The sequence below is a fragment of the Lipophrys pholis genome, assembly GCF_963383615.2.
Source record: "Lipophrys pholis genome assembly, chromosome: 9".
NCBI lineage: Eukaryota > Metazoa > Chordata > Actinopteri > Blenniiformes > Blenniidae > Lipophrys > Lipophrys pholis.
This window is the reverse complement of record NC_137639.1, coordinates 3147606-3214555: the sequence shown is the minus strand read 5'-3', so window position 1 is coordinate 3214555 and position 66950 is coordinate 3147606. Positions and strand designations below refer to the sequence as shown.

The 66950-nt window shown below is 43.8% G+C and overlaps 1 protein-coding gene across 2 annotated transcripts; it reads left to right on the top strand.

Moving 5' to 3' along the window:
* Positions 1–7381: 7381 nt before the first annotated feature.
* On the top strand, positions 7382–61856 carry hace1 (HECT domain and ankyrin repeat containing E3 ubiquitin protein ligase 1). Of its 2 annotated transcripts, XM_080471507.1 has the most exons (25): positions 7382–7664; positions 8333–8387; positions 9803–9892; positions 10987–11091; positions 12713–12788; positions 13983–14114; positions 15091–15173; positions 18337–18433; positions 18516–18617; positions 18738–18844; positions 24892–25042; positions 29628–29738; positions 33510–33814; positions 38356–38424; positions 38560–38647; positions 40997–41108; positions 42889–42986; positions 43206–43293; positions 43417–43566; positions 44504–44700; positions 49014–49145; positions 51267–51365; positions 51864–51934; positions 57159–57272; positions 60220–61856. In XM_080471507.1, the coding sequence occupies exons 1-25, from the start codon at positions 7577–7579 to the stop codon at positions 60320–60322; spliced, it is 2823 nt and encodes a 940-aa protein (XP_080327633.1). In that variant the 5' UTR covers positions 7382–7576; the 3' UTR covers positions 60323–61856. The 2 variants fall into 2 exon arrangements, with proteins under 2 accessions (XP_080327633.1, XP_080327634.1); XM_080471508.1 differs by lacking the exon at positions 29628–29738.
* Positions 61857–66950: the final 5094 nt, after the last annotated feature.

The following is a 66950-nucleotide window of genomic DNA, read 5'->3' as shown; positions in this document are numbered from 1 at the left end:
ACCTCTCTTTAGGAGATTAGACGAGACATAATCGTTATTTGTTTATTTGAACCAGGAACTAAGTTATCGATAAACAGAAAATAAATAGCCGTTATCCAGAATGGCAAATATATAGTTCAGTACAACCTCTGAGGAGCGGAACCGGTAAGAGCTGACACCCTGTACTGGGTGGACACGTCACTGTGCACGGACACATATTTAACTGTTAACACACCTTAATGACAACTTTAATGACAACCTGCCTGAAGCGGACAGCAGACAGGTTTTCCTGGAAAAAATTCAAGCTGAGCGACTCTGAAACGGCCAAAACACTTGTGCTGGACTGGATTATTGGAATATTCAGACATCGTGGTGTCAGGAGATCAGTTTTATAATCTGAATATTCGCTGCTTCCCCACAGCGCGCTGCTGCGCTGCTGCGCTGCTGCGCTGCTGCGCTGCTGCGCTGCTTTCCACATCGCGTGTCCGCAGACTGTGTGCGGCCTGTGGGTGATACATGATTGCATCCATACTACACTCTGGGCTCACTTCCATGTGCGTTCTATAACGTAACGTAATGATCCCGAAAATACCTCCACTTCTGCTGCCCGGGGTTCTCCACCTTTCCTTAAGTAGTTTATGTTTCACTTCAGGAGTTCTGAGCCTCTGGATCTTTATTTACTTTTAAATTGTGATTATTCAAACGGGGAGATGGAGGATCTCCTCACACAAGCGCCCAGGAGCTCTGGCAGATGCGCAGTCGGCCCCGCACAGGTTGCGCAGTCACAAACTTTGGCTGCGCAGTCGACCGCAGATGGTCGGCGTGTACCCCAGCACACAGGCGCTAAAAAACCCCACTATTAAAACAAACTCACCAACGAAAAGAAAAATTTATACATAAAAGATGAAAAAATTATTATTTAAAGATGCTTCGGAACTTATTGAAGCAAACTCTCTGCTGTGTTCTGTGGTGTTCTGTGTTTATGTGTGTGTGCATCGAGCTGAACTCGGCTACTCAGCAGTTTGATCAGACAGGAGGAAGGAACTCTGTTTCTCACGTATGTTGATCTTTTCGATGGAGTGGTTTTATGTGTGTTTAAATGTTTGTGTCCAATGTAATAATTTTATGTTAGTATGAAAAACAGGAAGATTAAAATGGTCCACTTGTTCCACTACAGAGATACATGAGAATGTGTTTGGGTTTGAACTCCTGCTGGTTCAGTTGGTAGAATGAGAAGTTTTGTGCTTAAGTTTTTCTAGCAAGTTGTGTGAATGTAACAAAGGTTCGTTTAATAATTATATGTTAGAGCGAACAGTGTTTTATTGCTTCATGCTTGCCTGTTTTGTAATGTCAGCTGCGTGTCTGAACGTATAAAGATGTGTGTGCCGGTGTCCGAGGTTGAATGAGAGTGAGTGAGAGAGAGAGAAGAGAGAAAGAAAAGAGACGGAGTTTTTGTTGATATCGGCGGCGGCTGCTGAGATGGCGAGGAGTATATGACGGGGCCATTCAGAAGGGAGAGTGAGAGCTCAGGAGGAAGCAATAGAGGGTCGTCCAGAGGGGTGGAGTTAGAGGACCTGGTGGAAGAAGAGGAGTCTCCAGGGGGAGGCCTCCAGTTCTGCCCTTCCAGTCAGTGTTGCACAGAAGTCACAGAGAGAAAAAAGTGATTATATATATATGATGTTTTAGTGACGATGAAACAATAACAGCAACCAAAGATAACTACACAGAGTTACGGTTAAACCTAATGTTAAACTTCCAGTAATCAGGCCATATAATCTTTCAAAAAGAGCCGTTGATGGAGTAGGAGGAGTCATTTCATCCTTTAATGATCAGGGTATGTTAATTTTAGCTCCTGTATTACAACGATTCTGCCGATCCCAAAACCAGGCAGACCAAATAAGTGGATCAAGATCTGCAAGCGATTTAAAACATTGTTGTGCCAAAGACACTGATTGTTCCAGACACCAACACTATTCTGGCTTCATTGCCTTCAAATAGCACGAGCTCCACAGTCATGGACTAGTGCTCAGCGTTATTTTCTGATCCTTTGCACCCAGATCGTCACTTTCTGTTTGGGTTCACTTACAAGGTGGTACAAGCAGTGTACATGGACTGGGCTGGTCCAGGTCTTCGTGGAGAGTCCAGGGGTGGATGCAGCAACGTGACCTCGAAGACCTGCACCTCCCGGGAGGAAGCACACTCATTCAGTACACCGATGATCTTCTCATCGCCTCACCAACACCTGAGGACTGAGGAACTGATTCCATTTCAAAACTGTCTCAGTGTGCTCATAGAGTATCGTTGGCCAAGCTTCAGTTTTGTTTGCCTAAAGTAATGTGGGACATTTGTTAAGGGATGGACAATGACTCCTGTCTCCCGAGAGAGTGAAGCTGCTCACCAATATGTCACCACCAGCAACAAGAAGGACATGTTATCGTTCCCTGGGATGGCAAACGACTGTCGCCACTGGATTATTGAGTATGCGGTGATGGATTCTGTGTTGGGCGCTGCTGCTCTTCAAGCTGCTCTGAGAGGTGGAGTGGACTGCAGAGATGCAAAATGCTTTTCAGAGACTCAAACAAACCTTGATTTCAGCTCCAGCGCTTGGCTTGCCGGAGTTTCATCAGCCGTTCCATCTTCATGTGCATGAAAAGGAGGGTGTCACTTCAGGGACACTGGTGCAGAAACATGGAGAGCGTTGCCGTCCTGTGGCGTATTACTCCTCCTGTCTGTCCCCAATAGTCCTTGTCAGGCCTGGCTGTTTGACATCGGTGGACACTGTTGCCACTATGATCGATAAATGGTCACGTGTCACATGTAGTCTCTCACTTATTGAATACTTCTGCTACTCAGATACTCAATTTCTTTCCGCACTCCCTATGAATCCTGAAAAGAAAAGGAAAGAAACTCTTTTTTTGTGTGTTTTTTTTAATGATTTTGTAGAAATATGAAACCACGCTGATGACTGAGAAAGGTCAGTGTTGCTACATAAAGGAGTGTGCACATGAACCCAGGGCTGGCTTGTGGCTTCACCCTGGTGGTTGTCTGCTTATTTTGCAGATTGACAGTTCATGTTCTGTCCTCCATGTGTGGCTCATGGGCCGACACATGGAGGACAAGGAGGGACGAATGGGATCATTTTCCAATGAGATAATTTGTGGTCAATACTAAATATTATTCGATGATTTTGTATATTTATTGGCAAATTGGCAGTTTGTTTATTGTTTGTTTGTTGTTTGTGTGTGTGTTTGTTTTATTGTTTGCTTATGTAGAACCAACTTTATAGATGTTATAAGAAACCATCTCAGCATCTGTATTGGAGTAACCCAGCAGGCCTGATCACCCTGTTGGTCATCACAATCCTGATTGTCTGAACTATTTTGTGGCGAGAAGCCCAAAGAAGGAAATTATCCAATTCCCAGACAAACAACTAACATTTGAAAGGAAGGTTGGAGTCCTTGTGGACGTGACGGGACACCTGTGTGAGTTCATAGCTTTCAAAGTGAACCATGTGGCTATTTTAAGAAATGGTAAATCAAGAAAGTACAGACGACTTTACAAAGAAATGTTGACTATTTGACTATTTGACTACATATGTGTTAAAACTAACTGGAATTTTGAGAGAGTTTCATTTACAGGTGTCCAGGAGACGGTCGAAGCCTGGAGATGAACCAATTCATTCATTTGATGTGGATGACTATGTATTAATCAGGTCTCTGAGTCTTTGTTTCTCAGAAAGGTCCATGTCAGGTGCTGGTCGTGATGAGAACAGTCTTGCAGGTGGAAGGGAGAGCAGAATGGGTCCACACGACACGGTGCCGTCCTTTGCCACAGGCTGGTTCGGACGAACCCGGCCTAGGGACGGACGAGAAGGACGCAAAGGATACAAGCGAGTAGTGGGATGGGTGTCCATCATCCTACTACTGGGGTTCGGGACCACGGATGTCCAAGGAGATACAACTCTCTATGGGGAGGGAGGAGAGGGTGGAGACGGAGATCCAGGCGGGTCGGCAGATCTGTCCATCGACATGGATGAATATCCAAGACAAATGAACTCTGATAATGGAGCGGCGAGGACTCAGGTGCTCAGCAGCAGTCCATATGAGGATCAACGTTTCATCCGAGCACGGATGAAGATGAGGAGATGCTGTAACTCGCCGGAGTCACCACCCAACGTAGTAGACAAGGATGAGAAGAAGCAGAAATACATACACACGTCATTAACATTTCCAGAGTTTACGTCATCGCTGCTCCGAGACGCATTCAGTCACCACATGAGACCAAGAACTCTTTGCACACACAAACATCTCCACTGATAAAAACATGAGCGACCCAGGAGCCACCGGAGGATGAAGCACAGGAACGGAGACGCTGCCACTATGGTTACTTTCCCTTGTGCTATCCTGAACATTTTATTTAGACAAGCTTTTATTTTGATCTAATTTCATATTGGTTTTGATCAATAGCGGTAATTGGTTTAAATCATTTTAGAAGAACGATTGGCACAGAGATAATCAATTAATCAATATTATTATTAAAGAGTTAAAAGTTTTGTTTCCTTGATTATTGAAATGATGATTTAGCTTGCTTAATGGGGGTCTGCCTTGAATGACGGGCCCGACCATTGTTTTACACCAACATACTACATGCATGAGAGCAGATCAGCCAGGCATCAGGACACAGCGTCCTTGGTGGGAGAGGAGGTAAACAGAAAACATCTGCCAGCAGGATTTAACAAGACACTTCTGTTACGGGTCACACACATCCAGAGGTAAGTGCGAGGAGAGTTTGCATGCAGAGTTCAGTTAACGTCAGCAGTGCAGGGAGGGACAGGTGTGTTTACCTCAGCAGCAGATGTCCAGATTGTTGGCAGATGGCCTCGTGAAATCACGTGCAGAGATCAAGTCAGTGTTTTCAGTTAAGGTAACATTAAGCATTGTGTCTCACCGGTGTTCCAAAGATCCTCTCCATTAAGAGACTGTTCAAAACATCGTCCCCCGATTACTGTTCACACAATGACTAATGATTCTCGTTGTTTTCAGGTGCAAGGAGAGGTTCTCCGGAGAGCATTTAGGAGTGAGCTCTTGTCGGGTGGTGGTTGAATTACAGTTGACGTGAATGGAGTTGCTGGAGGAAGTGTTCACGATCTGTGTGTTAGTGGAGTGTGTTATCTGGCTAATCTGATCCCGATGATCAGAAAAGTAGACCCAGCGGAGGTCTCAGAGTTGTATCATCCTTTACATCGACACGCGAGGAGTTTGTCTCGGGTTCAGCAGGTGTTTGGCGTCATGCTTCCATATTATGGTGTTTACGCTAACCAACAGGAGATCAAGCCTCTTAGCTGCGTGCTGGAGAATCACATCAATGTGTCCACCAGAGCGACTGCTGCAGAGAACAGAGAGTTGCAGGAGGTAAAATCAGCGGCTCTGGAGAATCTAATGGCAGCTCAGGGAGGTGTGTGTATGGTGATTGGTACAGAGTGCTGTGCATACATTCCTGATGCGACAAGGGACGTGATAGATCTGGCTCGCTGGATAACTGAACTTCATGATTCACATGGTTTTGATTTTGGATGCTTTGGAGGTGTGTTTGGATCCTGGGGGACCGGACCGATCGGGTTTCTGGTGACTGTAATAGTGGGGATCATTGTGTTGTCATTGGAGGGTTTCTGTTTGACGACAATGATCCTGCATGTGCAGGAAAGTGACTAGAACTACAGGACAGGCTGCTCAGGTGGATAGGGTGCCCACAGGGGGAGATGAGTACACATTGAGGTGGATCATGAATGATGTGGAGGGAGGAGGTTTTTGTTTTCAAATCAGTAAGGGGAGTTAATTTTCATTCATTCGTAATTTGGAGAAATTAGTGTAGAAATGGTTGATTGACTTTGGAATTAATCCTAATCAGTATGCTACACTGCTTATACAACTGAGCACTAGGGTTTCAGATAAACAATGTCACTGTATTCTCTGTTGTTTATTACATCTTACAACACAGACGGCCCTCATAGAGGAAGACAGGAGTGACTCCAACATCGACTGTTTTCTTTTAATGCTTGTGATTTTCAATAAAGATTCAGTTCATTTCTTTTTCACAGAAAGAACAAAACTAAATACATTTGAAAACAACCTAGGCTGTTTCAGCTAAGGATAAAAAAAAAAAAAAAAAAAAAAGAGTTTTATTACATTCTACATGTTTTCAAGATAATCAAAATTCTCATTCAGGTTCCAGTTTGACTTGTTTCAATGAATTTCATTGTTGTGTAAGTGTTGTGTTGTCATATTTGATGATTTCAATGGAATCATGCGCTGCATTGTATTTCACTGTAACATTGTCCTCTGTTTTTCTGTGTCACACTTCAGGTACAGAGAGTGAGTTCTTTTACTCCTTCCCTGGATTGGCTGGAGGGGGAGGGGAGGTTTGGGCTGGGCTCTCGGCTCAAAGTCTCTAGGGTATTTTTTATTTTAGTCTATTTTATTTTCCTGGTGATTGCTACTGATTTATTTTTCATTTATTAAAAAAATTTTCTCTATTCATATATGCTCCGAATACATTCATAAATACATGTTTTGTCTATTGCAAATATTGTTATGTTTATACATGTATGTACGTATATAGTTTTTGCTTTCATAATCTCCCTAGTGTTTTTTTCTTCTTTTCTTTGTACATTGTATACTGTAAACCTTATTGTACGTGAATAACTATTTTCGCTCAGCAAAAAAAAGAAGAAGAAAGGATTGCAGTGTATAAACATCAATGCAATTTTCAACAAATAGAATTGAGAAATACAAATGATCACAAAATGTCCAGGAAGAGAAAAATGTATGTAGATAGAAAAACTGTTTCATGAATGATGGGAAAGCAAATACATGTTTGTGCTTCAAGGAGAAAAAATGGTATTTCTTTTGTGTTATGGGGTGTGTCAGTTGTCAAAGAGAACAATATACGTCGGCATTTTGACACCAAGCCCGGACCTTAGTCTTTACCTTAATGTAAAATCAGATGTTCATAAGCAGCAAGCAACTTTTTATAGTCAGACTTAAGCGATTTAATGTGATTTCACATCCACGGGCAAATGATGAGATATGGACAGACGTCTCCTCTTTGTATTAAAAAAACAAACCAAAAATCCCACTTTTTTTTTCTATGTGGAAAAAAAATCTCGACTTTTTCTGAAGTGCAAGAGGCTTTTGTTTTTATTAGCCTCCAATTTGTTTTTCTTCAGTGGCCCTAATATTCTTCCGTAATTTTACATTATATTTGGTTACATTGAGTTCCATTTTATACTGTCTCAAAGGTGGCCCTTTGAGGGCAACCATTACGTTGATGTGGCAGTGACGTTTGAAACCCCTGATCTTTTGTAAACTACATCATCCACAATGCACTGCGTCATGACGTCATCACAACAGGAAGTGTGGGCGCAGGGCGGTAACGGTGTTTTACAAGCAAAGGGAAACACCGAGTACAACACAAACGCTCCACACCCGTTAAGGAGAATATTCTACCGTTTCCAGTCCTGCCAGCGCCAATGGACGGCACCCGGGACCCACTGAAGCCCACGAGGAACGACTGAACAGGCTCCGGACCCTCGCATATAATGGAACGAGCGATGGAGCAGCTCAACGTACAGCTCAGCCGGCTGACCCGCTCCCTCCGCCGGGCCAGGACCGTGGAACTCCCCGAAGGTAACACCGCAGGGTGGGACAGGCTGGAGCCCCGCCAGCGGGGGCCGGTAGAGGCGCGGCGGCATCCGTCGCTGCCCCCGTGAGGCCGGGCTGAGACGTGACTGCCTGGTCACAGAGCTGCGGGTCGCTGGTTTGACTGCCGGCGTGGACATGTGATGTCTGGCCACTTCTCCTATCCGCTCTTTGCTGTTTTTATTATCACATTTATGTCTGCCAAGGCAGATTGTGGGGTTATGTACAAAGGTTGTTGTTTGTAAAAGTTCCGGTACAAGTAATAAACTACCTTTTCGTCACTGAGTATCTTGTCCAGCTTTGTAAGGCTACAACTTAGTGAACTTCTCTATTTACTTGAAGTTATGTGTAACTACAACACAAGTGCATCCCTGATTACATAGCTTCTGGACTTCCCTATAGAGAAATCACATCTCCACAATCACATTCAAATCAATTTCTGCACAAAGGATATTACAAAGAGACAACCACAGAACTGTAGGACCATAAAAGTACTGAATTCAAAGATCCATATAAACAAATACTAACCCAGATGTTATTTATGACTGCTGTGATACTACAAACCTCATACAGCTGAGATTGGGTGAATGAATAGAAAAACTGTGAATGTCTGGTTGTTGGAAGGCTTCACTCGTCTTCTGTTTCTCTGTCCACAGACAATGAGACTGCAGTATACACACTCATGCCAATGGTGATGGCTGACCAGCACAGGTAATCCCTCCACCATCCATCCATCCATCCATCCATCTTCTCCCTCTTATCCATTTCCGGGTCGTGGGGGTGTCGGTCTGAGCACCGTCACCCAGATCACATTGCACCGATTAAGACCCTTCCTGCAGGTGGAGAGCCCACGGGAAGGTGGCGCCCGGCGTGGGACAGGAACCCTCTACCCTGAGATTACAGGTCTCATGCTCTACCTACTGAGCTCGCCGGGGACTATCCTTCCACCGCCTGAGGTGTATTGTGGCTGCATGATTAGATCGACATGTGACAATGTCGTTCAGCATCATGATTCACATAGGCCTCGTGCTAAATAAACAAGAACATATGATGTTAATGTCCCTCAGTGTGGATATATGTTTGGGGCCAAGCACCAAGTGGCGTGAAAACCCTACTGGAACGTACAGAATTATTAGCTTGCCCAAGGAGGTTATAGAATCACCCGCGTTTATTTGTCTGTGTCTGCTAACAAGATATCTCAAAAGCTAATGAACGGAACTTCATGAAAATTGGTACGCAGGTGCAAGAATAAGGAAGAACTGATAACATTTTGGTGGTGATCCAGACCGAAAATAATTGTTCCGAATGTTCATTTCACTATATAGCGCTAGATGGTTAGCCTGTCACTTTAAATGACAAGTGCATTGTGGGAAATGGAGTCATAGCATATTTGGGAAGTATTATTGTCCTGCTGCGCTCCAGTGCTGGGCAGCAGACACGAGCCATTAGTTAGTGACACTCCGTGATGAGCCAGGCTTCTCAACTACGGTCCGGATGATAACCTCGAAGCAGGCAAGAATTTTTTTTTATCTTGTGTTCTTTGAAATGATAAAATATGTTGGTGAGATCACCAAACTCAAAAAATGAAGTAAGGCGAGAAATCTCTTATTGCTCTTCTTATGTCACCCAATCAGCTCAACTGTGTATAAAAACTTTCACACACGTCAGAGATGGTAAACAATCTTCTATTTCACTGGAATTATTCATGTGTGTGCCAAAGTGGCTGCTTATCGCCTCCTACAATTTTTACATGATTTTCTTTTTTTTTTTTCGTGTCCAGAAACAAGTTGTTGTGCAGAAGCTGTTCTTCTTACTCCTGCACTATTGCCACCAAGTATGAAATGTAGTTTAGTCTGTTGTCAACACAATCTGGTGCAGCTGGACTTAATCTGACGAGTCAGATACGTTGATATGCAGAGTGCATGGAAACATGGATTTTATAGCAGTACGGTCTGTATTTTGCAGTATCTGGTGATATGTCCATGTCTCATGCGACCCTGGTTGTTGATTCTTTTCTTGTTTTGGAATCATCATTCTGATTCGGGTTTCCCTTCTGCAACGCAGCCAGTTTGTGTTTTAACTTAACAGAGTGAAAGAAGCTCCACGTGTGCTCTTGTCTTTTATAGGTCAGTGTCAGAACTGCTGCTTAACTCCAAGTTTGATGTGAACTACGCCTTCGGGCGGGTGAAAAGAAGTCTGCTGCACATCGCTGCCAAGTAAGAGGCACCACTTCCACCTTCGCTCCGTTAGAGAAGAAAATAATTCCTTCAATAAATTCAGCCGAAGGTCGGCCTGTTTCTGACATACAAGCATTTCATATGTATACATCTTGTTGTTGAAGCCACCAGTTCTCAGAATAACATGTTTTTAACCCTGACATATGGTTAGGATCACTATTTTCACATTTTGACCTTTGACAGAACTAAAAAAAAAAACACAAAATGTAATTTCTTATATCTGAAATAAAAAAAAAAAATGTCTGAAGTGACCGAAAATACACAAACGTATTTGAACTTTTAGAGAATATTCATACCAGTGCCATGGAATTATTTAACACTGCGGTATTTCTGTTTCTCAACAACTTTTAGAATAACTTAAAAAAAATAAAAAAAAATAAAAAAACAGTGCTGGAAGTCCTCAGTCTGTAAGGGTTCATAATCAAGTCAATCAAGTTTGACAGACAAGAAGGTGCAACATCAATAAAACATTTAAAAACAATTAAAAATCAATCCTGTAACACACAAGAAGTGAATGCAGTGATGAACCTTCTTCTGGTCCTCGTCTGTCCACATGCAGCTGAATTCAGTCCAGGAATAAAGTGATTTTAGATCAGACACAATATCTTTTGAAGGACCAGACTGTCGGGCATTACAGTAATCAATACAACTGGAAATGAAAGCATGAGTCAGCATCTCTGTGTAAACCAGAGAGAGAAATGACATTACATTACTGTGTTTATTTGCTGCAAATGTTTTAAAGACCTTTTGTTAAGTAGAATAAAGCAAAGGTCTACCAGCAAAAATTAGGTTCTTGTTTTGTACCTTTTTCAGATGAAAACAGGTACAAACCGTGTGTCATTTAAAACAATGGTTCCTCTTTCTTTGAGAAACAATACCCGATAAACTCAAACACTAAAATTAAACAAGCTCAGACAATAACACAGACGTGTGTTGCGGAAAGACTTCTTGTAATCCTAGGATCACATGTTTTATCTTTAATAACACATTTTTAAAGAAGGAAATCACCATGTGTGTAGAGATGTGCTGTTGGTCAGCGTTGTGTGATAAGTGTGTTGTGTGTGTGTGTGCAGCTGTGGATCAGTGGAGTGCCTCATTCTGCTCCTGAAGAGAGGAGCCAACCCAAACTACCAGGACATCTCAGGCTGCACGCCTCTGCACCTCGCTGCCAGGAACGGGTACGAGCGTGACGAGTCTGGCCTTTAGTGCTGTCTGTGTGTTTCCAGTGGGAATGACCTCTGCAGTTACCCCTCGTTCAAATCCAGTAACTCTCAATCAGGTCTACACGACATAAACTATCACTGTGCACAGAACAATCCCACAGTGGCTGAGAAGCCTCCTTTTAATATATCAGGGTTCCCGCGGGGTCTTAAAAAGGCTTAAAAGTAATGAATTTCCAAATCTACATTTAATACCTTAAAAAAGTCTTAAAAATGTATAAAATTTGACATTGCAGGCTTAAAACTTTGTAGAGCTGCCACAGATAGAGCTGCACTGTGTGCTGCGATCGCTGCTGGTTAAACCTGCTCCTCTTCCTCCTCCTTCACTGTTCTGATATAAGAATTCCTCGGCAGGTGTGGCGTGTCCACTAGAGGGCGCGTGCCAGTGAGTGGGGTCTATATACAGACCAGCTCGCTGATAGCTCATAGCATGTAGGCCTGCTAGAGGGGGGGCGCCTGAAACTGTGAAGCATGTAAGCATGTAGAACAGCTCGGAGTGACGCGCTGCGCCTGGTTGGACAAATGCGTCTCGGGGACCCGCTCTACTCTGCCTCTGATTGGCTAGTGTTGGCTGCTTTCTCTAATCTGATTGGTTAATGTCTATGTTTACCTGTGGCATGAGGGATGACGAGCCAATCAGAGGCTGAGTAGGGGGGTCATTACAAGGTGTTGACAACTGCTACATTAAAACAAGATTATATGACAATGAGCAAATAAAATTGATTGATTTTCATTAAATAGAGTGGTCTTACATGCCACTGTTTCTAAATATCGTGATTTGGGGTTGATTTTAAAGAATCCAAAATTGAGCGTGTACACACTTCTATCAATACACCACTGAGCAGAAGTACTGGATATTATTATTGATAAAATGGTGAGATAGTCTGTATTTTTTATTAAGTCTTCAGAAGGACTGTCTTTGGATGTTCAGAGCTGACTGAAAGAAGAAATAAGAAATTACTGTTTAGCAGTAATGTTTTAAAAAAGAGAGCCTATTGTATTGATATATGTGGGGACGTCCCGATCACACTTTTTTGCTCCCGATACCCGATACCGATGTCGGAAGCTAAAAGCACTATTGGCAGAAGCTTTGTTTAGCTAGAAATTATTGTAAAACTCACTTATTGAATCAAAATTCTTCTCAGAATGACTGAAACATAAATACTCTCAGGCTCCAAAGTAACTTCTTTGTGTATTAAATTTCAGTTTACCTTAAAGCAGTATGAGAGGTTTGACCTGAATGTCACAAAACATTTACATTTCAATGTGAATTATAAAAACTTGATTCCACTTCAAAGTGATAAAACCTGTTTGACAAAAGTATTCTGAACATAGTACTCTCTAAAACTTATTCAGAATATCCCAGTCTCCCTTCAAACTAGAGGAACCTTCTGGGTTCTTGTTTCACCATATCACTCCCCTGTGGTACTTATCCTTTATTTTAAAATCCTTTATATTAGGCTTGTTTTTGTCTCGACTGAGAGTCAGTTACCTTTGGGATCTTCACGGTGAGTCACAACGAAACATAAGACTGTGCGATTACTGTGATCCTGAACCTTCTTCTCCACACTTCCCTCAGGCAGAAGAAGTGCATGGGCAAACTGTTGGAGTTTAATGCTGACGTCAATATCTGCAACAATGAGGGACTAACTGCTGTGAGTTTACATCAACCTTCATATTCTGACTGTATTAAGACAAACTCAGCTTGATTCTATTTGTGCTTAGTGAGAACTCAAACACTGAAATCCACGTGTGTCTACACGGTCACCTTTTTTATTACTCTGAATAGTTTCTGACCGAGAGATCAGATTTTGCCATTGATCAATCCCATAATGCTTCGTGACACGATCACATGATCCCACGTCCAGCTTTACCGAGAAGTATTGAAGATGATTTGTTTGCTGCTTGTGCTTCTTTAGAGAGAGAAACATAAAGAAACTTTCTCCTTCTTCAGAGTCTGATCAGGAAAAGAGCAGCGTCTCTTCTGAATCCTCCAGTCCAGCTTTGACAGACACATTGTCTCAGTCTCACGTAGTGACGTCCCTGTGGCGACATTACGTGATGACGTTACGTGGTGACATTACGTGGTGACATTACGTGGCGACATTACGTGGTGACGTTAAGTGGTGACATTACGTGGTGACGTTACGTGGTGACGTTACGTGGTGACGTTACGTGGTGACGTTACGTGGTGACGTTACGTGGTGACGTTACGTGGTGACGTTACGTGGTGACGTCCCTGTGGTGACGTTACGTGGTGACGTTACGTGGTGACATTACGTGGTGACGTCCCTGTGGTGACATTACGTGGTGACGTTACGTGGTGACGTCCCTGTGGTGACATTACGTGGTGACGTTACGTGGTGACGTTACGTGGTGACGTTACGTGGTGACGTTACGTGGTGACGTCCCTGTGGTGACGTCCCTGTGGTGATGTCCCTGTGGTGATGTCCCTGTGGTGATGTCCCTGTGGTGACGTTACGTGGTGACGTTACGTGGTGACATTACGTGGTGACGTCCCTGTGGTGACATTACGTGGTGCCGTTACGTGGTGACATTACGTGGTGACGTTACGTGGTGACGTTACGTGGTGACGTTACGTGGTGACATTACGTGGTGACATTACGTGGTGACGTTACGTGGTGACGTTACGTGGTGACATTACGTGGTGACGTCCCTGTGGTGACGTCCCGTGGTGACGTTACGTGGTGACGTTACGTGGTGACGTTACGTGGTGACGTTACGTGGTGACGTTACGTGGTGACGTTACGTGGTGACGTTACGTGGTGACGTTACGTGTCCCTGGAGGTAGTGTCACTGATGATAACGAGAGTCCATGTGTGCTGCAGATCCACTGGTTGGCGGTGAATGGACGAACCGAGCTGCTGCACGAGCTGGTGCAGCATGTGACCAATGTGGATGTGGAGGATGCCATGGGACAGACGGCGCTGCACGTCGCCTGTCAAAACGGACACAAAACGGTCAGTCCACACAAACAGCCACTCCCGTACAAACGGAACAGCAGTTTGAGCAGAGCTGCAATGTGAAAATGTAAAGAGCACACCTGGGTTCATTTCTCTGAAAACGCAAGCAGTTGGTGATCAATATTTGCCTGAAACATCTTCAAACTTTTTCCTTAGTTTTAGTGCAATAATACTAAGCCAAGCATGAAAAGTGACAGGAAATTGCTAACTCAGCAAACTGGCCATTTTCTGATGTAAATAAAGAAATGAGAGAAAATGTAATACACTAATGTTAGAATTGGGTCCAAAAACAATAATAATGCTTTAGTTTTATATTGCGCTTTTCTTGACACTCAAAGACACTTTAGATTGCGTTTTCCATTCAGTCTCTACTCAGTGGTGTTTAGCTCCATATGTAGCCACAGCTGCCCGGGGGCAGACTTACGGACGCGAGGCTGCCAATCTGCGCCATCGGCCCCTCCGACCACCACCAACCACTCACTCTCACACATAGAGCACAAAACTAGGGGCGTCTCACATTTATTCAGATTTGACCATTTGAAATCACGTCAGTATTTAATAATAACTTATCGCACTAGAGTTATGACTAAAAACAATCGGTCTTGTAGTAAATTTATCGTGCCCATTTACTGTGCGTTGATTGGTCCTCACCTTACATGATTCACATGTATCCTCCACAATGATGCTGCCAGCAGGTGGCTCAGAACCTGTAACTTACATTGATTTTGTTGGTCTTTATGAAACTTTAAAAAATTGGACTTCAGGCTGTGATTGTTCCTGGTGTTGGACTTTGGACATGCCTATAGAGAGACGCCAACATCTTGCACATCATATCGTAACAGCAGCACTCTGCAGGTTTGCATGTTAAACTGACATCATGCAGCTCGAGCCGTGACACCAGACTGATGCTGGCTGCTCTCTGCTGGGCTGAATATTCCTGAGTGTGTGATGTGACTGTGTGCTCTCTGCGCAGACGGTGTTGTGTCTTCTGGACAGCGGAGCCGACATCAACCGACCCAACATCTCTGGTGCCACGCCCCTTTACTTCGCCTGCAGGTGACCACAGTGACTTTAAAACACAACGTTTCACTTGAATGTTTTATGTCAAATCAACAGAAGCCTTTTGCTTCACGCGTGCTTCAGTTTTTAATGTTTTTCTCCCCAAAAACAAGTGTGCCAGATTTAACCCTGATCGTATGATCTGGACTATAAATAGAATTGGTTGTCGCCACCGTGACAGATTCCCTGCTATTATCCAGTTTCTCACATGATTGTCATACACTGGAAATGTTTTCTGTTGCTCTCCTTTTTTTAATTGAAATTCTTCTGTGGACATTTTTTCTTTTTGGGGACATTTCCTTTGCTCTGTCAGTCAAATCGAGCAGCGGGTGTCTGTGGGACGGTAGCAGCTTTCTGTCATCATACACATATCTTAGTTCCAGATAGTATGTACACCTATATTTTGATAAATACATGGTTTCCTTGTATAAATGGCATGAACAGACAAAAAAAAAAAGAAAAGTGACTTAGTCTAGAAAATACTGTCCTCTTCTTTCATTTGTAAAGATTTTGACAGTGTTAAAACGTGTGATGTGGATATATTTTTGAAATTCTTCTGCCAAAATGTTAAAACTCTTACATGTCATTTTTGTATTCTCCTCATTGCACTCCGCAACCTCTTGGCTCCTATTGAATCATGACTCACAATTTCTTTTCTTTTTTTCATAAATCACTCCCAACAACTTTAGACCATAACAAAACTACCAAATATAATCATCATAAAGATTTTAACACTTTAAATGCAAGTTTATACATTTGAAAGTTTGGCATGTTGTCTTCATGATAGAAAAATATTTTCCATAAATTAAATAGGAGGATGGCGCTTTGGTGGTGAAAAGGGTCTCTAAGATTTGCAAACATAGTGTCAGATTGTCAGACTTCCTTCTATCCTCTTTATGGCTTTCCGAGCAGGTTAAAATCCTGCATGTTTACATGGATTTAGTACGATTGTCTTAATTTATACTACAGCTTTGAATTCTTCCGTGTGTGTGTGTGTGTGTGTGTGTGTGTGTGTGTGTGTGTGTGTGTGTGTGTGTGTGTGTGTGTGTGTGTGTGTGTGTGTGTGTGTGTGTGTGTGTGTGTGTGTGTGTGTGTGTGTGTGTGTGTGTGTGTGTGTGTGTGTGTGTGTGTGTGTGTGTGTGTGTGTGTGTGTGTGTGTGTGTGTGAGTGAAGAAAAATAAGTTTTTGCCAAAGACAATGGAAGCAATGGCAGCATGAGTTTCAAATTGCCCAACAAACTGAACCCTTCAACTTAAAAAGAAAGAAAGAAAAAAGATAATAATAGTAAAATAAATCATTAGAAAGTAGAATCGGCACTCGGTAGAGCGCATACCTTTGCCAACGCCATATTTGTTTGCGGAACCGAGTTGGCATCGCTGGTATGATAGCGGTTAGCTCAAATCGATCCTGACTAGGTAGGTCAGGTTGCGACCTCACTGTGTGCAGGGAGTGTCTCCATGGCAACAGATGCTGAACTCCTTTGATCTCCTCAAAGAGGTGCCTCTCCCATCCGCTTTGTATGAGACAGTTTTTCTCAGTTTTTTGGGATTTATTCAGAAACGGTTAGCCGTTAATGTCCCAATGTTTTTATAATTTTAATATGCTGGAATATGTGAAAACACAAGTTAACAGAAGAGATACTGTAACTTGCTAAGACAAATGGGTCAAGGTTAGGTTTTTTAAGAAGAGGTTTAACAACAGCAACCTTAAAGTCTTGTCGTACAAAACCTGTTATTAGAGATACAGTATGTTGATCTGATCTAGTGTTGATGTACTAATCACTGGGAAAATATCTTTGATCAGTTTAGTGGGGATTGGATCGAGCAGGCAAGTTGTTGGTCTAGATCAGGGGTTCTTAATTCCGGGCCTCAAGGGCAGGTGTCCTGCATGTTTTAGATTTCTCCCAGTTGCAACACACCTGAATCCAATAAGGGGCTTGTTACTTGGCTTTTTTACAAGCTAGACGATGACATCATCATCAGATCAAGCTATGCTGAAGCTGGGAGAGCAAATACGCGCAGGACACCGGCCCTCGAGCCCCGGAATTAAACAAGTTACAAGTTAATCTAAAACCAATACCCCAACTATGAATGTTTTGCGGATGTTGTACAACGAACACAGTAAAGTTTTTGTGCAGCCTGTTGTCATTTTCCATTGGTTATTTATTCACCTGGCATTTTAAATGTGTTCTTTGTAGCCTGGTTGCCTCTTTTCCTTTGATTTTAATTCATACCTTGTGATATTTGAGATTATATCAGCGCAGGGGAAAGCTTTAAATTGTGCTTTTTGTGGTTCATTTTTGGAGTTTGGAGTTGTTTCACCACGGCTGAGGTTACTGACCTGCAGATTATTATTACGTCACCAAATGGAAGTGTGGTCGGATTGTCAAAACAACGTGATCGCCTTTCCCTGACTCCTTTAGGAAGTCTTCTAACACCTTTGGATGACATCAGAACTGCCTTAATCCTTCGTGGCATAGATTCAATAAGGTACTGGAAACATTCCTCAGAGAGTTTGGTCCATATTGACATGATAGAATCATGCAGTTGCTGCAGATTTGTCGGCTGCACATCCATGATGCAAATCTCCCGTTCCAGCACATCCCGAAGGTGCTCTATTGGATTGAGATCTGGTGACTTTGACCATTTGAGTCCAGTGAACTCATTGTCATGTTCAAGGAACCAGTCTGAGATGATTGGCGCTTTATGACATGGCGCGTAATCCTACTTGAAGTAGCCATCAGAAGATGAGTACACTGTGGTCATAAAGGGATGGACATGGTCAGCAACAATACTCAGGCAGGCTGTGGCATTGACACGATGCTCAATTGGTACTAAGGGGCCCAAAGTGTGCCAAGAAAGTATCCCCCACACCATGACACCACCACCACCAGCCTGAACCGTTGATACAAGGCAGGATGGATCCATGCTTTCATGTTGTTGACGCCAAATTCTGACCCGACCATCCGAATGTCGCAGCAGAAATCAATCAGACCAGGCAATGTTTTTTCAATCTTCTATTGTCCAATTTTGGTGAGCCTGTGCGAAATGTAGCCTCAGTTTCCTGTTCTTAGCTGACAGGAGTGGCACCCGGTGTGGTCTTCTGCTGCTGTAAAAGTATCTGGATCGGTTAGAATGAAAAGTTGTGTGTTCTTCTTTAGCCACGGCCAAAGAGACACAGCCCAGATCCTGCTGTCCCGGGGGGCCAAATACCTGGCAGACAAGAACGGGATAACTCCTCTGGATCTGTGTGTGCAGGTGAGGTCTTCACCACCAGCTGAGCAGCGCTTTCTCTGCGGTTGTTCTATACTTATTGTATTGTTTTGTTTTGTTTTGTCAGGGGGGATATGGTGAGACCTGTGAGATTCTCATCCAGCACCACAGCAGATTGTTTCAGACCCTCATCCAGATGACCCAGAACGAAGATATCAAGGAAAGCATGGTGAGTCCAGCTTACCTCCAGACACACTGAGACATGAAGTGGATACAGATCTGTGTGTGTGTGTGTGTGTGTGTGTGTGTGTGTGTGTGTGTGTGTGTCTGTCTGTCTGTCTGTCTGTAGCTCAGGCAGGTCCTGGAGCACGTCTCTCAGCAGAGTGACAATCATTACCAGAGGATACTGACCAGCCTGGCTGAAGTGGCCACCACCAATGGACACAAGCTCCTCAGGTACATCAGCACATCATCTATTGCACTTCTGTCTCTTTGATTTCATCAAACTATTAAATGTACACGTTCCCATCAGTTTATCTATCTTTCTCATTTGAAACCTGAGTAAAGGGAAATTTTGCATTTGTGATAACAAATCTCAAAAATTTCGATCAAATTGACTGAGCAGCTCTAATTGTTTTATTTTTATTTATTTATCTTTTACTTTTTCTTTTTGTTTACAAGTCAAACATCTTGTTCACAATTCACCACAGTATGGAGAGAAGTACAGCAGGTTACAGTGCAACTACAAATGTGAACTAAGGTTTTCATGCGGCAGGTGTGTTACATGAACAACAGCATATACTTTACAGCACATATAAGATAACCTTAATACAAAGAAAACAATAAGTAAGAAGGAAAGGAAGAGAAAGAAAAGACAAAAAAATTTAAATTTAACAATTTAAATAAAAATAGTAACTAAATAAATACAATTATTTAAAATGAAATGGGGGGGTGGGGGGGTATCTCCTCATTGAATGCACAGTTTCATCATTGGGTTCCATCTTTTATTAAGATATGTTTTTGGAGCCTCAGAGTAGGTTATCTGCTCCATTGTATAAATATCCTACGTTCTTTGGATCCACAGGTGATGGGGAGGTGGCTCCACCTTCATCCAGTGAATGGTTATACATTTTAGAGCTGCCGTCAGAGAGATTTGCCATACGTACTCTGCAGCCCTTCCCACTTTACCTGCTGGTATTAGTCCAAGTAAGATCACCTGTGGATCTTTGGGAACATCAATACAAAACACCTCTTTAAGGGCCTTAGATACCTCCTCCCAGAACTGTTCTCGTTTAGAGCATGACCAGAATATATGGGCATGGTTCCCTACAAAGTCTCCACAATTCCTCCAACACTTATTGGATCGTGTTTTAAACATCTTTGCAGTTATGTGTGGGGTTCGAAAATATCTTATTGCAACTTTCCATTTAAATTCTCTCCAAATATTAGCATTCATTACGCTATGGGCTGTAGAGCATATTTGTTCTAAATCTTCTTTACATATTTTCCTGTGCAATTCTGCTTCCCATTTTGCTTTAGTGTGTTCTGAATTGTTCTGGTTCATGGACAGGAGTCTCTGGTACAGGCATGAGATCACCCTTCCATTATTTTTACCCAGCTGCCAGACTAAGGACTCTGTACCTGTGGGACTAACCACTTTAGTCCAGTGCTTATGTTTTCAATAGATGGTGTCTTAATTGTAGGTATCTGAAAAGGTCTGTAGCTGGAAGGGAGAACTCATGTCACAGTTGTTCAAATGACTTGAGAGTGTTTGTTTCACATAGTTGATGCACTTCCTGAAGCCCAAGTGAGGACCATCTTTTAAAATCTGCGTCTACTTGGGCAGGTGGGAAATCCTTCAGAGAGCCAATGCTCATTACAGAGAAGAGGAGTTTAGGTAGATTAAAACTAGATTGCATTTCTTTCCAAATTTCCAAGGAGTGTCGTGTCCATACCCCCATTTGTAATGTCTTTAGGAGACACTCAAGGAAAAGGTAGTACAGGTAGCGATTGTTGGCATTGGGATTGTTCAATATTTATCCACCAGGTATCTACAGAATTTGTGATCCATACTGTTAATGGTTTCAGCTGTGCTGACCAGTAATACAGTTTCAAGTTTGGTAGGGCCAAGCCACCCTTCTTCTTGGGAAGTTGCAGGACTTTAAGTCTCATTCTCTGCCGTTTTCCCTGCCAAATTAATCTAGCGAACAACCTGTCTAATTTATCAAAGGTGGATTTGGGTACTTCCAATGGGAGCATTTGAAATAGGTACAAGAGTCTGGATAATACATTCAACCATATGCTCTCAATGCGCCCTATGTATGGATAGAGGTAGTGCAGCCCATCTATCCATATCATCACTAATTCTTTTGAGGATTTTCTCATAATTTATCTCATGTAGATGCGTCAACACGGGGGGAATGTCTATGCAAAAGTTCTTTATACCCCCTGAAGGCCATTTAAAACTACTGTCTGCCATGAATCCAGTTCCAATTCTATTGCCGATGCTCATTGCCTCAGTATTGTCTAAATTTACTATATAACAAAAATAGTACCCAAATTTAGCAATGATCTCCTTCAAATGTTGTATTGTCCCGGTAGGCTAGTAGAGGTATAATATAATATCATCGGTATATAATTATATTTTATGCTCTTCACCCTTTATGATCAGGCCTTTCAATTTTACATCCTCTCCAATGAGTTGAGCAAGTGGTTCTATGCATATTGCAAATAGTAACGGGGACAATGCACATCCCTGCCTGCATCCGCGCTGTAAGGTGAAGGCCTTTGATTTATGCCCATTTACTTTAACCGAGGCCTGTGGGTTTGAGTATAATGTTTGTATCCATTTTAAGAAATAAGGACCAACTTTGAACCTTTTGAATGTTTGAGTAAGAAATGGCCATGATACTCGGTCAAACACCTTATATGCGTTTAGTGATAGGATCATCCATCCATCCATCCGTTTTCTCCCGCTAATCCGTTTCCGGGTCGCGGGGATGACAGTCTGAGCACCGTCACCCAGATCACATTGCACTGATTAAGAACCTGGTGGTGAGCCCACGTGAAGGTGGCGCCCGGCGTGGGACATGAACCCACTACCTTGAGATTGCGAGTCTCATGCTCTCCCAACTGAGCTAGCCGGGGATTGTGATAGGATCATTGCTTCCAATTGGTGAATATTATCACCAGAGTACCTTCCATCAATAAAGCCAGTTAGATCCGGGTGTATAATATGACTGCTCATCTTGTTTAGCCGCCTTGCCAGGGTGGTTGTCAATATGCGTAAATCTCCATTCAGTAGTGATATGGGTCTATATGACTTACCTTCTGTAGGATCCTTGCCCTCTTTGTGAATTACTACTATTGTTGCATCATTGCAGCTTGGGGCCATGGTTCCATATTCTAATACATAATGGTAGGCCTTTAATGGTAGGAGGGAAAGAACATCTTTAAAAGTCTGGTAAAAGAGAGTTCTGGTCATGGCGATGGAGTGATCAGACTCACCAGAATTGCTTAAATACCGAGTTCTGTTACAACTTTGACTTTTTAAGCCACAAGAAGCTCCACCGCACCTCAACGAGCACCAGAATGAGTAAGTCTCACAGCAGTCGTAGTAAAAGTCCGCTTCAGGTCACGCAGCACTTTTGCCCTCATGAGAAGGACGCTAGCAAGAAGGCTACCACATGTGCTGCAGCGGCTGCAGCTAGCGCGGAGCCGTTAATACTGGATATGCTCGTCGGCGAGCTGGAGGAACTGCGCAAAGACATAACAAGTGAGCTCACCGCTTCCCTGAAACCCGCCCTGGCTCCAATCCAAGCCTCACTCCAAACGATTACCGAGACAGTAACTTCACACACGGTCACCATCTCCGCTATGGGGACGGCTCTCACGACTCACTCGGATGGAATCGCCACTATGGAGAAGGACGTGGCCGTGCTGAAATCGCAGCTGGAGACCGCCACGCAGGTCAACAAGAAACTTCTGCTGGTTGTGGAGGACCTGATCTCGCGCTCCAAAAGAAAGAACCTGCGTGTGATCGGTGTCCCAGAGGGAGCGGACGGGACCGACGCCCGGCTCTTCATGGCCACCATGTTTAAACAAGCGGCCGGGGAGGCTCTGCAGGACTTGGACCTGGAGCTGGAACGTGCACACCGCAGTCTAACCCCGAAGCCGCCCAAAGGATCCCGACCCTCTTCGTCCGTTTTCACAAGTACGTCCACAAGGAGTGGGTGTAGCAGTGGGCAAAAAAGAACCGAGAAGTCTCGTACCAGGGCCATACCATCAGAATTTTTAAAGGATTTCATCATCAAAAAAAAAAAAAAAATAAATAAAAATTTAAGGATTTCAGCCACACAGTTGCAAAGAAGCGCGCCAGATTCAACAAGTTGAAATCCCAGCTGTTTAACGATGGAATACGCTTCGGTGTGATTTATCCGGCCCGCCTGCGGATCACCATGGATGGACAGACGCGCATATTTGACTCTGCTGAAGAGGCAGAGCAGTTCTATGGGGACCGCAGCCGTAAGTGAACAATGCGGATTCAGGTTAAAGTCATCCACAGATCAGTGTGTGTGTGTGTGTTTTTCTGTTTTCTCTTTCTTAAATTTCGTTCTCTGCAATAACTGAATGGACATTATAGATAGTTCTGGTCGCTCTGCGGAGCATTTAATTGTTCTTTTTTTCCAAGGAGCATGGACGATTTTGTTTATTGGTGTGTAAGAACTGTTAACTATTTCAAGGGAGCAAACTATGCTGATGACCTTGTGCTCTACATATCAAATCCTACTGTTTCTATCAAAGAAATCATTAAAATTCTACAAACAAGTCCCAGGCCTAATGCTGCCATTTCGATAAGCCCACTCCAACTTTCGATATCTCGGCATCAATATCTCACAGGATCTCACCTCACTTTACAAAAATAATATTATGAAGATGGTCAAAGTGGTAGAATCAGACCTCCAATGTTGGAACGCTCTCCCCCTGTCCCTCTTGGGAAGAATCAACATAGTTTAAATGAATGTTGTTCCCAGAATTCTATTCTTTTTTCAATGTTTGCCAGTATTTCTGCCTAAATGATTTTTTTTAGATGTTGTTGTGTTAAGAAAAAGAAAACCGGGTTTGATGTACCGAGAAGAGAATGTATAAAATGCTGAAAACCAATAAAAAATATATGGGGAAAAAAAAAAGTCTTGTAAAATTCATTAACAAACCCGTCTGGGCCGGGACTTTTGTTACTCTTCAGTTTCGAGATTATTTCTCGAATCTCCGTTTCCCTTAGAGGTTCATCCAAATCTTTGATCATTGATTCTGACAATTCAGTAAATTTAATGTTTGCCAAATTGTGCATGATTTGTTCACTCTCAGAGCATGTGTCATAAAGGGACTTATAGAATTTGGTGACGGAATCTGTGATTTCACCAGGTTTTGAAATGAAAGTATTTTGCCCGTTAGATTAAAATTTTTGCACTATGGTTGATGACTGCTGTTTTCTCAGGTGGAATGCCAATAATCTACTCGCCCTGTTGTCATGTTCATAATATTTTTGTTTTGAGAATCTTAGGTTGCCCGCAATTTTGTCAGAGAACAGACTGTTAAGTTGTCGCCGTACTCTCATAAGCAGAGTTATTATATCATTGGAGGGATTTTTATTTATGTTTCTGTTCCAATTATTTTATTGTACCCTTGAGTTCCTTTTGTTTGGCTTCCCTGGTCTTCCTTCTGGCCCTTGAAAAAGCAATAATACGTCCCCTAAGGAAGGCCTTGGCACAGTCCCACAGAATAAGTGGCGATGTTTCTGGAGTAGAGTTCGTGTCCAAGTGAACCATAAATGCACAAAATATTTCATAATTTAAGAGGGAGGTATTTAATCTCCATTGCTTGGAAAGTGGTCTATGTCCAACATCCCCTGTCAACAGTAAGGGAGCATGATCCGAGAGTGTTATTGGGAGGATTTCATTATCGATGACGATTACCCTATGAGTCCCTCTTATTTGGACACTTATGCCTCCAAACGTCAGTGAGACATGATTCTGTCCCCTGTCCCTTTAGCATCTTACTCATTCTTGACAGTGCAGCCATCGACACAGGTTGACTGTCTAAAGTTTGTGACATAACAGAATTGAAATCTCCCCCAAGTATCAGAAGCAGCTCTAATTTTTAATGTAACATGCAGACGGTAAAGGTGCCAGAAGCTGCTGTGAAGGAAAATAACACATTTTTTTCAGTACCAGCAGATAATCTATGAATCTCTGATCAACATTAGAACATTAGTATGTGTTGAACCATATCAGCTGTATTTGCTAATGTACTAATGCTGACGGCTCTCCATCTAGACCAGTGTACTCTTTTGTGTCTGATCCATTGACATAATCAACTGAAGCACATTTATATCGTTATTGCTATACTTAACAAGACTCTCACCGGGTATCAAGCAGGTTTATTGTGTTTTGTGAATGCTGGCTGGGGCTGATGTGTGTTTGCCTTGTGTCTTGGCGCCTCAGCCTGTCCAGCAGCTACGAAGCACAGATGAAAAGTCTGCTGAGAATTGTGAGGATTTTCTGCCATGTGTTTCGCCTGGGCCCTTCATCTCCCAACAACGGCAATGACATGGGCTACAATGGCAACAAGACGTCTCGCAGCCAGGTCTTCAAGGTCAGTGCCAGGAGATGTTAACCTTCGAACTGATTCACAAAGCTCTTGCACTATCTTAATAGAGTGTGTTACATCAGTGGGTCCGTGAAACCCAAGGCATACAACACAGTCAAATCTGGGGGTTCTTGAGCTGTTCGCAGTGTGGAACTGCACTGCAGCCACAGTAACAGTAACACACCATCACACAAGTTATTCAAACCCTTTAAATATGCATCATATTTCAGAGGGTTAGAGTCACAGATAGCTAACCCTAACCCATCAAATCATATTTAAACCGAACAAAAATATAAACCAAACACTTTTGTTTTTGCTCCCATTTGTCATGAGCTGAACTCGGATGTAAAACATTTTCTATAAACACACAAGACCTATTTCTCTCAAATATTGTTTTACAAATCTGTCTAAATCTGTGTGAGTGAGCACTTCTCCTTTGGCGAGATAATCCATCCCACCTCACAGGTGTGGCATATCAATGCTGATTAGAGAGCATGAATATTGCACAGGTGTGTCTTAGGGTGGCCACAATGAAAGGCCACTCTGAAATGTGCAGTTCAAACAGCAAAATGCCACAGATGTCGCAAGTTTTGAAAGAGTGTGCAATTGGCATGCTGACTGCAGGAATGTCCACCAGAGCTGAATTGAATGTTCATTTCTCTACCATAAGCCATCTCCAAAGGTGTTTCAGAGAATTTGTCAGTACATCCAACCAGCCTCACAACCGCAGACCAGGTGTAACCACACCAGCCCAGGACCTCCACACCAGCCCAGGACCTCCACATCCAGCATGTTAACCTCCATGATGGTCTGAGACCAGCCACCCGAGAAGCTGCTGCAACAATCGCTTTGCATAACCAAAGAATTTCTGCACAAACTGTCAGAAACCGTCTCAGGGAAGCTCATCTGCAGCTCGTCGTCCTCATCGGGGTCTCCACCTGACTGCAGTATGTCGTCAAAACCGACTTGAGTGGACAAATGCTCACATTCTATGGCGCCTGGCACGTTGGAGAGGTGTTCTCTTCACGGATGAATCCCGGTTTTCACTGTTCAGGGCAGATGGCAGACAGCGTGTGTGGGTGAGCAGTTTGCTGATATCAACGTTGTGGATGGAGTGGCCCATGGTGGCGGTGGGGTTATGGTATGAGCAGGCATCTGTTATGCACAACGAACACAGGTGAATTTTATTGATTGCATTTTGAATGCACAGAGACACCATGACGAGATCCTGAGGTCCATTGTTGTGCCATTCATCCACGACCATCACCTCATGTTGCAGAATTATATTGCACGGCTCCAGGTTGCAAGGATCTCTACACAATTCCTGGACGCTGAAAATGTTTTCGGCGTCCAGGAATTGGTACTGGTATGTACCAGTTCTTGCATGGCCAGCATACTCACCGGACATGTCACCCATTGAGCGTGTTTGGAATGCTCTAGATCGGCATGTACGACAGCGTGTTCCACTTCCTGCCAATATCCAGCAACTTCGCACAGCCATTGAAGAGGAGTGGACCAACATTCCACAGGCCACAGTCAACAACATGATCAACTCTATGCGAAGGAGCTGTGTTTCACTGCGTAAGGCAATTGGTGGTCACACCAGATACTGACTGGTTTTTTGCACATTGCAGAGTGGCCTTTTATTGTGGCCACCCTAAGACACACCTGTGCAATATTCATGCTGTCTAATCAGCCTCTTGATATGTCACACCTGTGAGGTGGGATGGATTCTCTCGGCAAAGACGTGCTCACTAACACAGGTTTAGACAGATTTGTCAACAATATTTGAGAGAAATAGGTCTTTTGTGTTTATAGAAAATGTTTTACATCTTTTAGCGCATGAAGAATGGGAGTAAAAACAAAAGTGTTGCGTTTATATTTTTCTTCAGTATATGTTGTCGCTTTCACAAACATCTGAAATCCTTGTCAGAGCTTTTATATTGTGTGTTTAGTGTGAGAAGCGACATAGTTACTCTTAGCGTCATCACCCCACACCTAAAGGCTGTTTTATTCTTGACACGTCCGCGAGCTCCGCACGGCTCTGAGGCCGAATTCCGTAATTTCTGCCGCCACGCCCGTCCGTGCAGACCTGTTCACGCCTCTAACTTTTTTTGTCCACATGGACGGAGACATGCGGATAAAAAGGCATCACTGAAGATGAGGAGGACTGAAGACTTGGTTATAAAGACACCAAAACCATAAAGCTGCACATCCACACTGAAAACACAAGAGTTCATTCATAGATGCCGATTTGCTTCAGTATCAGACTTAAACAGGGCGGAAATTTTATTTGGAACAATAATCGCATGCCCCGGTCCGCTCTCCACTTGCAGGATCACCTGCTGTGTCGAAGAGAAGAAGTCGACTTCTTCTGCTCTAATTTAAAACTGCGGTGGAAGTGTATTTGCGATGCACTGCCCCCTGCAGTTTGGGAGCGGGAGCAGCGTGTAATGGCACACGCGTTCTCTCATGCTGATTCTGCACGTCACGCCCGTGCGTCAAGCATAAAACAGCCTTAAGTGTCAAACACATTTAATAATAATGGAGGCAGTCTATACATAAGTCATTTGAACAATGTAATCACAGTGTGTACTCCTTAGGTAATAGAAGAGGATACTGCGTTAACAGCGAGGATCTTATACACTAAAATGAGGCCTAAATTCTACTTTATAAACAATTTAAAAGAAAAATTAAAAAAGCAGGTTCTAATTCTGAAATGCACCGATGACAGTTCATGAAAGCTGAAGTTTAAGGCTTCTGCATGTTTGTTTAGACAACAACAGGTATGTTAGTAAGGTTTAGAATGCTTTAAATCGTGCAGTGTACAATGCATTACTAGTGTAGAACACAGGTCTGCAGCCTTTATGACTAAAAGAAACGATTGAACCACTTTCCACTAAATGAAACTTATCTGAAGCCACAAAACATGTTTCTCTTTTAACATAAAACTTTACGAAACTTTATAACAGCTCATAAAGTTGTTAATGTAGTTTTCTGTGTGTAAAAGAGCTGCAACAATTATACATAATAATAATAATATGTTTGATTTGCAATAAATACACGTTATTAGATGTTTCGAGGTTAGTTCTTCTAAGTAACAGTGCTCTTTCTCTTGCCACTAATTTAACATCAGCTGAGAGTGGGTGATTTCCCCCCCCCCATCACATGTACATCTTCTGTTTCCACCTGCAGTGTTTCAGAAAAGGAGAGGTTTGTTCACTTCATTTTTTTGGTCTTTTTTTTCTTGATTTGTGTTCATCTGACTTCCGTTCTGTGGCCATCCAGGTACGAAATAATATGGGCTGTCAATCCCTCTCAATCATTTAAATGGTTAATTGCTTAATCTTTTTAATCTAATGTGATTAATCTCAGTTTTACTGTTGTTAAAATCCTCTCATTTTGCTTTGCAGAGCATGGAAACATAATTAATCACATTTTATTCAGTCAGTCTTTTGTGATATTCCACATGTTGATATCACGAAAACAAACATTTTCAGTATATTGTGCAGCTCTATTTATCTTTACAAAAACTAGTTTATCTGTCATTTTTGAAATTCATAAACAATTTCGAACTGGAGAAATTTAAATGTTGAACAATATAACCTGTTTTGACCTTTTTTGTGATTTTTAGCAGTTTTACTTTTCTGTTACATCTGTTCAAGAGTTTCAACACGTCAAAGCTTCAGGTAAAGCAGCAGCTTATCAGTCAAAGTAAAGTAAAAATGTATCTTTGATTGAAACACGGAGAGTGTGCTGATCTCTTCTGGTTGTGTAAGCACCCCCTTCCATGTCATGTAGTCATTGTCGTCCAATGGTAGAGTTCTGGCCTGCCACGTGGGAGGCCAGGGTTCAATTCCTGGCCAATGCAATTGTTCTTTCAAGAAATCATGCAGACGTGTTTGGTTCATTATAGAGATGCTGTTTTGTTTATTATTTTTATTTTATTTTTGATCGCTATCAACCAGTCTGTGCTCAACCTTTTCAGTGGGTGCTTGAGCACCTGAACACCCACTGGATCGGTGGCGATGCAACATGCTATAGGTTTTTTATATGTAGCATAGATGTACAAATCAATATATGCAGTGTTATCTTAATTAATATGACAAAAGGGTTTTGTGGCTGCCAGTGTTTCTGGTTAGTGGGAAATGGATCCAAATGGCTCTTTGAGTGTTGAAGGTTGCTGACCCCTGGTGTGGGGGTAGGTGTAACTGTAGGAGCAAATGTGGGTGTAGGTCTTGCTAATAATAATAATAAAAATAATGATAATAATAATTAATAATAATGCATTTTTTTATAGGCAGCAAAGGTCACCTCACATAAGTTAGAAGCAGCATAAAAACCAATACAAAACATGGCAAGCTGTAGGTGCAGTTGCAGGTGTAGGTGTAGCTGTGATCTCTGATGTGATTTCCGTTGATTCCAGTCGGTTGAATTTGTCGATCTGTTGTGATCTGTGTAATGTGAAAAGACTGCTGGGCCCTCAAGTTCATTCTGCTGTTGATTCGAACTCTGACGCATGATTTCCTGCTCTTGAACGTCTTATATTTCTATAATTCCATGTGTGCCAACACATATCTACTGTATGTAGCTGTCCAATTCCAGCCCAAAATCTGAGGCCCGTGCAGACTGTCCACACTACAAGCCCCCCGACTCTGCATGCAACAGAACAGTAAACTGGATGCTGACTGGGACTGATGCTGTATGTATATTCCCCGTCCTTGGTCTTACTCTCTTTACACCCTATACACTCTTTCCTTTTTTTATTGCCTCTGTGCAACCAACCATTGAATGCTTAAAGTTTCCAGCTTTTCCCTCTTTCTGTCCCATATTAACATTACATTACACATGAATGGACTTATACTGACGTGTGATCTAATTCGTTTCGGATGGTCACAAACACTACATAATCTTAGAAACACTTTCAGGGAATTCAGTCACATCTTTTGTAAATTGTCAGGATACAATTACAACATTAGCATCAATCTTAATGAAATGATACAACAATAAGAATATACAGTACCAGAAAGCGTAGACCGAGAAACAATGCAACAATAAAGTAGCGTGTGATTACAGAGTCAAACTGAATTCAACAGGAAGATAAAACAACACAACACATACACGAATTGGCATTATTATTGAATGAGCCTTGTTTGTTCAGCGGACTGATCTAAACTAGTGCAGCCCTGATAGAAAAAGCTTGTTCCTCTTTACCTTCAGCTCTGGACTTTAGAACAACCAAAAAAAGAGCTGTTCTGAGAAACTCAGAGGTCAGCATATCTAACTAAACCTCAATGAGTTTCAGAATTGAGCAATGAAGTATTAGAATCAGTCCTTACAGCCACAGAGTCAGTGAGGAGAAGCTGAAACTGGTGTGTTGTGATGTTTTCTGTTAAAACCAGTAAGTTGAGCTGATTCTGTACTCAATGAAGGCAGGAGAGAGATTTTCTTTGTTTAGGTATTCCTGTCCTGTCAAAATGGAGTTACAATATTCCAGACTTGAGGAAATACATGTGTATTAGTTTTTCCAGGTTGGGGTGAGTGAGCATTTGACTTCACTAGGGCAGACAGAAAAGACTGTTATTAACAAGATGAATGACTCTGAAGGAACCTAACAGAAATATTTCAGACTTGGAGTTGTGGAGTTGGAAGAGGTTTGTTGCAATCCATCAGCTAATGTTTTCAGAGCTCCGCCTCCTGACCAATCAGATCTCTTGGAAAATGAACCGCCCATTCTTAAATGATGGTGATTGGTGCGCAGGTTTAACGCTGAGCTGCAGCAGAGAGGAGATGAGATCTTTTTGACATAATAAAAGAAATCCTGGTCTCTGTAGCTTTGAAGGATGTTCTTGTTCTTTACTTGTTCCAGGTCTGTTTATCTCCACGAGGGTTGATCTGAAATAATGAGGTTCATGATCACACCTGACAGAACTGCAGAAACATGAAGTTATGGAACGCAGAACTACTTGTGCCGTCGATGTGATGAATTAATATTCCAACAGGAAACACAAGAGAAACTCAGTCTCAAAACAACTGGATCATTCCTGACTTGTTAATGCTGACTTGGTATAATCTCACCAAGTCAGCATTAACAAGTCAGGAATGTTCTGGCTTTGGCTGCAGCAGCAGTTGCTTTAAACTGCTGGATGAGTTTTTAATCCTTCATATTCTCGGAGAATAACTGCTCCTTCAGTAATCTGTAAACTGTGTGTGATTGATCAGACGCTCTAAACTCCGCCCCGTTCATGTGAACACACACATGTAGGTCTGGGATGAACCAGTGAGTTGATAACCTGCTTTGTAGTAACGGTGATCAGGATCACGCACGTCTGGATAAGTCCACCCAGGAAACAGAGAGATCCTGGATATGTTGATCAGGGTTCGTAGTACAGGCCTCTGGTCTGATCTGAGTTTATCTGTGTTGACAGATTTTGGATTTATTTGGGATCTTTTGCTTTTTAGCCAGAAGTCAATTCCATTTTTGGTTTAGTTTGTTTGCCAGTTGCAGTGTTTGTATTGTGGGATCATCCATAGAAGATGGTTGGGGATTAGAACGGTCTTTGAGTAATTTCCTTCTCAGGTTCTCCATCTCACCTGAAACCACCTGACTCAAACATGCAGGTCCAAACAGCAGTGATGTTGATGAGCAATGGGAGTTTTTAGTTCGAATCATGTGGACCTCTTAATCCTTCCCGTCAGATTTCTTTCAGTCTGAAAGCTAACAGGATTAAGATTATTATTTAATCCTGTAGGTCAGAGATAATTCATTGGTCACCGTTACAGAAATGACATTACAAGACTTAATTTTAGTAGAAAAAGTACATCCTGAAAATCTTTACATTTAATACAACCTGAAAGGTAGATAAGGAATCTTTGTGTTTTGCATCATCCCAACATGGTCCTTCACAGGATTTATGCTTTGTTTATTGTTCATGGACTGCCTGTGGCTTTGGTGCTCATGCTATTTTGCTAGAATGTGTGCACTCTCACAGTTCTGGCTCCCCTGGTGGCCGTAAAGCTGGCCTACCCATACATTAAATTACATAAAAGATGCAGTAAATATTTCTTTATGTCAGTCAAAGCATAAACAAATATTGATAAAAAATGCCTGACATTGCAAAGTCAAAGGAGAAAACAACTAACAACTATTCATATTCTGTCCAATGAGGGTTTCACTGTTGTGGTGAGATCAGCAGACACAGATATTTTCACAATTCACCTGTGAAGTTGTTATCATTTGAAGGATTTCATTTTCAAATTTTACTTCGCCAGCCCAGGTGATATGAAATTTAGCTGTATGTGACTTCTTTGTAGTTTTCTGATGAGCTTTCCCTGTGATTTCTGGCTGTACTGAACTCTAAAAAGAACATCCCATTCATTTACACACATATCTCATATGTTGTCTATCAAACAAATGATCCAGACCTTTTAAAAGAACTCATTATTTAGGTCATTTAAAGTCCCGTTAACGTCTCACATTGACTGTCCATCACGTAACAAGTCTATTGGCTTGGTCTCAGCTTGTGGATTCTTTAAAAATGTCTTAACATTAGTCACTAAAAATACAAATGAATTTCAAGGCATGCTGCTGATCATGTCTCTGGAAATATGTCTTCAGGGGTCCCTTCTGTCTGTCTGCCTGATGCCCCTCCTGTCTCTTTGATGTCCCTCCTGTCTCTCTCTGATGCCCCCTCCTCTCTCTTTGACCCCCCCTCCTCTCCCTCTGATGCCCCCATCCTGTCTCTAATATCTCCCTCCTCTCTCTGATTCCCCCTCCTGTTTCACTGATGCCCCCATCCTGTCTCTAATATCTCCCTCCTCTCTCTGATTCCCCCTCCTGTTTCACTGATGCCCCCCTCCTGTCTCTCTGATGCCCCCCTCCTGTCTCTCTGATGCCCCCCTCCTATCTCCCTGATGCTCCTCCTCCTATCTCTGATGCCCCTCCTGTCACGCTCTAATGCCCCCCTCCTGTCTCTCTGATGCCCATCCTGTCTCTAAAATCTCCCTCCTCTCTCTGATTCCCTTCCTGTCTTTCTGCCCCCCTCCTGTCGCTCTGATTCCCCTCCTCTCTCTGTTAGGGCTTTTCCACCAAAAAGAACAAGGAGCTCGTTCCTGGCCTGTGCAAGAGCCCGTTCTTAATTGAGCACCGCCAAAGAACGATTGTTTTTCCGTTGTCAGTGGAGGAAAGTGAGAGCCGCTGCTCATTGCGTCACTCCAAAACTTGATACGTCACTGATTTCACCAATGTAGTGCTGACAGGGCACTTACAGGTACGAGGCCGGGTCTTTGGCGGTGGAAAGACAAAGAACTGGTGCTAAGTCTGGTCCCGGCTCCGAACTAGCACCTGGTTCTTTATTGTGGAAAAGCCCCCCCCCGATGCCCTCTTCCTCATTCTCTGATGCCCCTCTGTCTCTCTCTAATATACCCCTCCTCTCTCTTTGATGACCCCTCGCCTGTCCCTCTCTCTCTGCAGCCTCTGGAGCTGCTGTGGCATTCCCTGGACGAGTGGCTGGTCCTCATCTCCACAGAGCTGGACAGGACCAAGAAGAACCCGTCTTCTTCGTCCTCCAACAGCGAGATCGCTTCTCTGCTGCTGAAGCAGCGGGATGTGGAGCACTCTGGCACCGGACCCAAGCTGCCCTCCATGCTGGACCACCCCATGGGCATAGAGGTGGAGGTGTACCGCGACGGAGAGGACGTGATCTCCATGACAGCCAATCGTCTGAGCGCTGTGATCCAGGCCTTCTACATGTGCTGCTCCTGCCAGATGCCACAAGGGTTTGTCCTCAACCATTCTTATACTGTGTAACGTCATGTTTTTAACACAAACGGTGGCAAGTAAAACACTGGCGTGTTGCTGTGGTGACACAGTTAACGTCCTGTATCTGCTCTGCCAGAAAGAGTCCTTGGAGCAAGACAGTCCGTATACATTTCGACCATTCGATTTTCCTTTTGATCTCGGAAAGCTATCTGATTTTTGTTTTCTGATTTGATTTTGGTAGACAAAAAACGGGAGACGGCCCAGCTCCCATTTCTCATTTGGAAATTAAAAATTGCAAGACGGAAATCAGGTAGTTTCCTGCGTGTGCCATAAAGCGTTTGTAAAAGTTCACCATGCCCAGGAATTCCTGCAGAGACTTTATGGTTTTCGGGCGTGGAAAGACAGTGATCGCTTTCACCTTAGCTGGTAAGGGCACCACTCCCCGTGAGGATACATGGTGGCCCAGAAACTCCATTTCCGATAGTTCAAAACTGCACTTAGCTGGATTCACGATCAGTCCAGGCTCATTAAGTCTCTCAAAGAGCTGATGCAGGAGTAACAGGCGCTCCTCAGGTGAGGCGCTGGCCACCAAGATGTCATCCAGAACCAAAAGGGCAAACCCCTTAACACAGAGTCCATCAAGCGCTGGAACGTTTGTGCTGCACCTTTCAGACCAAATGGCATCCGCAGAAACTCAAAAAGTCCAAATGGCGTGATCACTGCAGTCTTGGCCACGTCCTCCGGATGGACCGGTACCTGGTGGTAGCCTCTCACCAAATCCACCCTGGAAAAAAATCACCATTCCTGCCAGGTGGGCTGAAAAGTCTTGGATGTGTGGAACAGGGTACAGATCATGTGCTGTGACATTATTGAGACGCCGGAATTCCCACACAAGGCCTCCAATGTCCATCGGATTTCAGGACCATATGCAAAGCTGAAGTCCACGGGCAGTCAGAGCGCTAGTGTTGTCACGATACCAACATTTTGGTATCGATACCGATACCACCATGTATTTTGATACTTTCGATACTTTTCCAAATAAAAAGAGAACACAGTTGTGACCTTGTAGATGGAGCAGCAGCCATTGTTTCCCTTCTGTCTCTCTCTCCCTCTCTCTCTCTCTTTTATTCCTCTCTTTCGCCAGACTCTTGATCTTTTCTCCTCCATTATTGATGCACTTGATTTCTTTTTACGGAGTTTCCACGGGTCGTTTGACTCAGTTACACATGCGCACTCTCACATGGACGCAAACGCCATGTCATTTACGCATGCGCATCCGGTATTCTTTTCAAAGTACAAGCTCGGTTGGGAGAAGATTGTTTTGAAAAGACGTTGTTTTGACTTTTATTGTGAAGTTGTGTCCACGAATGTTGTTGGTAAATAAGGTCGAGAATGAAGCGCTTATTCAGTTGCGGATCTCATGTCAGAGCGCAGAAGCGCGCGTACCCCGTCTCGGCTGTTTTTTCACACCTCTCGGAAACCGGAGTGCAAAAAAAAAAAAGAAAATAAAAGGAACCGGAGCGCTGTTTTCCTCACATTCGATTGTCCAAAACATCCCGTAACTCCCCACCCCCATACCCTCCCACCCCCCACGATCGCGTAAAGAGCTGTCAATATCTCACTGCACCCTCCTTCAACGATGGCTCTCCCACGTCTACAAAATCCTAAGTGAATGAAAGTCAGAAAGCGGAGCAGCCGGCTGACCCCTCCCCCACAGAGAGATTGACTACTCTCCTTGGTGAAAATTACAACACAGTGACGCTACGCGGCGACGTAAGAAAACCCCCCCAAAAAAGATACCGGTATCAGCAGGGCCCAGTATAGTATCGTTTTAAAGGTGTCAGAACCGCGATACCAATACCGGTAATACAGGTACCGGTATACTGAACAACCCTACAGAGCGCCGCACGATACCCAGTCTCTCCATAGTGGCAAACTCCTCCTTTGCAATTGCCAGCTTAGCTGCATCCAGTCGGCGAAGGGGCGCAAAAACCAGCGGCCCAGCCCTGGGGATATAATGTTCCTCTCCATGTCTGACGATGGAGGCCGAGAAGGTAGGGACTGTCAGTTCAGGAAACTAAGCCAGACGCCGCTGGTATACATCCCCCATAGCTAAGATATTGACACCCCCCCACGAGCCTGGTGCCAAAGGTGCGGATGGGAGTCCCGTTCGCGGCATCCAGAGGCGGCCCCTTTCCGCCGCTCGTTACGTCAGTGAAGGAGGTGATGATGCTCCGCTGCGCTCCGGTATCCACGAGGAAACGCCTCCCGGATACAGTGATTCAGCAGCTTCCTGGTGTTCCCGTCGCTCATACCTGCTATCGAGCGCCGGGTCTGCCGTTTCCATGCACAGAGAAGGAGCAGGGCGGCGTGCAGCGCTTGGCTCTGCTCCCAAAACGCCAGTGAAAAATACACAGCTGGCCGTCATTCTTGCGCCGATCCGTAACTGCCCCGATCGTAGCCTGCACTTCCTCCTCCGGCCAGTGTTCAGGCTGCACTTGCACGACAGCATGCAATCTGTACGGCTGTGACACCAGCAGGATCCTGTCTGCCTCCTCCGCCAACCCAACATAGTCCTTAGTCCGCATTAGCGGAGAGTTGGCCAGAGCCGTGCGCACCTGAGCAGGCAGTTGATGCAGGAACAGCTGGATGAACAGAAACACAGCATCACCGATCATCGCAGCGCCAACGTGTTCTCCATCAGCTCCGTGGGTTTACTGTCTCCCAAGCCGTTGAGAGACAGAAGGCGTTTCGCCCCTTGGACAGCTGGAACAGCCGGAGGAGTTGAGTTTTGCGCGTGGTGTATTTTCCATGCGCCGGCGGGTCCTGAAGCAGCCCCTGTACTCGGTAGGTAGTAGAAGAATCCAGCTCCGCGATGACATGGAAGTATTTCATGTTGTCTGCCATAACCCCTTGGAGATGGAACTGAGCCTTGATGTGTCGGAACCACAGCTCAGGATTGTGCTACCAAAACTCTTCAACGGACATGTTCAGATGTCAGGGTCACCAATGTGGAGGCAGAGAAGGATGAAACGGACGAAGGAGTTAAGTCGGCTTTTCGTTATTGCCTCCAGCAGCATAACAGTTCACCTGTCAAACATTTCTCTTGTGCGTCACTGCACTCCTCCACTGTCACCTCCTTAAACACATCCCCACATCAACACATCCCCACACGTCACCGACACACCCACTCCATTCTGTTTGCGAGAACCTCCCTCCAGGTGCACATCACAATATATACTGTATATATATATGGGAAATGTCTCTTACATATGATGAGAAATAGCTAATAATAACTTTAATATCTATATCTATATATCTATACAGCGTCTATCTGGGATGAAACCGATATAAACACAGCAGCAAGCACATTGTCTATGTCCATTAATACAGTATGATACAATTACTGGTGTGGGTCAATGTCGACACATTCATCTCTTAACACACCAAAAGTTACTGGAGCAAGTTTTCACAAGGCAAGAAATTACACTTGATAAACCAACACATGGAACAAGGATAGAAAGAGCAGCTTAAACTTTCATTGCTCCTTACATAACCGCAAAACTACTCCTACTCTCATTACTACTGATATAACTACTGCTTCTTATTAGTGCAGGCTGATCGTTTCTATATAGACATGAAGGCAAATCTTTACCTTATCAGAAGACAATCCTTGACTTTGTTGAGATACGAAAGACGCGTAAAAAGAAGCGATAAATGTTTGTTGAACTGCGTTGAGGAATAAACGTCCCACATTGCATTGTTTCCGGCAAATGACTTCCGCCTTGCGTCATTTCCAGCAAGTGGGTTCCGCTACCTCACTTCCTGCAAGTTCGATTCCACGCGTCTCTTCCGGCGCGTCACCTTCTGTGTGCGCAACTTTTTATTCTCTCTTTGTGGTCCGGTACCATATGTTCCAGGGACCGGTACTGATCTGCGGCCCAGTGCTTACAGACCGAATCATTTTCTCCGTGTATAAAAACCATCCTGATCCTGTGAATCCTTTTAAAAAAAATTGAATAAAAATTTTTTGGAAGCTTTTGTGTTCACCTCAAAGACGCCCATCCTGTCTGGATCTTGTCTTTAAATCCGCCTGTCGCCCAATTGGTGCCAGTTAACCTCATAAACTGTAAGATACAGCAACATGATATAATTTTTCATGGAATTACACAAGTAATCCACATGTAAACGTGTTTCCAGTACATGTCAGATGTCGAGGCACTGCTTTGTTTTTGTATGTTCGATTCCCTATCCTAACTTTAGCGGAGTTATGATTCTGCATGGGGCTTTGACCACTTATCCCTCATCTCCCTCTCGTTTGCAGCTACATTGATCCGTCTTTGTTTAAATCGTCCTCCCGGTCTGTGATTATGCGATAGCTGAAGACGTGTCTTAATGAAGAAGCAGTACAAACCTGTTCACGACTTGTCAGCTGAGATGAGCCATCAATGCTTCAGTTTGTATTTCTGCTGCTCTTTTCACCCTGTTTCCAGTCAGCTTTCAGGATACTTGATGTTTCCTCTCTTTTAATCCTCACTTCCTCTGATTTTGTCCACAGTATGACTTCTCCCAGATTCATTGAGTTTGTCTGCAAGCATGACGAGGTGCTCAAGTGTTTTGTAACCAGGTGAGTCAACGTGGCCCTCTGCCATACATCAGCCTCATGACACATTAGAGACTTAGTACCAATCGTGAAACTTATTCTCCTCTAATTTATGTCTGCTTTCTCGTTCTCTTTCCTGTCTCTTTGCCCACTCTCCAGGAATCCAAAGATCATCTTTCACCATTTCCACTTCCTGCTGGAGTGTCCAGAGCTCATGTCACGCTTCATGCACATCATTAAGGGCCAGGTAAGGCCATGATGGAGGCTTTCAGTCCATCTACATCTCAACTAATTGAATATTTTCATAATACATCTAAATTTACCTCATGGAGAAGCTGTATGATTATTGATGAATTACCTTGATTTATTAGACGTCATCAAAAAGCTTATCGGTGACCTTTGGCACAAAGTCACCTTCATACATATTAATACTGTATGTACAGCCCACTAGGGTCACTAAAGAACCTCACACACATATTTTGGGAAATCTGGAGAAAATGTAAAACAACCTTGGAAAAGCACAAATGTGTGCCAACTGCAAAACGGTTATATTTTTTCCTGTTTAAATCAATGCAAGATGGTTTGGTCTTTGTGAGCTACTGTGCTATACTGCTGGAAGTCTCCATCAGAAGATGGTAACCCTGTGGTCATGAAGGAAAGGATATCCTAAGGTAGACTGGAATTTCAACCTGCTCATTTGATACGTAGAAAAACAAATTCTCCTCCATACCGTCACACCAGCAGCAGCAGCAGCTGAACCACCGATACCAGGCAGGATGAATCCATGGTGTTTACACCAAATTCTGAATGAGGCAGCAGAATTGGAGACTCTGCAGACCTTCTCTCGTCCAGTTTTGGTAGTCCTCTGTGAACTGTAGCCTCAGTTTCCCATTCTTGGCTGACAGCAGGGACACACGGCGTGATCTTCATCAGCTTCAGCTCAAGTCCATGAGAGTTTGGGGATGAAAACAAACCAGTGAAAAAGAATCTTTACTTTATTGCTTAGGTTTCTCTTAATCACATCACCAGAACTACAGCTGCTGCTTGTCTTGGCCAGACTAATTCCTGGCTGATCTAAGACATCAAGGAATGGCTCTTTGATGATCTCGTGATCGGGGAAAACCTGGTCTCTTGTCCTCCTAAAAAAAGTTTCCTTTCTTACAAGCCAACATACTGAGAATTGCTCTGATCTCGCCATGGTGTGTCAGCCATAAATGTACGTTCATCAACCAAGGACCATTAAAACCATCATAAACCAGGCCTTAATTACCTGTTGATTAACGTCTGCTGAGTAGCTTCCCTCTCTGAAGTCCACCAAAGAAGAGCACATACTCATAGCAGAGAGTTTCTCTGTTTATCTAACTGCGTCCTCCACAATGAAGAGGTTTGTGTCAGAAATGTTAGCAGACGGATAACCAGCGATCATACCAACGTCAATTCCTTCCTCTTGGTCATTGTGAAGCAGAATTCACAGAGCCTTAGATTGTTCTCCCGCTAATGGAAAACGTGAGCTGAGTTTAGACCAGAGGTATCCAAACTAGAGCAGCTTGTGATCTGTGCTGAATAGATCCGCAGCAAATTCTAAAGTCTGGGCCTCATATGAAACTTTCTCTTGTCGAACAAAGATAAATAATCACAAATGTTGCTGCTGGTGACTGAAAAATGCAGAACAAAAGTAAAATTCACCTGCCCTTAGTATATTTTTTTTCTGTGGAAAAAATTGGGTTTTGCCTGTTGTGTGACTGGTACGTCTTACCATGATGGTGTTGACGATGATGGTGGTGGGGGGTGATGATGACGATGATGGTGGTACAGATACGATTGTAATCCTCCTAGTGAAGGCTACCATCTGCCTTCAAGTCAGATTTATACCAGTGCCAAAGGTGGAAGGATTCTTTCACATTCATGATTCCCCCCTACAGAGACAGCTGGAGGCTATGTAGCGCTCTTACTGTGCATGCGCATCTCCCCCCTCCCTTCATGTTGTAAATAGTTTCTTCTGCTCTTGCGCTTGTAAACAAACATGGCGGACCCATAGTGGTACGACTCGCGGCCCCTATTCTAGTTTTATCGTCCATATCAGTAGTTTAATAGTTGAGACTCACTCCTGATAGCATCCGATGTGTCCTCAGTCCATACGAATATCGGATTCTCTCGATTTTCTTGATGTTTATAACGTATTGTTCTCTGCACACACGTCTGTGTGGTTTCATTACAAAAACAAGCAACAGCGCCCTCTCGTGGCCCGGCAGACTAACTACATCGTTGTCCGTGTGTCCACTGCTGCAGTGTAAGCGCACTCCTTTTATTTAGTGGATTAGGTGTTGTCACGTGAAACGTTGTCGTATAAACGGGGCCTTAATTACAGACTTTCACCTGCTGAATTAACCTGCATCTCCTTCACTTCCCTGCCTCCACTCACAGAACAAAGGCAGATGTTATGCAAATAGAGCCAGGTTGTTCTCTGTTTCTGCGCCTTAAGCTGTGACTGAGATGAGCCACGGTGTGGAAGTTGAAAGCATAGTATTAATTAGTTTAGGGAAGTGCAGTACAGCGTGGGAAGAATTGTCCTGTTTTGTGTGCCTCAATCCCTCAGCCCTTCAAGGATCGCGCCGAGTGGTTCTACGAGCATCTGTTGGCCGGGCAGCCCGACTCTGACATGGTTCATCGTCCAGTCAACGAGAACGACATCCTGCTCATCCACAGAGGTGCGAACTCTCCCGACTGCTGCCGCCTCATATGTCAAGATCACACCTGCTCCTCTCACACTGCAGCTTAATGAGCTATTCCACTAACTCCACACATGTATTAAAACTGTCCTGCTCTGTATTCATGCCATGTTGGTCCGCAGCTCGTGTTACTTACCACATTTTACAGGCTATTACTTTTTACCAGGTGGCTGCTCATATGACTTACACTAAGAAGTGGCTTATAAACTTCTAAACAATTATTTTTCCCCTTCAACAATACTAATTGGTTTTGTATTATATATCGTTGGAAAGCCTGATAAGTCACTTTTACAACAAGGTATCACTTGTAAGGATTGTGCTTTCGTGGAATGAGCAAAAAGTCTAAACGTGTCCTGGTAATTTTTTCACTCTTCATTGTACACTGTCAGAGACCTCAGGAGTGTGTGGAAGATCTATACACAGCTTGGCACCTCTTCCTCATGCTGGTCACCTACCTAACCTGGTCACTCTGGCACATACAGCATTCCGAAGCTGATCCCACAAGTGTTCACATGTCACATGATCTGTGACCAATCTGCAGCGCTTTCTCCAAGCTGTCTCCATACTTTCATCCCGCCATCCAGCTTCCTCAGGCGGAACCATGATTCATCACTAAACATAACTTTGCCTCACATTCTGAGGTTCCTCTGTCGGTGTTGTTGACACCAGTGCAAATGGGCCTGACGGTGAAAGCCAGTCATTGCAGGCTTCCTGGCAGCCTTACAAGCATGGAGACTGGCCATGGACCTCACTGTCTGATCAGAGATCTGTCTGTGGTACCGGTGTGCAAATCTTGTTTGTAAATCACTGGAAGAAAGCCTACGGTTCCTCAGTGAACCAAGAGGGAGGAACCGGTCTTCTTGGGGTGTTGTCTTCCTGGGAACCGCCCACTTCTCAGTTTGTCTTTGACTTCACCCGTGTCAAGAAAATAGAAATAAAGTTTGGACATGGTACCAGGGCTGACACCAAATAATGCTGCCACTGCGTACCGGAGCAGTGGGTCAGGGTCTGTGGACCGGAGTCCACAGACCCTGAAGGAACAAACGTGGCTTGCTGATGCTTGGAATGCACACAAACTCAACAAGGTTGCATAACCCATGCACAGAAGTGCTGTCAATTAGGTCCTAATCAGGTGCCAGTCACACACCTTCCAGCACTTGAAGCCCAAAACATGACCAACAGAAAAATATTGCAGGGTATTTTAGCACTTTTTTTTGAGGCGCTACCCACGCATTTGTCAAGTTGCTCATTCTGCGAACGCACGATCATTGCAAGTTATACCGCCTTGTAAAGGTAACTAATCAGGCTCTCCAACGATATGTAATAATACACAAATTAGTATTATTAAAGGGGAGAAATAATTGCCTGAAATAATGTTTCCAAACTTTTTTTGAGGAGTGTATATCAAATATACAATACAGACCATCTATATGTCACTATATGACAACAGAAAGCTGCTTGTTACACCCCAGCTGAGGAGCTACTGGAGCTCCTTAAGTACCATTGTACTTTGTGGATTCAGTCAATCAGGTCGTCGGGACGACACAGCCCTATTTACATAGTTAATCGGCAGGGAGATGCACACGGGACACAGAAAACACACACGCAAATACGGCCGCAGGCATTACACTGCTACAGTACCACAGAAAAACGTCCATTACCTCCATCCTTATGTGTTTCTGAGAGTTTTATCAGCTGCAGTCCTCCTGTACTTCCCTCTTCTCTTCTTACTGATTGCAGCTCTTTGAATTTCTCACAGACTCGATATTCAGGAGCAGCTGTGAGATGGTTTCCAAGTCCTCCAACGAGAAGCTGAAACAGGGCATCGCAGTGCGTTTCCATGGTGAGGAGGGCATGGTGAGTGGAGACGAGCTGTCATCACACTTTCTGTGTGTGTGTGTGTGTGTGTGTGTGTGTGTGCGCGTGCGTGTGTGTGCGTGCGTCTGTCTGTCTGTCTGTCTGTCTGTCTGTCTGTCTGTCTGTCTGTCTGTCTGTCTGTCTGTCTGTCTGTCTGTCTGTCTGTCTGTCTGTCTGTCTGTCTGTCTGTGTTGCTGAGCTGCTGGTTGTGTGTTACAGGGTCAGGGTGTGGTTCGGGAGTGGTTTGACGTCCTGTCCAATGAGATCATCAACCCGGACTATGCACTGTTCACACAATCAGCTGATGGTACTGACCGTCAGAGTGAGCACAATAAGCATGACCTGCACAACCTCGTCACCTGTAGTGAGTGTGTGTGTGTGTGTGTGTGTGTGTGTGTGTGTGTGTGTGTGTGTGTGTGTGTGTGTCTAGGCACGACGTTCCAGCCAAACAGTAACTCCTCAGTGAATCCGGACCACCTGAACTACTTCCGGTTCGCGGGTCAGATTCTGGGCCTGGCTCTGTATCACCGGCAGCTGGTCAACATCTACTTCACCCGCTCCTTCTACAAACACATATTGGGTAAACAATCACACGGACACCTAAAAAAGGGGAGCCATTGAGTTAAGGGGCCTCAGACGGCCCACTTTAAAGACCCAAACACATTAAATCCTAACTTAATCTAGAAATGTGTCATTTTGAAAAAGCCTTAAATACCTTTTTGATTTAAATAAATAAATAAGAATTCCAATTTATTGCTGTTTTTATGAGAGATGCTGCTGTTATTGTGGTGAGAGACGTTTCCTCAGCTGATTCCACATGACTATTATTTGCAGACTTTATTAAAATGTAGTTTCTGTGTTGTAGCTGAGGTACCATTTACCCGTACAATCCAGGTTTTACATTTTAGGAGCAATCTGCCACGACTGGAAATCACTCGCAGGCCCAGAAATAGAACCGTATTGACCTCGACTCAAGCCCAGGTCTTCTATCCATGAAAAGTGATAATCACTGCACCGCAATGCCTTCAGAAAACTTCACTCCTCATTAAAGACTCCACGTTGAACCACATCACACAAGTGAAACGTGAACATGTTGATGCAGTTTTCAACAATGTGCATTAATTTTCTGCCATTCATTTCTTAATTTAAAAACTTCCATATCTCAGAAAGTAAAGAGAAACTAAGATTGGGAAAGTCTCACAAGTGGTCTGTGTGCAAACATCCTTTTTTAGGATATAGTGAAACTCCTCTGAAAACAACAGACATTGTTGTCTTCGCAGATCCACTCTTGTGTTTTCTCTTACACCGGAACAAATGCCCCTCTCAAAATAAGATAATTTAAGATGCATTGTCTTAAAACAAGTCCCTCTGTCTTGCTGAAATATTACTTGTTAGGTAAATTTATCTTAAATCAGGTGGGATGAGACATTTTGACTAACAACAAGACAAATACACTTGGTAAGATTTTGAGTTTTTGCCGCGTCGTGTTGAGTTAAATCACTTTTTCTGCTCTTCAGGGATTCCAGTGAACTACCAGGACGTGTCGTCCATCGATCCAGAGTACGCCAAGAACCTGCAGTGGATCCTGGACAACGACATCAGTGATCTGGGTCTGGAGCTCACCTTCTCTGTGGAGACCGACGTGTTCGGGGCCATGGAGGAAGTGCCTCTGAAACCTGGAGGGACCAGCATCCTGGTGACTCAGGACAACAAGGTCAGACCCCTGGCAGTGAAGAGGAACACTGCAGTACACATTTATCCACTCCGTCTAGCTGGTTATATCAGGTGTCACATCAAAATACACGAGCTCATATGTCCAGCAATACCAAGCACACGTACAGCACAACAACACCGTTTAACATCAGCGTGTCAAAGTTACTGTCAATTTATAGATAATTCATCAAATCTAAAAGGGACTGTAAGTAAACGTTTCCTCTCTTTTATGTTTTAGACTCATTTTAATACACCGTGTTTAGCTTCCATTAACTGCATCTTTAGAACTGCAGCAGGAATACATCGTCTCTTTTTGTTCTACTTCTTGTAGTTTTCAACTGAATATGACTCTTCGGTCTGAGTTTTTAAAAAAAATTGTTTTTAAGCACTTTCAACACTATGTTGATGAGGGCAGGTTCCTAATGAAGAGGTGAAAAACACCTCGAGTTAGTTTTGGTTTTCCAAGCAGGTAAAAGACTTCTGTCCGTCTGAAACCAAGTTAAAGGTTTTTTGTCGGAGCCTCAATACTTGTTTTGAGAGCATGAGCAGTTTGAGTCAGAGATTGAACATGTAGTCATATGAAGATGTGTCTGTTCAACCAGGAGATGGAGCATCAAGCTGGGGCTTTTTACTTCTATTTGGAAATCTATATTTGTGTTCGAGGTATTTTACATCAATTGTAGGCATGACATCATGGAGGAGAGTGACATGGGGGGAGTGACATCATGGAGGAGCATGACATCATAGGGGGAGTGACATCATGGGGGGGGGGGTGACATCATGGAGGAGAGTGACATCATGGGGGGAGTGACATCATGGGGGGGAGTGACATCATGGGGGGAGTGACATCATGGAGGAGCGTGACATCATGGAGGAGAGTAACATCATAGGGGGAGTGACATCATGGAGGAGAGTGACATCATGGGGGGGAGTGACATCATGGAAGAGAGTGACATCATGTAGGAGAGTACATCATGGGGGAGAGTGACATCATGGAGGAGCATGGCATCATGGAGGAGAGTGACATCATGGGGGGAGTGACATCATGGAGGAGCATGACATCATAGGGGGAGTGACATCATGGAGGAGAGTGACATCATGCAGGAGAGTGACATCATGGGGGGGCTTGACATCATGGGGGGAGTGACATCATGGAGGAGAGTGACATCATGGGGGGGCGTGACATGGAGGAGAGTGACATCATGGGGGGAGTGACATCATGGGGGGGAGTGACATCATGGGGGGAGTGACATCATGGAGGAGCATGACATCATGGAGGAGAGTGACATCATGGAGGAGCATGACATCATAGGGGGAGTGACATCATGGAGGAGAGTGACATCATGGGGGGAGTGACATCATGGAGGGGAGGGACATCATGGGGGAGCATGACATCATGGAGGACAGTGAAATGGGAGGAGTGACATCATGGAGGAGCATGACATCATAGGGGGAGTGACATCATGGAGGAGAGTGACATCATGGAGTGGAGTGACATCATGGGGGGGAGTGACATCATGGAGGAGCATGACATCATGGGGGGGAGTGACATCATGGGGGGAGTGACATCATGGAGGAGCGTGACATCATGGAGGAGAGTGACATCATAGGGGGAGTGACATCATGGAGGAGAGTGACATCATGGGGGGGAGTGACATCATGGAAGAGAGTGACATCATGTAGGAGAGTACATCATGGGGGAGAGTGACATCATGGAGGAGCATGACATCATGGAGGAGAGTGACATCATGGGGGGAGTGACATCATGGAGGAGCATGACATCATAGGGGGAGTGACATCATGGAGGAGAGTGACATCATGGAGGAGAGTGACATCATGGGGGGAGTGACATCATGGAGGAGAGTGACATCATGGAGGGGAGTGACATCATGGGGGGAGTGACATCATAGGGCGAGTGACATCATGGGGGGAGTGACATCACGGGGGGGCGTGACATCATGGGGGGAGTGACATCATGGGGGGGTGACATCATGAGGGGGAGTGACATCATGAGGGGGGAGTGACATCATGGAGGAGCATGACATCATAGGGGGAGTGACATCATGGAGGAGAGTGACATCATGGGGGAGTGACATCATGGGGGGGCGTGACATCATGGAGGAGATTGACATCATGGGTGGGAGTGACATGGAGAAGAGTGACATCATCGGGGGAGTGACATGGAGGAGAGTGACATCATGGAGGGGAGTGACATCATGGGGGGGAGAGACATCATGGGGGAGAGTGACATCATGGAGGGGAGTGACATCATGGAGGGGAGTGACATCATGGGGGAGCATGACATCATGGAGGACAGTGAAATGGGGGGAGTGACATCATGGAGGAGCATGACATCATAGGGGGAGTGACATCATGGAGGAGAGTGACATCATGGGGGAGTGACATCATGGAGGAGAGTGACATCATGGGGGGAGTGACATCATGGGTGGTAGTGACACGGAGGAGAGTGACATCATCGGGGGAGTGACATCATGGAGGAGAGTGACATCATGGAGGGGAGTGACATCATGGAGGAGAGTGACATCATGGGGGGAGTGACATCATGGAGGAGAGTGACATCATGGAAGGGAGTGACATCATGGAGGGGAGTGACATCATGGAGGAGCATGACATCATGGGGCAGCACCAGAGCTCACTTCCGGACCCCAAAACAGCCTCATGATTGTGACGCCACCGTGTGTCAGAGTGTCGGAGAGGAAGGAGACATTTAGTTGGAGACACAGCCGACCGATAAAGTTCAGTTTTATAGTTTATTAAATGTATAAATTAAATATTTGAACAGGGACGGTGAAAAGGCTCAGTGGACTTTGTGTTTTATCCTCAGTCACTCGAGAGGTGGAGGTGGAGGGTGGAGGAGGTCGTCTGCAGCCCCAGTTATGAGGCAAGCACATGACTGTACCACGAGAGGCTTTTATCAGGATTTACAGCCATAATGTAGACATTTACTAAACTGTATTACATATCACGTTTGTATGATGATAAAATAAGCAATATAAAATCTATAATTTCTTTATTCTACATGGAACCCTTTGGTAAATCATCTCAATTGCAGTTCGTTTTTTGCCTGAGACTTTCCCAGAGACTCACTTTAGTTGTACCGTGTACCTACAGTTTAGTATATTTGTACCTTAAAGCTGTAAATCCTAATAAAAGCAGCTGGAACAGAGGAGACGTCCCCATCGACAGCCAGTCAGTCTGCTCTCCCGTGGATAAGAATCTGTTTTTGCACACCGGCGCAGCCACACTGCAGCTTTACTCACGGCTGTCACTGCACTATTTATGTGTTCACTCTGAAATTAGACTGATTGTTACACACTTTGTCACAATTGATAATCAATCAGTTCTATCCACCGCTCTGGATCATTTGAAGATGGAAGTTTGACATATGAACATTGTGCTGCTGATTCAGCAGTAACGTTCCACTAAAGAAACATCTACACCACCGCAGCTCAGCTGTTTATGATTACGTGGATCTGTAAGTCTGATATTTAAAGATGTTTAACGTATAAGATAAATCTGGCTTCACCTCTCCACCTCGCCATCAGCGCTGCAGGTCCCCGTCTCCAAAATGTGCTGCACAAGGTTCAAAGTTTTAATAACCGGTACACATATTCTCCCGCAAAGTTTATTTTTTTAGATCACAAAGTTTGCGTGTGAAGTGGCGTACGCATCTTTCAGGACCTGTTTTGTGCTTCAGCAACCTTTACAGACGAGGCCCCTGGTCATTTGGTTTAGAGAATTGGCTTTTGTGTTTTAGCAATTGGGAAAAACTGTAACAGTCACACTGTAAATCTCACCCTGTTGTTTGAAAAAAGCCCAAGACCTCGGAATGTCCTGCAAGGACTTAAAGGCCCCTCCATACATTCTGCATTGTGTGTCCACAGACTGCTGGTGCACACACAATTGCATCCATACTACACTCTGGGTTCACTTCTGTGTGCATCCCATAACGTAATGTAACGATCCTGAAAGTATCTCCACTTCTTGCCGTGGCGGTGTCGATGAAAATTGTTCAGGTTGGCAGACGTAGGATCTCCTCCCACAGGCACTCAGGAGGTTCTGGAGCGCACAGTCCAACGCAGAGGGGTCGGAGCGGACTCCAGTGCCCAGGGCCAAGTTAAGATTAGAGATTAGATCAAACTTTCTTCGTGCCACAACGGGGAAATTCACTTTTTACAGCAGCAGAGAATTAAAAAGCAAAAAAAATACAATATTTATAAAACGTGAGAATTTTGTGGTTGTAGTTCTATTTGTGTAACACACCTGCATGTGTTTGTGTTTGTCATCGCTCAGGCGGAGTACGTCCAGCTGGTGACGGAGCTGAGGATGACTCGAGCCATCCAGCCTCAGATAAACGCCTTCCTGCAGGGCTTCCACACCTTCATCCCGCCCTCGCTCATACAACTCTTTGATGAATACGAGCTGGTCAGTCACAATACTTCTCCTCCTCTTTGTCATCGCCGTTGTCCTCTTCCTCCTTCTCCTCCTCTTCTTCCTTTTTCTCTTCATCCTCCTCCTCATACACCCCTGGTGAGTACTTCCTGTCAGCAGCGGCCATATCCAGGTTGCAGCTGTCATGCTGGTAACCATCATCATCATCATCATCATCATCACCACCATCACACAACTCCAACAACATCTTCACTCCTCTCAGCTCTTTGAAATTCTTCAGTCCGGATTCCGCTCACACCACAGCAGCGAAACTGCCTTCCTTAGGGTAATCAATGATCTCCTCTTTGCCACTGACACTGGTTCCATTTCCCTCCTCCTCCTCCTCCTCCTCCTCCTCCTCCTCCTCCTCCTCCTCCTCCTCCTTGACCTGTCCGCTGCGTTCGACACCACTGATCACACCATCCTCCTCCACCGTCACTTGGCATCTCCAACACAGCACTCTGGTTCACCTCCTACCTCCCCCACCGTCACCATTTTGTCTCCGTCAACAACTCCCTCCCCTCTGGTGGTCACCCTCCTCATTGACGGCCACAAAGTCACCCCCTCCCCCTCCGTCCACAACCTGGGCATCATAATGGACTCCTCCCTCTCATTTCAAACATCTTACATACTACAAAATACATATTACTTCTTTCACCTCTGGAATATCGCCCGCCTCCGTCCCCACCCTCTCCCAGACCACAGGTGAAAGGTGCCCGCCCCCTCACTGACACCCGGTCCAGAGAACACATCACCCCCATCCTCCAACAGCTCCACCCGCTCCCTGTGCAATATCACATCCAAAACAAGCTCCTCCTCCTCACCTAGAAGTCCCTCCATAACGTTGCCCCCTTCCACCTCACCGACTTCCCGCAACAACACCGTTCCACCCGCCATCTCCACTCTGCCGACACAAACCTCCTCCACCCACCTCCCGCACTAAGCACCAAACCTTGGGGGAGGTCTAGAGGTCTGGAGCCCTGGAGGCCAGGATCCTGTTGTTTTTGTAATGTTTCTTCTTATTCTCATTATTATTATATAACTTGCTCAAAAACTCACCAAATTTGGCACGCTCATAAAGACAGGCAAAAGAATTAAGGAAATGTAAAAATTAACCCCCAGAGTGCTAAATGTCTCTCTAGTGCCACCTAGAAAAATCAGAACGGCCAGTGGGAATGTCGTAGAGAGCCTAAACTCAATTGTTCGTCTCATCGAGACCTAAAAATCACGCGCCGGTACCCCAGACCTAAATTCAATTTTCAATTTTATTTGTAAAGCGCTAAATCACATCAACAGACATCTCAAAGCGCTCTTACAATGATAGAGAACAACAGAACCCAACTAAACTCTTCCAGAGCAGTAGATGTAACAAGCAACAGTGGAAACCAGGAAAAACTCCCTCGCAGGAAGAAAAGTTCAGAAAAACTCCCTCTTCAGGAAGAAAGCGTGGGGCGGACCCTAGACTCTGGAAGGGCGGCCATCCGCCTTGACCGGTTGGGGGGAGAAGTACATGGGATAGGACAGGGAGAGAGGGGAATCCCACAGGAAGTCGGAGGTTGCCTTTCAAAGTACGATTTTCACCCAAAAAAAGCCCTCAACCGCTAAAGGAGAATACATTTGACCCCCTAAACATGCACATGGCAACAAAATGTGTTCAACTGAGCTGATATTTGGGAGATGGGCTGAAGGGGGGGCTCGGGTTACGGATCAACAGCTAATTAGTCCTGATAAGCGAGTTAGCTTAGCAGATTAGCATGTAAGATAATACCAGATTCCAGGTCAGGGACACCTGGGGAGGAACATGTGTGATCTTCAGGTGCATCACATTAAAAGGGGCCAGAGGCCGGGATTGGGCCGACCCCGACATGCCAGGGGGCGAGGTCCCGACCAAACCTGCGTGCAGCTTTAATTATTATTAACTGTGTGTGTGTGTGTGTGTGTGTGTGTGTGTGTGTGTGTGTGTGTGTGTGTGTGTGTGTGTGTGTGTGTGTGTGTGTGTGTGTGTGTGTGTGTGTGTGTGTGTGTGTGTGTGTGTGTGTGTGTGTGTGTGTGTGTGTGTGTGTGTGTGTGTGTGTGTGTGTGTGTGTGTGTGTGTGTGTGTGTGTGTGTGTGTAGGAGCTTCTACTGTCAGGGATGCCAGAGATCGATGTTCAGGATTGGTGCAGGAACACGGAGTACACCAGTGGCTACGACCCTCAGGAGCTTGTCATCCAGGTGGGCTTTTATTCTGATTCACCGACGTCCATCTGGAGGAATTTTTCCTCATCATTTAGAAATGAGTAGGAGTGTTTAAAACAAAACAAAGTTATAGGGGCTCCAGTGTGTCATGAAGATGAATAGTGTATGTGTGTGACTGGCTCTGATAATCATGCAGCCAGTGTGAAAGCAGGTGAAACATCATGCTGACCTCTGCTGGTACAGCCACTTGTGCCCAACACGCCTGCCACTGTATCTGACATTCCAGTGGGTTCAAAAACTCACTTTAACAAGAAGAAACCTGCTGCAGAAGCAAAACTTAGGAGTGTAGAAGATCTGGAAACAGTGAAAAGATCCAGAAAGAGAAGCTATAAGATGATCAGTGTCGTTCAGGTGAAAGAGGAAAACATTATATTTGTTTACTGTTTACTGTGTGCTGTAAATTTAATGTGTGTGTGTGTGTGTGTGTGTGTGCGTGTGTGTGTGTGTGCGTGCGTGCGTGCGTGTGTGTGTCAGTGGTTCTGGGTGGTGGTGAAGAGCCTGACTCAGGAGGAGCGAGTCCTGCTGCTCCAGTTTGTCACTGGAAGGTGAGTCTGCAGGTTTCTGCTTCAGATCGTCTTCTCAACGTTTTCTTCTCCACTAAACTCTCTGCACTTCTACGATAGTAAAACCAGTGAATCCATATTAATGTGCTTTAAGGTGTCCTCCAATCTCAAGTTAAAACTGTCCTCCTCCTGTCACATTATTCTACATTCACTCGCTCAAGAGCTGAAAAACACAAAGAGGATGAAGTACCTGATGCTGCATGTTAGCAGGCTCCACACTGCTGAAAAGTGACCCGCCAAAATAAAGTTGAAATAGTTAATACATCTCAAGTTAAGGTAATCTCTCTCTCTCTCTCTCTCTCTCTCTCTCTCTCTCTCTCTCTCTCTCTCTCTCTCTCTCTCTCTCTCTCATTTATATATATATATATATATATATATATATATATATATATATATATATATATATATTATCTTATAGTTTAAAAGCTAAGACTTACCTACGTAAGATGAGGTATATGTGTTGTGTTTACAGCTTTTGTAATTGATGAATTGATCTATGATTCTTACATTTAGCACCGTTTGTCAGTGAAAATAATAAGGTTGTGAGAAACAGAGGTTTAGAACTTTTAGGAATTCCACTAAAATATGTTCAAAATCAAAGATATTTCCTACACTTTAAGGCATAAAATTGTATTATATAATCATATACATATTTGTGTCAAACTGACCAAACTCGCACCTTATTAGCTATAAAAGCCTCTCAATGGGCTCCAGACATTATTTAGTACTATTGAGTCTACATTTAAACGACAGTTTGTGGATGTTTAAACACATTTTCTCATCCTTTTCCTATACGTGCTTCTCTAAATAGGAAGAGAAGATGTTCTGTTAATGTAAAGGAGTCCAACCCTGAGATGTTTTTGTTATTATGATGAATAATACAAGAATAACATAATCTCAATAATTAGCACAATCTTTCTGATAACCAAAGATTGGTGTCAACCATCAACAGCCATTTCCATGTAGTGTGTAGGAGGTGATAGAAAACCACACAGCATCCAGCATTTACACCACACACACTCGTGTTGTTGATGCTAATGTGGATTCATAACTAGAATTAAGGGAATTTATTTTTTGGTATGTTTGAGTTGCACTGGTGGAAACTGATTTTTATCACGACCACTCAAACGTCTGGACACACTTTCTAATTCAATGTTTTTTCTTGACTATTTACATTGTAGATTTTCACTGAAGGCAGCAAAACTAAGAATGAACGCATGGAATTAAAAGTGTGAAACAACTCGAAACATGTTTTATGGATTAGATTCTTGAAAATAGCCACCCTTTACTTTGATTGTTGCTTTGTTCACTATTGGCACTCTCTCAATGAGCTTCATGAGGTTGCCCTCTGAAATGGTTTCCCAGCAGTCATGAAGGAGTTCCAGGGATGCTGAGCACTTGTTCGCCCTTTTGCCTTCACTCTGTGGCTCATCTAATCTGAAGCCCTCTGGATTGGGTTTAGGTCAGGTGACGAGGTCATCTGGCAGCTCTCTGTCTCTCTCCTTTTTGATCAAATGACCGTCACACAGCCTGGGGTGTGTTTGGAGTCATTGTCCTTGCTGGAACCCAGCCTGAGGCCTCACAATCTGCTGCTTCCTCACAATCCTTTTTTCCTAAACTTTAACCGAAGCTCAAATGTGTGTCTTTCTCCTGGAAATATGATCCTCCCTTCCAGTGATTACCTCTATTTTTCTCAAGGTGTGTCCAATTCTCTGCCAAGATCATCTTGGGAACCGTCCCACAATCGGATGACCCTGGGATCAGTTTCCAGGCCCCTAGTTGATCTTTAGGACAGAGCAAGGGAAACATTCTCCCTCCAGTTGGTATGAAAAACACCAAATCTGTCCCTGCTTACTGCCTACTAGTCCTTATTTTTATCCTTCCCTTTAAGGTTCCTTCCCTGACTCCCTTGGGTGCCAGACCCACTTTTTACCGTCCCTGACTGTTATTGTGTCCCTGACTGTGTCTCAGGCAGGAGTACGAGCAGAGTGTCTTAACATCCCTGTTCAACATTTTCCTTCTGGGTGAGGGACACATTTTTAAATCTCGTCTGATGCAAAACAAAATCAGACGTCCTTAATCGTTGTGCCTCATGAGGTCCAGCCAGAGAGATCATTTCTCCTCAGGGCCTCCCCCTAGTTAGACATGCCTGGTAGACCTCCAAAGGGAGGCGACCAGGAGGCGTCCTGATCAGATGCCTGAACCACCTTAACTCTGTGTGGAAGAGTCGTGGCTCAACTCTGGGTCCTTCCCAGGTGGCTGAGCTCCTCTCCTATAATTGGTTAATGACACATTTTAATGATTTTTTCATGGTGTATTTATTGATTTAAGTTTTACACATTTAGTCCTCCAGACAAACCAAAAGGTGGCTACTTTAGGAATCTTTAATATGAAATATGTTCTGAGTTACTTCACACTTTGTTGTTTAGTACATAATTCCATATGTGTTCATTTATGGTTTCGGTGCCTTCAGTGAGAATCTACAATGTAAGTAGTCATGGAAATAAAATAAAAAACATTGAATGAGAAGGTGTGTCCAAGCTTTTATCTAATAGTGTACTGGTAGTTTATTTAGTGTACAGCAATGGTAGAGCTGCAGGTCTTCTACTATCAGACAGTGGCTGCTGATGCTCTCACAGTAACTTCACACATCCTTGAAGGGTCTTAAAGCGCAAATTATCAAAACAACTGATAAATACTCAACCGAGTAATAGTACTAATGATACATCAAACTTATATAGCGCTTTTTTATACACTGAAAGATGCTTTACGGAGCAAAAACAGAAAATACAATAAGAGTTTAGGAAAAAGCAAGTTTGAATAGGAGTGTTTTCAGGAGTGTTTTAAAGTTCAGTAATGAGTCCGTGTTCCTGATGGATTGTGGGAGCGAGATTCAGAAGGTGGGGGCGGGGCGGGGGCGGGGGGGTTGTGTCAGTGAAGGCTCGGTCCCCCAAGGTTTGGTGCTTAGTGTGGGTGGTGGGTGGAGGAGGTTTGTGTCGGCAGAGCGGAGATGGCAGGTGGAACGGTGTTGTTGATTAGTGAGGTGGTGGTGGTGTGTGTGGGTGGGGGTGGGGGGGGGGGATGGAGGGACTTTTAGGTGAGGAGCTTGTTTTGGATGCGATATTGCACAGGGAGCCAGTGGAGCTGTTGGACCGGGTGTGAGTGAGGAGGTGGACAGCGGAGTTCTGGATATATTGTAGTTTTTGTAAATGAGTGGTCGGGTGGGGGGGTCCATAAAGAAGACCACTGCTATAGTCACGTCTGGATGAGTATTTCAGCTGTGGTCTGGGAGAGCGAGGGACGGAGGCGGGCGATATTCCAGAGGTGAAAGAAGGATGTTTTTGTAATATGGTTGATGTGTGTTTGAAATGAGAGGGAGGAGTCCACTCTGATGCTGAGGAGGCGTACGGAGGGGGGTGGGGGGACTTTGTGGCCGTCAATGAGGAGGGTGATGTTCTGAACAGACTTGTTGACAGAGACAGAATGGTGACGGTGGGGGAGGTAGGCGGTAGGAGGTGAACCAGAGTGCTGTGTTGGAGATGCCAAGTGAGTGGAGGAGTCGAACGCAGCGGACAGGTCAAGGAGGAGGAAGAGGAGGGAAATGGAACCAGTGTCAGTGGCAGGGAGGAGATTGTTGATTACCCTAAGCAGGGCAGTTTGGCTGCAGTGGTGTGAGCGGAATCCGGACTGAAAAGTTTCAAAGAGCTGAGAGGAGTGAAGATGTTGGAGTTGTGTGACGACCGAGTGTTCCAGGATCTTTGACAGTAGCAGAAGACTAAAGACGGTCTGAACTTGTCCAGGTTGTCAGGATTTAAGCCAGGTTTTTTCAGGAAGGGTGTGATGGTGGTGAGCTTGGGTGGAGAAGGGACAGTACCATTGGTGAGAGATGTGTTTATGATGCGGGGGATGAGGGGGAATACAGGTTTTGAGCAGGAGAGGTGGGATGGGGTCAAGATGGCAGCTGGAGAATGTCTTGGTAGAGAGTTTGCTGGTGTCAGACGGGGACAGACGGGACAAAGAGGGAAAGCTACAGGACTTGAGTGGAGGGAGTTCAGGATCTGAAGGTGAGGAAGTGGATGCAAGTGAATTATGTATAGTTTGGATTTTTGTGTGAAAGGATGACAGGAAGTTGTTGCATTTGTCTGTTGTGAATGTTGAAGTGATATTGTCCTTGGGTTTGGTCAGTTTAGCAAAAAGTAGAGAATAGAGAGCGGTGTGTTGAGGAGTTGGAGTGGATGATTTGAGAATAGAAATCGGAGCGGGCAGTATTGAGGGTGTGGTTGTACGTAGTGACAGATTGTTAGTAGGCTGGGGCATGGACAGTGAGACCGGTCTTTCTATGGAGTCGTTCAAGTTGTCTCCGTTGTTTTTGGAGATTGTGGAGTTCTGGAGTGTACCATGGGTCAGAGGTGGAGAAGGAGACTGTGGCTGTTCTGAGAGGGGCAGTCTGGTTGAGGCAGGAGGAGAGGGTGTGGTTGTAAAAGTTGACAAGATCAGAAGTGGTTGGATCTATGGGAAGTGGGAAGCAGGTGATGGCATTGGGTAAAGAGGAGGAGAGAGTTGGGAGAGAGTGATTTTAAGTTACGAAAGGTTATTGCACATGTGTATTTGGTGGTGGGAGTGGGGGTAATAGCATCGGGGTAATGGCTCGATGGCCAGAGATGGTGGGGTATGTTAATGACGAGTTATGGGTGGTGAGAGAGGGTGTGGAGCAGAGCAGGTCCAGGATGTCACCATGGTTGTGTGTGGGGGAAGTGACGTGCTCAGTGAGGTTAAGGCAGTTTAAAATGTCCAATAAGTCGGATGTTAATTTGGCAGTGGGTGTGGGGGGGGGGGGGGGGGTCAATGTGGATGTTGAAATCACCGAGAAGCAGAATGGTTGGGGAGGTGGAGGACAGTTGACTTAGAAAAGCAGATGGGGAAGTCTGACAGCCAGGTGTTCAGATGCCAGGGTATAGACAAGGCAGAGGGGAATGTTGCATCGATGGAGGACTGCGAAGCCTCCACCCGATTTATCCATGAATGAATATCCAGGTGGGGGGGGGTCTGATTTATCCGGGGGTTTGTGCCAGGTTTCAGTGAGACAGAGCAAATCCACTTTATTGTCCAAGATGACATCAGACAGTCATCCTGGACAGAGTCGGTCACGTCCATCTAGAACAAAGACTTAATATCTGTTAAATGAACTGGAGTTCCCTTCTTTCAGTTCCAGGGTCCCACATGGGGGCTTCGCATTCTTGATGGGGGGCAGTGGTCTCCAGAAGTTCACCATAGCTGCGGTGCCATACACCTCCAACCTGCTGCCTACCTCCAGCACCTGGTAACGTTCTCTGCTCTCCACCCTCTGTTCTCTGCTCTCCACCCTCTGTTTTCTGCCCTCCACCCTCTGTCTTCTTCCCTCCACCCTCTGTTCTCTGCCCTCCACCCTCTGTCTTCTTCCCTCCACCCTCTGTTCTCTGCCCTCCACCCTCTGTCTTCTTCCCTCCACCCTCTGTTCTCTGCCCTCCACCCTCTGTCTTCTTCCCTCCACCCTCTGTTCTCTGCCCTCCACCCTCTGTCTTCTTCCCTCCACCCTCTGTTCTCTGCCCTCCACCCTCTGTTCTCTGCCCTCCACCCTCTGTCTTCTGCCCTCCACCCTCTGTTTTCTTCCCTCCACCCTCTGTTTTCTTCCCTCCACCCTCTGTTCTCTGCCCTCCACCCTCTGTTCTCTGCCCTCCACCCTCTGTCTTCTGCCCTCCACCCTCTGTCTTCTGCCCTCCACCCTCTGTCTTCTTCCCTCCACCCTCTGTTCTCTGCCCTCCACCCTCTGTCTTCTTCCCTCCACCCTCTGTTCTCTGCCCTCCACCCTCTGTCTTCTTCCCTCCACCCTCTGTTCTCTGCCCACCTGTGGAGACTTTTAAAGACATCTATCAGATGATTCTGTTCAAAGTCTTATTGCTCACATTTATTATAAAGTATTAATACTTTTTGTAATCGCACGACAGCCATAGTAACTAGTAGTTGTGCACATGCTCAGTCGATGGACAATAAGAACAATGTCCTCTGTCGTGTCTCCTGGTCCATATCCTCCTGGGATTTGGTCGTTTTTGCTTCAGATCGTCTTCTCAACGTTTTCTTCTCCACTAAACTCTCTGCACTTCTACGATAGTAAAACCAGTGAATTAATGTGCTTTAAGGTGTCCTCCAATCTCAAGTTAAAACTGTCCTCCTCCTGTCACATTATTCTACATTCACTCGCTCAACAGCTGAAAAACACAAAGAGGATGAAGGACCTGATGCTGCATGTTAGCAGGCTCCACACTGCTGAAAAGTGACCCGCCAAAATAAAGTTGAAATAGTTAATACATCTCAAGTTGTGGAAAAAAAATGTATTATATATATATACCATATCAAATTGGTATCAGACGGTCACTCTGATAACAATCCAACTTGGTTTTCTATTCATGTGTGTGTGTGTGTGTGTGTGTGTGTGTGTGTGTGTGGGTGGGTGGGTGGGTGGGTGGGTGGGTGGGTGGGTGGGTGGGGGTGGGTGTGTGGGTGTGTGGGTGGGTGGGTGGGTTGGGTGCGTGGTTTCTTTTTTTTATTAAATGAATATCCAGAAATAACGTACAACTTCCGGAGATGCTTTTCATTCCACTTTTAGTCTAATTCCTCATGAAATTCTAGCAGGTACCCTGAAAAGACGCGTCCCTATCTGGGTATGATTCACTCACCCTTCCCGTCGTACCGACGCCCAACAAACACATTCATCTGCCTGTCAATATCCACACCAATGGCATCCTTCCCATCTTCCCTCAATCCTTCCTCCTAGATTGCAGATTATAGATTCTGCAAGCATATTAGTATTTTGTTGTACATAGACAAGCACTAAAAAAGTACATACAGTACAATAAAATAAGTTTGAAATGATAATATTTGAGGTGACGAGAGCTCAGCTATTGTCTGGATCACCAGGAACTTTTTTGCAACAAATCTGTTCATGATCATCTGCAATCTGGCCGTGAGTGGTTTTATTAGAAATACAAATAACAGCACCAACTAGTGGCCCGACATGCTAACTGCATCGTTTTCAGTGTTTCTGCCGTTTCCGGTCAGACATGCAGTGTTTTCAGAACTTTACCAGAAAAAGAGCTGCTTGGTCATCGTTCAAACAGTCGTGTCATTTCAGAAAAGATTTAGTGAATTATTAATAAGAAGTGATGAGCTGTCTGTCTTTATTAGAGTTTAGATTTGTTTTTCATTGTTTCTTTACTGAATTCCTGTAATGCCGCATTATGGAGTAATGGTGTGATATGTAATAAATGTTCAACTCATTATGTAATAATGCCACATTTTGTAATAATCTGCTGCATTGAACATATTTTCTAATACATTTTGCTGCTTTTTGTAATTTTACATATTACAGCAGTTAATACAAAATGTGGGTTTTACATTATTTATTTTTTTTAGTAAATGTAGTAATTTGGTGTATTATGTAATTAATATTCCCCTTTATCCATATACATAGTTCTATGTTTAATAATGAGAAAAAGATTTTAAAAAATTTATATTCAGCTGGACTAGATTATATATCACTCTTTGCTTTTGCTGCCAACATGGCGATGGTAGAATACAGGCTCTACATCAGGTAATAACCTTTGCAATATGTAACAAGTTATTACAAAATGTGGCAGATTATTACAAAATTAGGTGTTATGACAATGAGTTGAAAATGTATTACCTTATTACATTTTGCTCCATTGTTACTTAATGCAATGCTACAATTCCTTTTGTTTATGTTTGATAACAGTTTGTTCTTTAAATGAGCAGAATACTTTTATATTTGGTTGAATTTAGTTGTTTTAATTAAGTCAAACTATGTCCTAAATCCAGCTGTTTGTAAAGCTGCCTTCTATATATTACTATAAATACAGACTAACCTTTCAAAGTTGTAAAATTAAAGTTAGTTTTTTTTCCTGCGTTGGGATTTGAGATAAAAAGTATTATCTGTAGTGTCGTGTTAAAATAATATTGGATAGAAATCCTCAAACCAATTTCTTGCAGTGGATGTCAGGATGAGAGTTGGAATATTCTGGCTGAGCACTAGGGGGCAGTAGAGCTCTTTGGAAACAAACGTGGGGACCAGCGGGTCTGCATGAGCACGTCAGAGAGGGGGTACTGGTACAGAGGGGTTCTCTGTGTGTGTGTGTGTGTGAGTGAGATGTCATTTCCCTCCTTGTTGAGTTTTGCTCTCTTCTTCCTCTTCCTCTTCCTCTTCTTCTCCTCAGCATCAACATGCTGAAACTCCCTGAATACCCGAGTCAGGAGGTCCTGAAGGACCGGCTGCTGGTGGCTCTGCACTGCGGGAGCTACGGCTACACCATGGCCTGAGGTTCAGATCATCATGTGACCGTCGGGTCGTCATGTGACCGTCGGGTCGTCGTGTGGCCGTCGGGTCGTCGTGTGGCCGTCGGGTCGTCATGTGACCGTCTGTTCCTGCTGCTGGACTCTGTTCTTCACCTCCTTCTCTTCAGGTGCTTCTGGATGAAGAAGGGAAGCTGCAGAATCTCAGATCATCACCAGATTTTAGTTTTTTTTTAAGGAAGTTGGTCTCTGGTCATTTATGCAAAGACATCGTTATTATCTTTCAATCTATTTCTGTACATATTTATTAAGGAATCAAAAGCATTTATACCATAAATCTACATCTAAATCCAAGCTTGCTGTATGTCGCACGTATCCACACATGGCTGAATATTTAACTTGGAATCGATCTGCCGCTCTGCATCTTCAGGACGTCAGAGGACAGAGGTTCAGGTCCTGCCGGTCAGAGAGGAGTGAAACTCTTTCAAACTACACAGGAAACTTGTGTTGGAATCTGTTCTCAGTCATTTCTTCCAGAGTAGAACTCAGTGAGGATCGAGTTATAAGTCATCAGTTCTGAAAAGTATTTTATCTGTAAGCAAAGCTGAGACAGTATTGAGATTGTTATGTGTATTGATGATTCCACCTCCAGTCCGTCTGTCCACCGTCTCCTGGGACCCTGGGACTCTGGGACCCTGGTACCCTGGTACTCTGGTACCCTGGTACCCCGGTACCCTGGGACTCTGGGACTCTGGGACCCTGGTACCCTGGGACTCTGGGACCCTGGGACCATGGGACTCTGGTACCCTGGTACCCCGGTACCCTGGGACCATGGGACTCTGGTACCCTGGGACTCTGGTACCCTGGGACTCTGGGACTCTGGGACCCTGCGACTCTGGGACCCTGGGACTCTGGGACTCTGGGACCCTGCGACTCTGGGACCCTGCGACTCTGGGACCCTGGGACCCTGGGACTCTGGTACCCTGGGACTCTGGTACCCTGGTACCCTGGGACTCTGGGACCCTGGTACCCTGGGACTCTGGTACCCTGGGACCCTGGTACCCTGGTACCCTGGGACTCTGGGACCCTGCGACTCTGGGACCCTGCGACTATGGGACCCTGGGACTCTGGGACTCTGGGACTCTGGGACCCTGGTAGACTTTACTCCTCATTGTGCCACTCTGCAGGACCTTTACAGAGATTATGGGTTCCAGAGATTTATGTGTTTGCATGACAGATGTTTGATTTATTTTGCCAAAAAGATGAAGATGGAATCTTCTGTCACTCCTATTTTCAGAGTATTTGTCTGCAATCCTGCTAAGAGGGACATTCTATCCAGACCGTCTCTCTTCTTTGGCTGTTTCCAGGTGGAAAAGGGATTATCTGCTGGTTTTTCTATCATTTGTTAGTTTTGTGTGAAGCTTGTTGAGACACACGTATATTGTAAATCGACCTTTATACATCCGACTGTAAATGTCTCTCTGTGACAAATAATGTATTTTATCTTGGATTATATGTTGTGTTCAAAGATTTTCTTGAATAAATCTGGTTTTGCTACTGGAAGAGCCTTGAATCCCTTTTTCCTTCTTTTCATTTGAACAGTGGCCTTGCACTTTTATTTTCACCGTGTATCATTTAAATGTACCTATTTCCTTTCTTTTTAATCTATTTTTATCTCACACAAAGGACATATGAATATGCAATATGAATGTGTAATAATAATTAAAGGCGAGAGGGCAGTCCTCTGCATTTTAACGTTCCATCTGATGGGAAGTTTATTAAGTGAAACCTTCAGAGTTTTCTTTTCCTCCGAGCTTTTTAGATTTTTCAATTATAAGTCACAAAATTGGAAAATATAAATTCCATGATTTCCCTTTTATTTATTTAATCATATAAAAAATTGTAAACCTGAGGACTTAATTGTTGAAATGTAATAAATGTACAACTTTAGCTTTGGAGTGCAGAACCATTGACTTCTTGTTGATATTTAAATTTCCAGACACACTGTACATGTCTGTATTTGGCTTTACAAAAGATGAACGCTTGAAATAATAACTTTATTAATTAGAGAAACGTGAGTTGTTTACAAACTCTTTGGGAAATGAACGGGTAGATTTTCCTTCTGGTTCGGATCAAAACGTTATGAAGGTTGAAATTTAACTACAAAACCATCAGAATACAATAGTAAACTATATATTTGTAATAATTTAATTCTCACTGAAACATTCATGCTTGTTACATTTAATTCAAGCCTTTTTTATTTCTTTGCAGCTTCAGTTTCCAAACCTCACAAGAACTTCAAAGAGCAACACTAGTCTAGGAATGTTGTGTAAAATCTCATGTTCATACGATTTTTTTTAAACAAGAGTTTAGTCAAGTTTCTTTCAAGTTAAAGCAATAAAGAGGCACCACCTATAATAATAATAATAATAATAACAATAATCAAAATAATTTATTTGGGTTGTGTTTTTCAAAAAACTTCAAATTATATAATACCTACGTTTTGTCCACAACTGAAAAATGTAGTAATTTCAGAAATTTGCACAAATGGATCGGCCAAAATGTTTTAAAAATCTGTCAAATATTATCCTCTATTAAGTAAAAAATAATTTGTCATACGGTTTAATCAAACCTGTTTCGATTGTATTAAATTGTGTCTCTTATTGAATATAATTACATAAATCATGTTTTGTATTAACAGTATTCTATGAATTATAATACAAAGATTGTTACGTTCTATAGTTTGTATTGTGGCTGAAATGTTTTGATCTGTTTCTTACATTTTTAAAAGATTTAGTTATAATTCACTGCATAAAAGCCTTTTTGTGATCAAATGTAGGACTGCAGTGTTGTTAGCGTCCATAGCATCGCCATGGCAACCACACAAACACAACATTGGTTTGTTAGGAAAGCTGAGCGTACAGACGGTGTTGAGCGATTCTCATTTGAACATTTTGGCTTCAGGGATTCCCAGTGACAATAAGAGGTTTTGTAGCTCTGCAGGAGGAGGTGAGTCACTCACCACCTCCTGCAGAGGCTCTAACTCAGGTCCTGGAGCTCTAACTCAGGTCCTGGAGCTCTAACTCAGGTCCTGGAGCTCTAACTCAGGTCCTGGAGCTCTGCATGTTTTCTACGTCTCCCTGCTTCAACAGGCTGACTGCAGTGAGCGGCTCGTTCTCTGGCTTTGTGCTGAAGAACCATCAGGACATTCAGGTGTGTTAAAGGGGAACATGGAAGACATGCAGAGCTCCAGGATCGGAGTTTGAGACCTCTGATCTTTAAGGCCCAGAGCCGAGTGGAGAGAAGAGGGAGAAAGAAACCCCTCATATTCCACTAAGTTATAAAAACACACAAAAAAACCAATTCCCACACTCTTGATGAACGGGGAAGAATGCCTGGAACAGAAAGTTTAGCCAAGGAGAGCTTGAATTTCTTTATCAGCCTGTATATACCTTCTTATTCTAAACAAAATGCTGAATTACTTTTCAATGTGATAAAGAATCTGATTCCTGTAAATGATGAAAATGTTTGTGAGGAGGAGGATTTGAAAATGGAAGAATTCAACATGTCATCACAAAAACAGCCGCTGACTGACCTCCAGGTTGAGATGGAATAACTCTGAACTTCTCCAAACATTTCTGGGAGGAAAGCAAAATGTTGCTATTGAGGCGATAATGTTTTACTGGAAAGGAATGAATGGAGAATGAAACAAGGCTGAGTTAAGTTAATCCCCCAACAAGCAAAAGACAAATGATTATTGAGCAAACAAAGACCAGTTACATTCCTGAATACAGATTATTAAAAACCTACATCTGTATTGGCAGCAAGGGTAAAAGTAGTTATATCAGGATTTCTTAAAGGAAGATCAAATAAGATGAAGTACAAAGCAAATATTACGCTTTGTACTTCATCTTATTGATTCCAACTATTTGATAACCGATGATGGCTTTATACTTTTCCTAGATTACACAAAGGCTTTCAACTCTGTAGAGCATGAGTGAATCTTAGACATTTTGGATTTGGTGATAAATTATAAATTATAATATATATATATAAAGATATTAATAGTTGTGTTTCTCTCCCTGAAGGCACGGGACCCTGATCGAAGGGAGCAGGAGGCATAAGACCACTTCCACTTCTCATAAGATGTGTTGCTGATGTTTCTTGTTTTTCTTTTGTTGTTGCTTCTTTGTTAATTCATGTTCCTGCTTGAAAATCATCTTACTGTCTAGATAGAGCTGCTCAGGCTGGTTAATCCAGAAAATCATCTTACTGTCTAGATAGAGCTGCTCAGGCTGGTTAATCCAGAAAATCATCTTACTGTCTAGATAGAGCTGCTCAGGCTGGTTAATCCAGAAAATCATCTTACTGTCTAGATAGAGCTGCTCCGGCTGGTTAATCCAGAAAATCATCTTACTGTCTAGATAGAGCTGCTCAGGCTGGTTTAATCTAACAACAGTTGGAAAGTATTTGGATCAGTGTGATAACTGTAAATGATATATATAGCACTTACAAGGGTATTGTATGTTACATGTATCCGGTATCCAAATTAAAGAAAAGGAACATAAAAGAGCTTTATATGCCGATGATATTCTTTTTTACCAAATCTAGCTGTTAGTATCCCAAATTTGATGCAACAGATGGATATGTTTGGTCGATTCTCTGGGTACTATTCACCACTCAAAATCTTCCATAGTCTGTATGAATGAAGAAGAAAGAACAAATCCGGCAACACAAACCTCATTTATTAATGCAAATGATGGATTTACTTACGTTGGTGTCAAAATTGGGGTAGAAAATAGTTTAAGCAAATGGATGACCATTGGCTGTATAAATATAATCAAAATGAACATATTACCAACATTTTTAAACCCGGTTCAATCATTACCTCTCTTTACCTTTACCACCAACATGTTTTGGTAAATTTACTAGCATCCTAATTAAATTCATGTGGAATAATAAAAAATAAAAAAAAAGATTAAAACTGATGCAACTTTACCTGCCCTATGAGAGGGGAGGGCTGCATTTACCAAATTTGGAATGGTATAATTATAGTATAACCCCCCCCCCCCCTCCCCCTCCCCCCATAGGTAAATATAGAACAAAGCTGTATTTCAAACCTCCCTTTAAAAACGTATATCCACTCAGCCGACCCAAAGAAATTGAAAAGAATGACCAAGAATCCTTTCCTGAAAAATTCAATTGACATTTGGTATAAAGTTAATAAACATATTGGAGACACTCCATCCATCTCCCTTTTCCCCCGATTTGGGGTATTATGCATTTCAGGGCAGGAAAGGCAGATGAAATGTGGAAAATAGAAGATCTTTATGGCAGTGCAGCCTCCGTACATTTGAACAATTGTACCTGATGTACATTATTATATTATGTACATTTCTTTAAATATCTACAGCTTAGATATTTTATATCATCAAACCATAAAGATGTCTTGGCTGAACCACCACAGATTGAAGACGTCATCATTTCAAATCTGAAAGAACAGAGACAGTTTCTTTGTTTTATGAATCTTTGATGTGTAATGATAAGGAATCGACAACTGACAGATTAGAAGCATAGAAAGTAGATATACAAGAGAACAAATCAAACTCTGAGGGGGAAACGGCCAGTGGAAGAGCCCAGAAACAAACCATCAATACTAGAATGAAGTCATTACGACATTATGGCTTAATGAGAACGTAAATCACACCGGTGAAACTGAAGCGCCGGTCCCCTGACATCCCAGACACCTGCATTAAGTTTGTCCAAGGAACAGGGACTCTGCTTCACTGTTTTTGGGAGTATCCACATGTACACGGTTTCTGGAACACGGCCGTTCACACAATTTCTGAAATTGTTACGTTGATAAGCCTCTCAAAGCCAAACTGTATTTGAAGTATAGATCCAGAAAACCTTTAGGTCAATTCAAAACAACTGACTATCATTAACTTCAGACTCCTGCAGGCCAGGAGGACGATCGCTTTATTTTGGAGAAAAATTAATATAAATGCAGTCAGTGCATGTGTGAAAGAGACGGCGTGTTGGAGAAACTCAGATCGTCACAGGTGGAGCAGAGGAATTTGAATGTGTATGGGAACAATTATTGGATTTTCTTGAGCAACGGGATGTTTTAAGATGTGTTGCTCTATGTTGAGCATTTCAATTTAACTGTTTGTGTAATTTTTATTTATATATTTGTTTGTTTGAATACTCTTCGTACAAAAACGTTTATAAAAAAAAAAAAGAAGAACGAGTCCAAATATGAATACTAACCTTTAGCCACTTGCCGATACCGAGTATCTCAATTCCAAATGATCCAAAGGCTGCCTTGTTATGGTTTACGGTGAGTGGAGGACTGTTGGGAAAATACTTTATTTATCATTGTTTCATGTTTGAGCAAACTCTGTACAGAGCGTTCGGGTGCAGCGGCCTTCCGCCCCCACAGCTGACATGATATCTTTATCTGCTGATTGTTCTACTTCTCCTCTCTTCACACTCGCTGTACTTTTCATTCCTGCAAGACGGACCACAAGAACCAGTTCCAACCAGCTTGATTGTAACTTGTGTGATCGCCTCCTGAGCTGTCAACCCTCTGAACCTCTGAAGACTTCTGAGCGAACACTGAGAGCTGAACTCTTTGTCTTCTCTTGCTGCAAGA

Bases quoted from the DNA above. Each gene is read 5' to 3' on its own strand.
- hace1 (XM_080471507.1), top strand. From the start codon at position 7,577: ATGGAACGAGCGATGGAGCAGCTCAACGTACAGCTCAGCCGGCTGACC. The intron at 18,618-18,737 runs GTGAGTCCAGCT...GTCTGTCTGTAG, and splicing joins AAGATATCAAGGAAAGCATG to CTCAGGCAGGTCCTGGAGCA. The intron at 51,935-57,158 runs GTGAGTCTGCAG...CCCTTCTTTCAG, and splicing joins CTCCAGTTTGTCACTGGAAG to TTCCAGGGTCCCACATGGGG.